Source organism: Paramormyrops kingsleyae, chromosome 12 (genome assembly GCF_048594095.1).
Source record: "Paramormyrops kingsleyae isolate MSU_618 chromosome 12, PKINGS_0.4, whole genome shotgun sequence".
Taxonomy (NCBI): Eukaryota; Metazoa; Chordata; class Actinopteri; order Osteoglossiformes; family Mormyridae; genus Paramormyrops; species Paramormyrops kingsleyae.
The window spans coordinates 30,331,609-30,403,697 of NC_132808.1; the positions used below are offsets into that span (position 1 = coordinate 30,331,609).

A 72,089-nucleotide genomic window follows, 5' to 3' on the forward strand; every position below is an offset into this window, starting at 1 on the left:
ATTTAAACTTTTTGCAGTGTATAAATACGAACTGCAGCTGTAGCAGTGCAGTCAGGCTTTACCCCGCTTTATAATCCCTGATTAATATTCAAAGGCCCTGTCTCATGCCTCAAACTGAAATCTGCCGTCGTTTTGAATGACTCCCCCCACTATTGTATTTTTTCATTTCCTCTGTAATGACAGGGAAGGTTATATTTGAAAGAGACTTTTTCTGTTTTTGTTTACAAGACCGTGATATTCGTATGCCAGTGCCGTACCCTGTCCACTCAGTATCCCCAAGTGTGGCGCCTTTGAAATTCAAATCCGGTTAATTTCGAAGGCTTTCATGCATACCAAATCCCCGAGCACTTTAGGCCGAATACAAAACGAAAATGAGTGACATGACAGAGATTCGATTGTGTTAAATTCCATAACTCTCTGCTGTACGCCCTCCTTTTCACATTGTTTTTTTGCCGGTGCTAAGTGTGTCGCCCCCCCCCATTAACCGGGCAGATGGATTTGACCCCTCCCCATTTAATTTGGACCAGTAGGTGGATTTGGGTTAGAGGTCAGAGAGGTCGTGACCTTGGACAGTAGGCCCGTGTGCGTCGGAGACCCAGGCAGGCAGCGTACGCTGTCCTGGATCCATCGCTGTAACAGAGTCAGTCAGCAGCCCCAGCACCGCGAATGGTACTTATTCCAGGAGCCATTCATCAGGCACCCTATGTCGCTTCATACTGCTTAATTGAAATAACTGTCATTAGTTACCATGACGATTTGCATCATCGTCCGCCCTTTCTATGTCACTTCTGCTCCATAAATCGCAGCCAGGAGATTTTTTACCATCTTCCTGAATCAGCAGTAGGACCAGCTACACAAAAAACAATGCAGAAATATTGCCTCTACAGCAAGATTAAAAAAAAAAAGCCAATATGTGTCTGCTGGGGTTTGTGGTTTAAATATGGGGAAATACTCGCCGTGGTAACGGGAATGATCATTCGCATCAAGAAAATGGCAAACTCTGGAATTCTGGGTGTGACCCCTGCAAGGAATCGATCCGCTCGGAGCACTAAAAAGCGACTTTCCGAGACGATTGGATGGAAGGAGCGGAAACCCAGAGCAAGAGTTAATAAAACATCGGCTGCATATTCACTCCTCGGAAGGGAATGGAAATCTATATCGCATAAGCACCTCTTTGCATGACTCTTCCATTGAATTCCGAGTCAGTTTTCTGAGGGACAATCAAGCAGGAGACTGAGTTTGTAGCCCTAAATAATTTGAAAGTCTCCCGTGCGATTTAAGCGGCGAACGACAGAAGCTATTGTTTCTTTTTCATTATTCAGGCTCAGCTCTTGTCGGAGTGCGCCGTGATACGACAGGCAGCCCACTGGCTTGTATTACTTTGCTCCTGACAGGCGTTACACGTTTGAGTAGTTGGAGGATACGACGCGAGTTGGTGTCACTCCCCCCTGCAGACAGGAAAACCGTTACAGGAGACTCTCGGAAACATCATAGGCTTTTGTGCACTGTGGGCGTGGCAAGTCTCGCCATTGGAGCAGAACAATGTGCCCCGCCCCCCTCCGGGGCAGTCGTTATTGTGTCATGTGGGTGGAGCGCCAGCCAATAGGAGGGCAGGAAGCTCATGCAACCTTGAGCTGACTGGGCTAGCTGGGCTTGTTACAGTGGCAGCACATCAACTTCCCTCACTCTAGGGGTGTGCGTTGCATTCCTGACCCTACTCCACACGTATGGAGTCTGCGTGTTCACCACATGTTTGCATAGGTGCCCATTACCAGCTTACCTGTGCTTCCGGAGAGAGTCACACTGTCCCCTTACGCTAGATAAGGGGCAATGCATGATGGGTAAATGGATGGATAGTTTGTAACAAAGCCAGTGATTTATACTTCATGACACCTGCTAGTCATTCTAATAAAAGAGGTGAATCTCTGGTAATTAACCATCTAGCAAATGCTCCCATATATTTTGCCTTGTTCTGTGACACACAGACAGTGGTTATATTTACATCTGTTTCTCAGTCCCTCAACCTACATGCTTGTTTTTATTTTTGATTTTGCCAAACTTGTAAATGGGGGTATAGTGTTGATTGAAACTCTTGATTGAAAGATAACAATGACCTCTTCTGGTTGTTTTCACGTATTTGATTTTTTTGACATTAGGTCTTGCTGATTTCATATTTTATTTGTGCTTTTGGAATACCAAATTTACATAATATGCTGGTGTCACCTCGACCAACAAATTGTTGTGGATGCTGATTTGTTACATAAAATAAGTTAGCAAAACATTTGCTATCTTATTTTACACTTAGAAGATGCTTTTATTCGAAGGAGGCAGAGTCAGATAGTCCCTGGAACGACTGAGGGTTAAAAGCCTTATCCAAGAGTCCAATGGTAAAATGATTCAACCACTGCTGGGATTTAAACAAGCAACCTTCAGATCACAGACACGGCGGCCCCACTGTCTGAGCCACACACAGCAGCATCTTTCAGGCTACATAAGTGCCCCATTTCAGTCTTTTTAAATACATTCTAAAGGAGCGACTGTCAGACGCAGGGTCATGACCTTCAGCTTCGGGTTCGAGGCCCGGGTGGGGTGCAGCTGACGAGTCCTCCCCCAATGCGCTTTCAGCTTTACTGACAACAAATGGCCCAGCAAGCCCTCGACTAGCATCTCCGCTTCAGTACGATTCGACTCGCGTGCTTCATTTTATCAAACGTTCAATAAAGCCTTAATAAAGATCTCAGCGGGAGAGAGCAGGCATAAACAGCCCAAGCGGAGAAGCACTTTCCCACCTCGACCAAATCCAATACCGGCGCGGGCAGCCCGCAGACACCTTCTCCACCGGGGGCGTCCCACCGAGCAGGAAACATTAACGTGTGTATTTTTTTTTTTCCTTTGACACTGACAGTTGTATTTTGTGCATATATTTATGTCCAAAGTATGGCTTATGATTCTGTGTCTGTTATCGGTGGGTCACCAGTTCAAATCCCAGGGTCGGCATAGTGATTTTGCCATTGGGCCCTTGAGAAAGGCCTTTAACCCCGGTTATCCCAAGAATAGCCTGATTTTTTTTCTAAAAATCATATGTCATTTGGAATAAAATGTATGAAAATATAAACACACACAATATATACATCCTGCAGCCCATTTTTCAACTGTGTGACTGTTTTACATAAATTCTTCAGTAATCATGCTAAATAGGAAAATCTGTGATTGCAATGCAAATTCCAAGCGCATAGTTAATAAATGTAAGACTTTGTAGGCAATGAACAGCAGAACCACAAAAGATTATAGTTAATTCAGTAACACTTTACTTGAAGCAGTCTACATAAGAGTGACATGTAACCGTCATAAGAATGACATGACACATATGTCATGCACATTAATTGATGTTTATGACATCACTGTTGTCATAACGTGTCATTCGGTTTTTGGAACAGTCATAAACATCAATAATGTGTCATTAATGTGCATGACGTGTTATGTCATTCTTATGACGGTCACATGTCACCCTTTTGTAGACTGCTCCAAGTAAGGTGTTGCCGTTAATTCTTTATTTAGTCAAAATCTCTTTATTGGGTATATTTGGCAGACACATTTGTACCATGCGGCACACAGGTGAGGATCAGAGAGCAGGGCGATGTGAGGTCAGCTGGTGTCAAGAGCCATGATCACTGCGGTCACATGATCACACTTGAAGTTAACAACATGGCCACCGACCCCAACCCACACCAGCGAACAGCAGCGCAAACAGCAGCAGAATGATCACCATCAGTAGCCCTTATGTCTAAATGCATATCTGTGTTGCATGCGCAGGTTTGCATTTCCCAGCAATGCGTTGAATTGGGATCACCATGCACGAATCCACGCGTGTCGTGTCAGATCGATTTACTGCACAGCTTTCAAAGACTCCAGTGTTCCCAGTGCTGCAGATTTCACAGATTTACTAATTCAGGGGTCAGCCCCCGCTTTCCCAAAATCACCTCCCAGCGTGTCTGACGAGAATTCCTCTGACAGCCTATTATAATAATGTTTCCTTGGGTCATTATTTTCCTCTGTTTACTAGGGGGTGTATCTCCTTGGGATTGCATTTGCATAACTGGGAAAAATGAATGAATTGATCATGATGATTAAATACCGAACGCTGCAAGTTTGGAGGTCAGAGGAAGAGACTCGCCTTCACGTGAGTGAAGAAAGAGAAGATCAGACCTGAATGGTCAAAGGTGGTTAACCTTTTAATACATTTTAATAGACGTATTTAATCTGACTGCTTCAAGAGTGCAGCAGTGTCATTTTATGGAATATAAGCCTCACGAATCAGATCTGAGGACTTTTCGCTGAATCATTGCAATTATAGATAGATTATATATATATATATATATATATATATATATATATATATATATAGAGAGAGAGAGAGAGAGAGAGAGAGAGAGAGGGAGATTGTAGATTGCCAGGCTTAGTTTCCTATCAGGCTAATAAAGGCACCTGTACCTTTTTGTTTCAATGGCTTGAAGCCCATTTAATTTCCATCAGCATCGTCCTCTTCTCCATTCTGACACCAAAATGGCCACCTTTTGTACCCATTCACCCCTGCTGCTTCCTGTTCCATCCCACTTCCCGTTCCCTCCATTTCCTGTTCCCCATCCACTTCCAAGTGCACTTCCCAAACAAAGCCTGTGCTCCTTACTCCTAGCTTCCCGCAACGTAGCTCTGTTCACACAGAAGTCAGTTTTACAGCCATAAATAAACCGCTCATTACCTTCGCAAGTAGGAGAAATTCGTTAAAGCAGATGATCTTGTTTTTGATGCCATTGTTTCCTGCTTCAGGGGGGCGTACATTCTGTGGTAGTTTCAGTTCTACTGAATGTCAGACTACATTGTGTCTTACCATATGATGCTCAATATGAAAGCAAAACAATGCAACTCGAAAGGGATTTGAGCTTACAATGGTTCCAGGTTCTGATTAAATTCAAAATGTCTGCTGTCCTTTGAGAGTGCAGGTATACTTTTGTATGGCCAGGTACTGAGAAATAAAAGAAGCACTATTTAACTCATACAAGAACTGTATGGTTTATTACTATGACCAGGCCTTTTCAGATATATTTATAATCCTGGAACCTGTTCAGCTCTTTCAGTTTTTCAGGATTTAGTTGTAACTTGTCAGGGCTGAGGGTGGTAAATGAGCTTTTATTTAAGTCTGGAAAATGTTCTATACAATGACATAATGATGTAATGATGTGCAGCTGAGTATATAGAATGAGAAAAGAAATGACTCACGTAAAACGAGAGCCGTACTGAAGTGTACCCGGCCCCCAGCTAGATGCACTTAATTGACCTTCTGAAGTGAGATGTATATTTTTACACTGGGTGACAAAACTTTGACATACAACTGTTTGCATTACAGGCCTGAATAATTACACGTTAGAGCGAAACCCAAAATTAAATCTGGCCGCTGAGATTTAGCACATTTTCTCAGCGCCCTGCTGACTGCAACACTGAGCAGGTTAAAGGATCTTTCGCTAAGAATTAGATCCCCATCTGCTTCCTGGTTGCTTTACGTTTTAACCCAAAGACTCATTACAGCAGAATTCCCCAAGAAACCCAAAATTTTACCCTTCTGATTCACCTCTACATTATCTCATTTGAATAACTGTGGTTTGCCCTAAATTTCAACAAGAAGCGGGGGGGGGGGGGGGGGGGGGGGAATGGCTTTCGAAACAATTCTTTGTGTTTTCACCGATTGTTTAGTGTGTTAATGGGAATATGAGGCCAATACCATGGCTCAGCTTTCAAACATTATTTTGCTTTGAGCTTTTTCCTAATTTACGAGCATTTCCCAGAGTCTAATCACTTTCGGAAAAAGAGTTCCTTATTCGAGGAGATTAAAGGGAACTGTTGAAAGGAGATTTGAACCGAATTTGGCTCCCAATACCCTCTAATCATGAAAACCCCCTCTGAAGGCATACAGAGATTACGATGATCATGACGGCGAGAGGGATGGAACATTGAGTAACAAGTGCTCCTGAAAGCCCTTTGATTTTCAGCAGCTCAAGGTGGGTCCTGGGGGGTTGTCTGGTTATCTGGTGCCCTCCACAAACTACTGTAGCGGTAGGGGGGAGAGTTTATTTGAAGGAATTTGCATTGTCACATGACCGTCGTCATGACATGATGAGTAGAGCAATGGTCTGAATCCACTGTCATTTACTTTTCTAAATGGAAGGCAGCCAATACAGCATATGACACCTGCTGGCAAACAGGGTGATGCTGCACAGAGATATGCTGCACAGAGATATGCTGCACAGAGATACTGTGTATGTTTGTGTATGTGACAGATAAAGCTTGAAATTTTATGCATAATGATACATTTTGGTTTTAGAAAATTTTTATAGTAGGACTCAGTGAGAACGGAGTCTTCTAATTTTATATACTTATTTGTTAACTCAGGAGAGTACATTTCAGTTTAACTTATTCTACACATTTTTGGAAAAAAAGCTCTGTTGAAATGTTCTGTAAATCTATACAAAGAGATGCAAAGGAAAAATTTTCTTCATCAGACTCAGTCCTTATGTATGTTCAATGCACACGCATTTCATATGTGTCAAAGGCTGCTATCCTAAGGAAAACTGTTCAATTTGCCCACAGGTATTATCTCTCTATGAAGTTTTATGTGCTGTACTCGAGACACAACGCTGTTCGTGTCTCTTCAGAAAACCCAGTGATTCAGTGCTTCACTTCACGCTTAACTTGGAAGGCAGCGCTAAACCCAGAGGGCAGGGCTTAGCTGCTTCGGAGACTTTTTCTTTCCAAACCTGCCAGAAACACTAATGATGTGTCGCTGTCACTTGAAGAAAGAGGCGGCTGGGTTTCTGTCGGGAAACAACAAGCGAGATCCACAGACTGCAGTAGCTGGGAGAGAGCTGCTGTCAGTCAGCCGTCTGTGCTGGGCGACTGGGAGACGCTGGGTCCTCCGAGTGTAACTGGCGTGTGTCTGTGTGTCCGACTGTGTGTGTGTGTGTCTGTGTCTGACTGTGTGTGTCTGTGTGTATCCAAGTGTGTGAGTCTGAGTGTGTGTGTGTGTGAGTCTGTGCGTGCGTGTGTGAGTCTGTGCGTGCGTGTGTGAGTCTGTGCGTGTGTGTGTATCTGAGTCTGTGTGTGTGTGTATTTGTGTGTATCTGAGTCTGTGTGTGTGTGTGTTTGTGTGTATCTGAGTCTGTGTGTGTGTGTGTTTGTGTGTATCTGAGTCTGTGTGTGTGTTTGTTTGTGTGTGTGTGTGTGTGTGTGTGTGTCTGTGTTTGTGTTCATGTGTGCATCTGCATTGCCCACCCATTACCTTAAAATCCAACGAGCAGTCAGTCTGTTTAATTTGAACACAGTAACACGGGGGCGGCGTGTGACTCACCGGGTGAGGGTGCTGTGTCTGTGACCAGAAGGTCGCCAGCTCAGATCCCACGGTGGGCAGAGTGATGTCACTGTCGGGCCCCTGAGCGAGACCCTAACCCCCAATGGCTCCAGGGACTGTCTGACCCTGGCTCCTCTGCCGTACGTCGCTCTGGATAAAAGCATCTGCTAGGTAAATGTAATGCAGGGACACGGGTAAGAGGGCCTCTCTGTTTCTAAGCCTGCCTTCATCTGATGCTCTGCATGAGAAGTGGCTGGAATGAGGCAGTAGCCTGTGACCTGCCCTGGCGGGCGGAGAGCACAGCCGCGTCGCTGAGCCGCTCGCCGGAGCCAAGTGCCTCCCCTCAGCAGCGGCTCTCCGGATTCAGTTGCGTAACTCGAACCCAGAAGTTTTGTGCCAACGCACATGACCAGGCCAATGGGATGCGAGTTTATCCACCTACATCACCTAGCCTTGGCACCGAGATCAGTGTCATACAAATAAAACTCAATGGGTTTTTTTTTTTTTTTTTTAAAATAGAGGCATGTTATGAGAACGTTAAAACAGACACTACAGGGGGTGGGGGGGGTGTCTCCTGAGAATGTCCAAGCTTTTCCGAAAGTGGCTTCTCAGATCTGTCACTCTGACTTTTGGCGTTCGGCAAACGTTCGCTTTTAAAGGCGCTTTTATGCTTGTAATCAGTGGCTGAAACCCCCACCGAAGGTTTTTATTTCATTTCCCTCTTTATCTACCGTGGTGGGTGGGGTGGGGGGGGGGTGGTTACACAAGTGTCAGAAGTCTGGGAAAAGAGTGGAAACTCGATGTTTATATAAGCAGTGCTGTGACAATACGCTCCCTTTTAGCACCGGAAACTGAGACATAACTGTGTGATAACATTTAAGGTAAAGGCCAGCTCACAGCCGGCTCCCCGTCTCAGATCATCAATCTCCCCATTGTAGCGAAGCCCGGTCTCTTATGGAGAGAGTTCCCTGTTCTGCTGGTGCTTCAGAAGGTCCACCTCATCGGCGTTCAGCCATCTAAGGTTCCTTCGACGCGGTAGCTCTCTTGAGAAGAATGTTCCAGAGCTGGCCGGGAATGCCTTTTATCTCACAGTAATTACTCTACAGCCAGTGGAATAAATAAAGCGGACATATTGTATCCTGCGTGGACCAGGTCGCTAGCATTCATGAAATCTGTGAACTTCTTGGAATGTCTCGCCTGCTCTGCTTCTCGCGCATGCTGCATAGACATCTCTCAAAGTCAAATCATACTTGACAGGCTTTACTAAGAACAGAAGCTGGTAGACAGAACCAGTCAAGTTTATACATCACTGAAGTCCTTGCAAGTGTCACCTTGCATTCGTTGGATCTAGATGTGTCCAGTTATTTCCGTCATCGACTCAAACGCTCATTCAGTCCTATATTAATCACACGAAATTATTCCAAGCGTCCATAATACTGCTTACTCTATATCTTTTCATGTGTACCGTTGGTTTAAGTCTGGCAAGAGAAGGTAATTTGTCAGAAAAATATTTTTTTGTCTTATTTGATGCTTTTGTTGTAATATAGTGTGGGTGCCAGACCTTATTAAAATGTAAATAAGAAACCGAAATATGGTCCTTACACACATTCACGCACGCGCACGCAATTAAATTAAACATTACCCTCCTTAGGAATGGCTCACTAAAGGAAGTAATTTATAATAAAGTAATGATGGCCTCACTCATTAAAAGAGTTTAAATTTTAAATGGGCGAGGCAGTTATCACAGCGAATTAGCCAGCTGACTCATGGTTGAATTTCTCAGACCATTGCCTCTGCGAATTGAAAAGCGAGCTTCCCCAGGCCTGCGTCTAAATGCAGGCCGTCGCCGAAGTTTCATTCCTCTCAGCTATGTTGCAGGAATAACCAACGCTACAATTATAATAATAAGGAAAACAATGTGTCGTAATTATGCTTGGCATGGTAACATCTGCCCTGGATTCTTAGCTCTGTTCTTTTTGTTTTTTCTTCCGCCTTGAAAGAAAGTCTAACGCAAAGACCTGCCGTGATTAAGGACACCTTATAATCCAGACTGAATACAAACGATGGAAATTTGTGTTTTTCTCCATTTTGTTTGTGGAGCTTTTGTTACTTGCTGTTCATAAGCAGTTTGCCCCTTTTTAAAGAATAGGTTGAGGGACAGAAACAGGTGGAATGAGCCGGTTCTGAATACCCAAAGCACAATGACTTATGGGTCATCTCCCACTGGTGATTGGGAATATTTACAATGATTTGTCCATTATAAGTAGATTGCAAAATGGTTTGAGACTCCCTGAAGTATTAATAGAATCTATTGGCCATTTGAGTCATGTAAACATAGGACAGAGCACCAATTACCAAGCACAGACTGTCAGGCTGAGGTGTTGTTGATCCAGTCGATACTTCAGAAGCGGAGTCAAAACGGAGGGGAGAGACAGGTGATTGGCTTCAAAATCTGCCGGCATGCCGCGGTGGAGGGGAGCCCAGTGGGAAATCACCACACAGCCGGTCTGAGGGGCCGGGGAAACGCTGGCAGATGAAGCCAGACTTTCCGTGATGCTCATCAGAAAAAGCCCAGGTGCATTGTGGGTCTCGCGGTTAAAGCGATGTGCTTCCCCTCGTTTCCTGTCATTGAAGGCCAAAAAAATTAACAATTTATGCTTTTGCCATTTTTGGAAAAGGATGCCGTCTTTACTTGCGTGATCCGGTGAGACTCTGCCTTCGACGGCAGAGTCGGCATGTTATTGCGACTCCCATCATCTGAAGAGTAACTGCCAGGAGACGCTTCTTCAGAAATATTTCTTCGGCTATTTCTTTTAAATACGTTTAAACATGCTTGGTAAAAGATGCCTCCCTCACGTACGTCTTCTAACAGGGCGAGTCTCGCCGGCGACGCCATGGAGAGGACGCCTCTTGGTGCTACAGTGCCCCCAAGTGGTCAAATGTAAGAATAGGAGGTTTGTAAAAAAAACGATGGGACCTTTATGGGTCACACTATCCGTTGTGACAAGCAGGCACAGCAGATTGACTGAAACCGTATGGGCTAATTTCCATAGCGCTCTGTGGCCATGGAAAACAGAAGAAATTCAATGTATGGACTGGTGGGGGGGGGGGGGTGGCTGGGAGATGGTGAAGCAAGCCTTCATGACATTTCAGTTGCTGCGCGCGCAATTATTTCAGCAGATGCGGCATGCCATGAGACACAAGATGGTGTCACCTCCCTCCTGGTAAGTCCCCGACGCATCTGGCTGTGTTTAAATCACGGCTGGGGCTCGGGGATCAGCCTCCGGAGCAGCTGATGCCCCCCCCCCCCCCACCGTGGCACCGCCTGGCGCTGAGAGGAAGAGGCGGCCTTTGGGCGGGGGGGACACAGGGGGCATCCTCTTTCACTCGGGGGGGTGGGGCAGCGACCAATGCCCATGTGGCAGGCATAGGGGGGAAAAGTGAGGAGGATACGCCTGTTGTGAAGCCTGCATCCCCCCCCCCCCCCAACCATAGTCGCTCCCCCACAGGAGCAAATTAGCAGTGAGCGCCGATGCAGACGAGTCGCAGGAGGACGTTGCCGCCCATCACGGTCACCGCGCCGTCAGCCTCCCCTTCCCGCTGTACCGTATGGGAAGGGATCGTCTCCCTCCTTTTCTGTTCCTTTCATCCTACAGTGGTCATACTGTACTGCGATGCAGGAGCCCGCTGACAGGATGCTCGAATGCGTGTGTCCCCCCCGCCTCCACGGCAGAGCCAAATCAGCCGCCGTCTGAGTTGTGAAATGCTACGGACGTTTAAGTACACAAGGTGTGTGAGACTCTCATACCGTGGCTTGCAGATCTGCAAGGCTGGGCCTCCCCTACAGGAGGTGGTCCGACAGAGGGAGACGAGTAGGAGGTCACCAGGAGGCTGGAAAACAAAGGAGCATGTGGTCGCCCCGGGGTCTCGCGATGCAGAGTGGGGGAAACCGGATTATTAAATCCGCCGCTTTGGGGACATATGGGGGACGTGCAGTTAGCCCCACTTTGACTTCCCCTTCAGTTTTGTCATTTTTTGGTCAGATGTTTCCCGATCGATCTTTTCCCTCCAATTACAAATGCTGGGATCATTTAATATTAAACAGAAGCAGCCACTTCAGTAATTCAGATGGATAAACCGATGCTTTTCAACATATTGCCTAATTATAGAAAATTTTAGGTTTTTAATGATGCTTTTTGTTTTCTTGGATCTCTGATGTAGAAGACACCGTCCTCTCTCTGCCTCTCTCGCTCTCTATCGCTCCCTGTATCTTTCTGCCATGGTAACTTCATTAAAACATTCAGCTAATTATACAGATCTGTCGCACACTTTTGGACTCACATATTCTGTTCAGTTGAATCGCCCTTATTCTCATTTACACAGCGCTGGATGAACAGATATTGCATTTACCAAAGTTGAAGTGCCGGCCGTTAGTGATGCTAAGACTAAGACATATTGGGGTCTTCCTCCAGATTCATATGTGATAGACTCATAGTCACCCCACTTAGTCACTCGACATGCTACGTGCCGTGGTTTCATATTACACCCACGGGTGATTCATTTTAAGGCGATGACTGAGAGCTTTCTGCAGACGCGGCAGTCGGACTTGGAAGCTAGGTGACAAAGCAAGGTTACGATTGTGAATCAGTCGAGCATATGATGGCCAAACCGAAGATGGGATGGCAACGCGGGGCCTCGTCAACCGAAACATGGACTGCTTGGCATGTTTCCTTTGGAACCATTTATGCCAAATGGCCAGAATCCTATCAAACATCCAGAATCCTACTGAAAAACTAAATAAAATTCAGGGAACCGCAGTCCAAAGAGGTGATATCTCAGTCCTCAGTGCTGATCACTTCGCCTGAAATAAACAACCAACGAGTCCTGAAAGTCACACTAATTCTGGTCACCCTTGAATGTGTCTGTGTATAACTTTAATTTTATGCTGCGTATGCTTTGAAAACAAATTCGTGAGTATAAAGCTTTTATTGCATAAATGAATGAGCACACGCTGAAATAGGTACTCACTGTGCTCATCGTTAAAGCGATTTCTGTCAGGTGCGACGCATCGAGATTCAAGAGTTTGCCATATGTGCAGTAAACAGTCAGTTACTCTACGCAATGAAAATCTTACCTTGCGTCTCCTTGCAGCACCTGTTAAGCACAAATTAAACCTCAAAACTCAAACACGAATGAAGGTGCTTCGATAGGACAATAAATGCAAGCACAGTTATGACTATAGTTATATAAGCACAGTGCAATGCAAACATATAACGCAAATATGGCATAATCACATCGTGCCACATTTCTCACGCTGGCCTCACAAAAGCTTGTGCATTTTTACGGATGCTTCAATGGCAGGATGTCGTGAGGTAGTATAAATTAAAGAGTGAAAGGCGCTTTGCCAACCAAAGCATTCCCTAAAGGCAGAGTAGAGCGCCATTGATCGAGACATTTATTTATGACAAGACTGGCACATTTGTTGATGAGGAGGGCCGAGATTCATAAGAAAGCCCGTCGAAAATACACACCTCACTGCTCCTCGCACTGCATTGTTTTATGCATTGCGGTGACAGCATCACGGTGAATAACGCCAGGGCATCCAAGCTATGTATTACGCTTCTGTTTTTAGACATTAAAAATATTCCTAATCGCACCACTTTTGAAGTAAACATGTTCTGCGAACTGTATTTATTTTTCAGGCATTTCATCTTGGCATCCGTCGCCATCTAGAATAAAATAAAAATAAGAATAAAAAAAAATACTTCCAAAGAGAGGCCGTTTTGGGTTTTATTGGAGGAAACAAAATCAGTCCCAAAAATCAGACAATGATTCGGATAAACAGAAGGGAAATGATTCTGATGAAACGATTTAAATCAATGAGAAATAATATTAACCGCACTCATCGTGTCGCCTCTGTCCTTCACAACCCCCATTCCTGTCCTACAATATTTTAGCTATGGCAATTATTTTTCTGTGAAATATTATAATTTTCTCCACAGTGACCCGACCACAGAGAGGAATGCTTATGGTAACTGATCACTGGAAGGAAATGGTATAAGGAGTTAATATATGATGTGACAGAATGCTGTGTCATCGATATTCCGGAGTTCTGTAGCGTGCTGCTGTGAGCGATGGGCATCCAGGCAGCTGGGGGGCGACGTCATGCCACCAGATCATTTGTCCTCCCGTTTATTATTACCTGCAGTTCAAAAACAAGCCTGTCTTTTCAAGGTTTTACTGTCATTTGTACAAGTACAATGAAATACTTGCTTTCGTACCTCCCTGCGGACTTAACCTGTAATGATGAAGACCAGTAGATAGCAAATAACAGAACAGTGAACAATGGCATACATACAATGTATACAATAAACAAGTAATGTGAAATAACATATAAGTATGACAACAAGGTGCTGAGAATAGCAGTGGTTTTATATCTCTAGCCCCAGAAAATAGGCCTGGTCTCCAGTCCTGACCCCAGTCCTTCTCGATTTCCGGTGGCCATTTTGTTTTTCTCTATGTTGCCTTTGTGCTGAAGTTGAAATGTTTGCCATTTCAGTAGTTCCACTTCATCCATCCCCTCTCTCACCCCCAAGCAACGTTCCCACACCATCCTCCTGTCTTCACGTCATGCGGTTCTGTTCGCCGTCCCAGCTGGAGGAAGCTTTACACCTGCCAACCTGATAGAATGGTGAGATGTCTCCATTTTGCCGTGTTCTTTTCATTACAAACCCTGATCCGGCCGTGGTTTATCTGAGCGTCCTCACATCAGACAGAAAAAGGCCGGTAAAGTTCTCTTACTGGTTCCCTTTTTTGATTTTAACATTTGAAAATATGCAACAGAATGCGAAATAAAACAAAAAACAAAACAAGTCCAGAAATCTGACTCAGTGAGCAATTAATAAAGCAATAAATTAGATTTCCCTGTAAGTCACTCTCGTTTATTTGTTGTTAGAAAAATCCGTGATTTGACTTTCGATGGATTCTTTGAACTCTTTCAGAGTGATGGATGATTAAAAAACTATATTTCCATGAACTCTGTGCTTGCCAACACAACTGATCGCACCGGGGCATTCTCATCCGCGTGAGACGCCTGCAGCTTACCGCCGAGCGTAATTATAATATTTAACGAGCACGTATACAGAGCCGCTGCTCCCTCTGTGCTACGACACGTTCACTTAGAGCAGCTGATATTCTTTCTGCAGCCAAATGATTCCCTTCTACGGGATCCCCATGTCCGCCAGTGGGCCCTGGGCCACCGAATGGAACATCCAGGCAATTTGTCTGAGGCTTTCCAGAATTCCAGCCCTCCACACCTCACCTCTATAGTCTATAATTTACCGGCCGTCTCTGAAAGTGCGTAAATCAGTCACGATCAGCCTCCTCTGACATTTGTCATCCTCAGACCAGTCTGACGACAGTCTTTCTTTTGCGAGGAGCCCGCAGCCCGCATGCCGAGTCGGTCCCACGTCCTCACAGAGCATCGCTGCCTCATCGTAATTGTCTTTTCCAGGGCACGTGCTTTGTCAAAATGATCACCGGCTTGTCATCCCTACCGTTTCAATATGACACGTCTAATACCAACCATTGGGATCTCAGATAGTAGGACTGCGTGCATGTGTGTCAAATACATCCTCCTATTCACAGAAAGCCCCGTGGAGTAAAGACTAATTAGTGGAATTCAGCAATGCCACTATTAACAGGGAAACACTGCAGGTCAGATGTGAGTGGCTGTTAGTTTCTTTTTTTTTTTTTACATTTTTTTTTTTAACTGGATGATATTTCCAGATACACACAGAGACGCTGGAAGCTGTGAGCTGTTGCTGCACCATTTGGCTCCTGCTGAGGACACAACACAAGCTGGGGCGAAAATTGCATTTGTGACTTTCAAGGACAAAGTCCTTCTACACCCGAAAAAAAAAAACATGCCACCGGCTGGAAAAGGCGCGGATGTGGATGGGGCATGGTGGCGAGTCTTAGGGATGGCAATGAAAGCGAACTGGGACAATTAGCAGAAAGACAGGGGAGAGCTGGGTGAGGTGGATGGGGTGGGGGGGTCATTTTCCAGAGAAGAAATGAAATATGATGAAGTAGGTTTTTTCAAGGTGATCACCACCCACATTTCCCTTTTTATATGTGTAAAACACAGGAGGAGGATGTTGTAGCGGGAATCTCCTCTAGAATCCAGCCTCAATGTTAATGTACCAGTTGACCCATTTAATTGAAAGTAAACCCCCCCCCCCCCCACAAAGTCCCTATAAACACTGCACTGCTAATGAAGGCCGAGGTGTTATAAAAATGTCACCCATCCACAGGTAACTATTTTTCCCCCCAAGGGAGAAATTCACCTGATAAATTACCCCTGAGATCTGCCCCCCCCCCCCCCCCTCAGCAGTTTCTTAAAATATAACACATTACAGATAAAGCAAACTTGATCACAAATATATGGGGTTTGGCCTTTTGCTGACTTTAGCAGAGCTGCCCAAACCCAAGCATGCCTTCTGGGGATGGGGGGGGGGGGGGGGTAAGACCGGAATCTGACATCGAGGGGAGCCAGTCGGGTCAGCACGCCCGGTGGCATTGGGGGAGGTCCATGGAGACCAGCGGCGCCAGAAATAGAGGGAAGTGGTCTGAGAGAGGCCTCAGGGTGTCCCTGGGGACATGGAGGGGGTCACAACACCACCTGCCGGGGAGGTGAGCGGGCCGGCGGGGGGGGGGCAGGGAACGGAAGACAAGTCGCTCGGCATTTACCGCTCAGTCGGCACTAGAAGGACACAGCATAGCTGTGGTTCATCCTCAGCACCTCTACACTTAACGTGCATACAAATGTAGGCTATTATTATTATTTTAAATAGTAATTATTATTTTTCCCCACAGAAATTATTCCCTTGTGAGAGTCTTCCAGGATCAGCTATGTTACAAATAGTATCATGGTGTTTAAGTGTGCCAAAGATTGAAAATATGCGTGAAAAAGTTTATTACACAATCCACACTAAGTAGAAGTATATTTAAATATGGGACTGATGTACTTACGCATATATATATATATGTTATTCTTAAGCAAGCATATGTAACAATATGTGTTTCAATTTCGTTTCATCGATACGATCAAGCCATTTGTTTTTCTAAGCCAAAGGCGGAAGAACTAATGAAGCGGTGTTTTTCTTCTTCCTGTTTGTCATGTCTTCTGACTTCTGCTCCCGCCCGTGACGGGACTCCAGGCCGCCCTCAGGGACGACTCGGGGCAGAGTGCATCTGCGCGTCCTGACGTGCTATTTCAGCCGGCCAGAAACCCTATTAGCATACCAAACGTGCAATGCAAATTTAGGAAAAGGGAAAAAAAAATGTTAAGATCTTAAAATATTTATATTAACGGTAAACTCAGGCTGAAATCACTGCTAAGCTACTCTATTAGTAGTAGAAGTATATCCAGTTACCCGTGAGGTGGAGAAAGTTCGGTCGCAGAAAAAAACTATTTGACCAGCTGAAAACCCATCCGTTTGTACAGATAAAAGCATCAAGATATAGATTTGCCATATTTCCCAGCTGGTGTGCTCACAATCTGCATAGAATGCGGAAATCCATAAGGCAGATATCATTTAGCTACTTGTGGGCTCACAATAATTTTTAATCACAGTAACAATTTGTTTAAAATTTTGAAACTGCTGCACATATCTCATAATTTATGATAGCATCCAAGCAATTTATTTCTTGATCAGATATTTTATTTAGCTACCCAGTGGTTAAAATGAGTAATTATTCATTACTTTTTAAATAGTAAGTCTTCTAAGTACAGTACAATAAATTAATTACACCAAGGATATTTAGAAATATTTTTTCCACTCCTGAAGTTAACAGTGTAGTTTAGCACAATTGGAGAAATCAGATCCAACAAATTGTAACAAATTTTGCCATTTAACTAACCAATAGAATCGGTAGCTTAACAGAGCCTAATGCATCCAAAACCAGAGAACATTTGCAACTGAAAACACTGCTCTGTTTGACACAATATAATATCTTCTGTGTTTGACAGCAATCTAATCTATTCAGATGCCTGGGCCCGCCACTTACGCAGCACGTACGTTTCGACACTCCCACGAGAATTTTAATAACTTCCAGCAAACAAGAACAAGCCCTACTGTCAATAAGGTCACTCAGGTCTAGTGATGAGAATATTGCAGTCCGGCCTGCCAGGAAATCACAGGACTCACGGAGAGCACAGATCAGATCCTCTTCTCCTCCAGATGAACCGTGAATGCTGAATATAAGGAAATCTGACAGGGACCACAGGCCGGTGCCAGGCTGGAGGTGTCAGGGGTGATGCTGGGGAAATCGACTCGCTTTGTCTGCTCCGTGCCACCCTCGGAGATGTGCTGCTTCAGCCTGACTTCTATTAGCCGAGGTTCACCGCTTTACTACCTCTAGCGTTTCATTCCCGGGGGAGGGAAATATCTTACAGGCCGGTGTCGGAGGTTTCCAACCACAGCCCAGGGCTCTATCAGAATGAGTAAAATCTCAGGGCTTACTCATCTCTCCATTTGCCATAGCTGCTTATCCAACACAGGGTCGCGGTGAGTTTGGAGCCTTACCCAGAATGCATTGGGAGAAAGGCACCCACGTGAATACAGGGAGAAGACGCATACTCCACATGCATAAGAAACCTTTTATCCAAAAATTTACAAGGAATTTGTTTTGGTGCAGGTGGTGACATGAAGTATGTCATTAAACATAGAAAGAGAAATGTATGCCATTAATATATAACTGTGTATGTAGATAAGATAATGTTTTGAATAAAAAAGGCATCAGTGATACACAGGGATAACTACACTACTGTAAAATGATTGTAATGTGCCTGTAGACTTTGAGGGCATCCCCACGGCAGACTGGCACTACTCTGCCATCTTAATGGGACCTGCCCATTTTATAGGGCTGGTCTTACAGTAGAAAGGTAAAGGGCTGCTTGAATGCAATGAAATGCAAACAAATTTCAGTAATCTTTGTGGCTTTATGGCTGGATAATGTTTTTTTAATGGTTGGAAATTTTGTCTATTACTATAATTACATCCTTTCCGCCCAGAATTTTTTTTTAACGTAACAATATTTTTAATTGATATCTTTGAAGTCTGGAAACTAGCAGCTGTACGGCAGAGGGGTCAATCAGGCGGAGCGGAGGGGTTAGAGGCTACATAGTACGTCATCACACCTAAACCACATACCTCATTTTTAGAGTAACCCCCCCACACACAGTTTATTTCACAACATCATGATTTCTACATTCCGCAGTGTTCACTGCCACTCAAACCCCTGAGGTTTGTGCCCCCCCTATGGGCCACAAACAGTCACTACACCGGGCCGCCCCAGAGGGATCCATAAACGACAAATGGTCTTACATCCTAAACAGTCTCCCTTTATAAACAAAGTAGCATTTTGATTCATTCTGTCTTAGACTCGTGTCAGCTCATTTTCTAGCACGACGACTTAAGCTGGACAGCAAAGAACATTAATGACTGATTGCCTCCCTCGTGTCACAAAGGTCTCCTTAAGGTTATCTAGATGCAAAGCAGATGCTCCTAATGGTTATTATTACACCTCTGGAAGCTGTCGGACTCCAGTGAAATACTGCAGCACAGATCTGAAATGACACATCGGCAATTTATAGAATGCAAAGCGAGGAAAGCTGTGGAATCTACTTAAGAAAATGGCTCCTAGTCTTGCTGTACCATATCTTCTACTAATATGCAAGTGCACTGTTTCTATGAGGATTACGGGAGTTATTTTCTAGGAAAGGGTAGCAGTCTGTCACTCAATGGCGAGTACGCCATGAGCATTGCTGTCTGCCTTTCCGCTCACGGCACCCATTGCTTTTCATTCCCCATTTTTCCGCATCTGCGAGTGGCTCAGACACCTCGTATCAGCTTCCTGGAGGCCCGTGACTTTCAAGGAGAGCGTGATTTATCGTCCCGTGTCATCTCGCTGCCCCTGCTAATGGAAGGGACCCCCCGTTTGGGCACGGATGAATGTAGGAAAACGTAAAAAAACATCCTAAGGGTAGTGAGATTTAGGGCTCCGCTCCTCGTCCCGTTGTATACACTACAGGAAGGAGAGAGCCCCATAATCTATGTCCGGCTTCGTGTCTGTGGGGCCAAAGACTCAGTGATGGTAACTGGGTTTGGGGACTGGTGAGGATAGTCACTGGGGATGTTCATAGAGTAGCATGTGTCGTCCTTAAAGTCCAAGAATATAAATGCTTCAGCTTCATTTCATATGTTAGGGTCGAAGCGCAAAAAGCCATGCATTACACTTCTTAAATTGGCTGCGGAGACAAAGGACCGCCCACAACGCGGGAGCGCATTTAAAAATGCACAATGCGAGGCTGGTCGTGCATTAGCCCACTTAAATCACGGTTACCACACATTTGGCTTACACTTTTGTACCTAAAGACATTATTTTCATGTTTACGAGCATTAATTACTTGAACTACTTTGTTCCGCCAATGATTAAACATTACCATTCAGCTTCCATTAAATTTTAAATTGTGCTCTACTTCTGGAATTTTAAGTAACATTAGCTAGTTAGAAAGATTATTATAGCTCATTGATTTACTACTGTGATTCACCTGGCTGGCACTATGTGAGCTGTTATAGAAAATGAATCAACAGCCTTCTGACCAATGAGATTTGAGATTGCAACAGCACCGCGGAGTAAATGGAATTTAAGCACTTCTGGCTTTATTTTGTATATGGAAGCTACAGTGGGTTGATATTAATTTTCTGTAAACCTTCGCTAGCCTCACACATTATTATAATAGTTGCTTTGCTGCGACTTTTCTCCAAAGCTAATTGTGCAGCTGGAAACACGTTGGGTGATCCAGGACACACCTAAGCAGGCTCCTTCAGATGTTGTGCCTTTAAGCAGCAAGCGGCCTGCTGCCCATGGCTGCTGAATGAGTCAGGATTAGAGGCCTCTAAGCAGACGCTGCAGAAGAGCGACACACGGGAGGCACCCAGGATGTACAGAAGCATGCAAATACCATCGTTCTGCTTGACATCACAGTGCTTACAGGTTTTTTGCTGGGAAAAACTGAAAGGAACATCAATTAGTGAGCGGTTTTAAATACCTCCTGTTGGAAGCTGGGTGTTATACAAGTAAACAAAGCCAGCTTTACTGTATATGCAAGTCTGAGTTGTTTTTGCATTTAAAAAACCCGACTGTTCATAGTGTGACATCTACAGCAGTTTAGAATTCGCACCTTTAGTCTGTACTCCCTGAAAGCAAGCATTTATTGTACACATGCGAATGGCACGCAAACACAACTCATAAGTAACGGTGTGGTTTTTATTTATAGCTGATAAAGACCTGGAGTATTTCACAGCTAACGGTGCAGCAGGATATAGTGCAGTGCAAAGGATGCATAACGTGTTGATTCTTTCAGTGACGGAAATACAGGGATTTCACGGAAAACCATGAACCTCTCGAAGTTCCTTTTGTGGACAGGATGGTTCCAATCCGCCTCAGTGACTTCTGAGAGTCACGTATTTGCTATTTGTTGTTCTCATTGTTCTTAATTAAATTACACTTTGGCCTAATCAAGCATATTTAATACAGTGCAGGCCAGCTGACTTGCTGCTAAGGGATGTGCAAACTGCAAAATCAGGAGGAGCTGGAGCAGTTCGGGCCCTAATGACCAGCTGACTTGCTGCTAAGGGATGTGCAAACGGCAAAATCGGGAGGAGCTGGAGCATTTCGGGCCCTAATGACCAGCTGACTTGCTGCTAAGGGATGTGCAAACTGCAAAATCAGGAGGAGCTGGAGCATTTCGGGCCCTAATGACCAGCTGACTTGCTGCTAAGGGATGTGCAAACGGCAAAATCGGGAGGAGCTGGAGCAGTTCGGGCCCTAATGACCAGCTGACCTGCTGCTAAGGGATGTGCAAACGGCAAAATCGGGAGGAGCTGGAGCAGTTCCGGCCCTAATGACCAGCTGACCTGCTGCTAAGGGATGTGCAAACGGCAAAATCAGGAGGAGCTGGAGCAGTTCAGGCCCTAATGACCAGCTGACCAGAATTTCTTTTCTAAATAAATCCCGTATTAACTGTGCATTGCAAGAAATGTAAATTCAAGAATTAAGAAAAATATTTTCTACAATATAGCTGAAGTTAATTAATTTTTCCATCAGTAAATATATATATATATATATATATATATATATATATATATATATATGACAAATCTGAAAAATATGAGTGAATGGATCTGTTAGGGACAATGTAGTCTGAGGCTTTGCGCCTCCTTGCCTCGCAATGACCTACACGTTAGTTTTTGCATTGTAACAATAAATATTTCCACAACCCCTCCAGCTACTTCATGAAGAACTGTACCTAAATACAAGCGAGTGGACAGGGATGTGACCCCTTGGCGATGAGCTTTGCGCAGTTGAACCTGTATTCAAGCGCATGTCCCAGGCCAGCAGACGAATAAGAATAAGCAGAATTGCATTAACATCGGTCATTTGGGACCGGGCCAGAGAATGCAAAATGTTTCAAGAAGAGCTCAGCGAGTCCAGAGGCAAAAATAAGAGATCTAAGGTTGGATGGGAGTCCCTGATGTTTGCATGTTTTAAATTGTTTATATATGCGTTGTGTATTACCCTAGGTTAGCCTCACTAAATATGGCAATGTTTATTCATGAGAGAAACTGCCCATTAGGAAAATAGATCTCTACTTGTCTCTTGATGTTGATGATGATGATGATGATGCTGATGATGGTTTCAGAGACCTTGTGCTCCCACCAGATGCACCGATCCACATTAACTTGACATAAAGGTTTTTTTAGTTTATTCCAATGAATATGTCAGAAACTACAGAGAGGCTATGAAATCGAGCCAATTATGGCATGATGTTTCTGTAGGGCCTCGCAGCTGCTTGGGTTGTGGGTTCACATGTGGCCCTGAAATAATGCAGCGGGTTGCCGGTTCTTTATCAGTTTTGGGTGGGTTTACATTACAAACTTCGGTTTCCTCCCACATTCGTTCCAAAAGCATCCGGGGAAATATGAATCCATTGTGTTTTTTGGGATGCGCGTGTGGTGGGATGCTCCTGGGATAGACCTGAGAGAAACCTCACCAGGGTAAAGCCAACTTTCCATGTTGTATTTGCTGCCCTCTCTCCACGCCCGTGTATGCTCTATGACCTGAGAGAAACCTCACCAGGGTAAAGCCCACTTTCCATGTTGTGTTTGCTGCCCTCTCTCCAGGCCCGTGTATGCTCTATGACCTGAGAGAAACCTCACCAGGGTAAAGCCAACTTTCCATGTTGTATTTTGCTGCCCTCTCTCCAGGCCCGTGTATGCTGTATGACCTGAGAGAAACCTCACCAGGGTAAAGCCAACTTTCCATGTTGTATTTGCTGCCCTCTCTCCAGGCCCGTGTATGCTCTATGACCTGAGAGAAACCTCACCAGGGTAAAGCCAACTTTCCATGTTGTGTTTTGCTGCCCTCTCTCCAGGCCCGTGTATGCTGTATGACCTGAGAGAAACCTCACCAGGGTAAAGCCAACTTTCCATGTTGTATTTGCTGCCCTCTCTCCAGGTCCGTGTATGCTCTATGACCTGAGAGAAACCTCACCAGGGTAAAGCCCACTTTCCATGTTGTGTTTTGCTGCCCTCTCTCCAGGCCCGTGTATGCTCTATGACCTGAGAGAAACCTCACCAGGGTAAAGCCCACTTTCCATGTTGTGTTTGCTGCCCTCTCTCCAGGCCCGTGTTTGCTCTATGACCTGAGAGAAACCTCACCAGGGTAAAGCCCACTTTCCATGTTGTGTTTGCTGCCCTCTCTCCAGGCCCGTGTATGCTCTATGACCTGAGAGAAACCTCACCAGGACAAAGCCCACTTTCCATGTTGTGTTTTGCTGCCCTCTCTCCAGGTCCGTGTATGCTCTATGACCTGAGAGAAACCTCACCAGGACAAAGCCCACTTTCCATGTTGTGTTTTGCTGCCATCTCTCCAGGTCCGTGTATGCTCTATGACCTGAGAGAAACCTCACCAGGACAAAGCCCACTTTCCATGTTGTGTTTTTCCGCCTTTTCTCCAGGCTCTATGACTGAAATAATGTCAGTTTTTAAGGTGCTTCAAATAAGTAAAATTGCCTAGAAAGGGGCAAAATAGCATGGTATTCATGATGAATGGGGACAAAAATAGACAAAACGAAACCGGAGAACATAAGTCAAGCCTGAAAGGCATCAGCTGGTCCAGCAGCAATCAGTGCAAAATAAGCAGCTACAGTCTAGATCCATGTTAGTCTCCTGTACTGGATATTGCCCCAGACTCATGTTAGACTTTTTTTCCCGTGTGCATTGTGATTAGCTTATCGTGCACAGAAATGTCGGAATAATGTTTTACACTTCGAGGTGAAATGAACTGCAGCACTCGTATTTTGTAAGGCATACCATAAAGCAGAAAATGTAATTACCGTAGTCTGCAGAATCATTATGTTTACGGCCACATCATGTCGAACCGGCAAACTCGATGACTAGCTATTACAGGTTGAGGATACATTTCATTTTAATCAAATAGGAAGTGCGCTCCTTATTTCCCGAAGAAGCGAACATCGTATCGTACTAATCTATTCCAAAAGTTAAGAAAAGTTGTGTACAGACCTGTATATCTCAACACAGAAAGCTATATGTGTCTATGCATATACTTATTATTGCAAAGCATACATTGTAGCTTTGAGACAAGATCTATTAACGGTATCTGTGATTGTCCGATATTCTATACACTTCCTTTTTGTTATTTCAGAAAACTGAGGAAAAGCGATTTTTCTCCCACGCAGTCAGGGAGCAGGGGAGTAACTTAGCATCCATCCTCCTTTCTTGATTAAATTAAAATTCCTGGCATGGGATGCAGCTGCGAGGCGCATTTTCTCCCGTTACCTGTTGGTAAATGCTAAATTAATCTCCCGCATCCGCACTGGTTTTAACGCCGCGCCAGGTTTATCCAGCAGAGGGGCTTGTAGCCCAGCACTCCTGTGAGGAACCGTACGATCCATTCAGGCTGCTAAAAGCCCTTTGAGCTCCCATTGTAATTAATTTAAAGCAAAAGCAAAAAAGAAAAAAAGACTATTGAGCCATTTTTTTGGGGGGGGGGGGGGGCTTTTGTTTCTCATTATCCTTTACAAAAGCAATTAATTATCGCACCTGCACTCAGAATTAGTCTTGTCACTTGACTTTGAAGACCGTTGCTGTTTCATGTCCCGACTGATCGCCCGAGTCTCACATATAAGGATTTACATCCATAAATTGATGAGCGCTGAATGGTGGGCCACTTTGGCAATGGGCAGCATTCCCTTCATAAACCCTAAGTGTGTTGCCGCCCATTGATAACCTCAGAGTCTGATCACACTTAATTAAATGCTAGGTGTTTTATATAAAAGTACCGCATGATGTGTAACAGCGTCTCGACGACCAACATCTTGCATTGCACTGCAATGTGACCCATCTTGCATTGCAGTGCGATGTGACCTGTTTTTTTATATACATGATGAAACCGACATCTTTATTCTTTAGCCGGAACGACAAGCCATTTCTCAGCATAAGCTATTCAGTTATTGCTGGATTTCAATGTCTGGACGAAAGAGGCGAGCGGAAGAAAGACGCCTCAATTCTTTTGTGAAATTGAATCCCAGAGAAGATAAGATGTGGACACGGGCTCTCTGGAGAAGGAGAGGATGTCTTATTCACTAAGTGAGGGAGATGTGCAAATCTCCTACTTTTGTATATATGCATATACATTACGTGCCTTTCAGCTGTGTGACCTGGCATCTCTAAAGTGCCCATAGTGTGTCTGTGAGTGTGCTCTGCGACAGACTGGCATCCAGTCCTGGGTGTACCCCAGCCCCGTGCCATGTGATAGGCTGGCATCCCTCTCAGGGTGTACCCCAGCCCTGTGCCCCATGACAGACTGGCATCCCATCCAGGGTGTACCCCAGCCCTGTGCCCTGTGATGGACTGGCATCCCGTCCAGGGTGTACCCCAGCCCCGTGCCATGTGATGGGCTGGCATCCCTCCCAGGGTGTACCCCAGCCCTGTGCCCTGAGATGGACTGGCATCCCGTCCAGGGTGTACCCTGTGACCTGTGCTTCCTGTGATAATCTCTGTACTGGATAGACAGTTATCACTGGGCCAATCCTGAATCCCAGGATTGGCCCAGTGATATCACCTTTGAGCCCTTGGGCAAGGTCTTTATCACTTGTTCCAGGGACTGTCTGACCTTTCTTTCCCAATTCAATAGCACTTTGGATAAAAGTGTCAGATAAATCAAATGTAAATATGACTAATTAAAATAATGCAGTCTGTTTTGCATCATTCGGCTGGAGTTGTTTATGTCTATAGAAAATGTTTGCTCTGATCATGACCTGCTTATCACAACAAAGTATAACCCAGCAGCGGGACGTTAAGTGCTGTTCTCAAAATCAAAAAATTATTTTGCTGTCAGTGATTCGGTTTGACAATTCTGGGGAAAAAAACAACGGCCAGCAATAACCATAAGGGTGTTTTATTTTTCTTTAATCCTCCTTAATCATCCAAATGTACAATTAGGCGTTTGTAAACGTTTTATTCTTCATCCTCCTTAATTGCAGTGTAGTGGTCGTCACCATCCCTCTCGAAATCCTCGGTTTTGAGGTCCATGCTGTGGGACTGCCAGCGGTAAACAACCCAAATGAGTCCGTTAATTTATCTCTTTTGACAAGAGTGGGTTGCAGATTCCCTGCAATGGAAAAAACGTCTTACAAGTTTCCTCTGATCTGTGTGTTATCGACGTGGGGGGGAGGGGGGGTGCATTAAATTTTATTTAATGGCACGTCGTTTGTGAAGACATTGGGAGGACTTTTATGGATAAATAATTTGTGTTTAATTGAGCTCTCTGAAAGTAAGTCTGCTCAAAACACACATAAAAAGAAGTTAGGCCATCTACAGAGATGAAGTGGGACAGAATTGCCATCCAAGGTGTACACTGGTAAGCAGATGGATGGATGGATGGATGGATGGATGGATGGATGTTGCACTGTGGTCCTGGGAGAATGATCCTTTGTGCCACTGTATACCTGTTTGTGGACAGCATGATGATAAACCCTGTTTCACTTGACCCTATGTATGCTACAGTATGTGTGTGTGAGCATTAATATAAATTATGTCATTGTCTCAGCAAGTCTTTAATATACCGTGGAGAAGGGTGAGCACTTTTCACATAGCTTACATGGACTGTGGGAAACGTGAGCAACATCGCGTTCTCTTCTCCCATCACAGGACGTGAAGACTTTCCAATGGGAGAAAAAAATCCAGGCTGTACCGCCTGTGAATGCGGCGAAGCGGCCGGTGTCACCACGCGCGTTTTTCCTCGGTAAAGCAGCAGCGGTTCACCTTGATCACCCGCCTTTCACGCAGGTCTTAATTTAATAATGTACGAGGAAACACGCCAGCAACAGTTGTTAACTAGGCGTCCTATAGGCAGCACCGCGCTACAGCAGCCTCCTTTCATGTAGTGTTGGCAAAGAGCACCGCGGTGTTTCCCTGCGTGCGAATAATCCACTCGGTTAGCGTGCCACCGCTAACATAATCTCAGGGGGCTTCATTGTTCTGCGATCAAGTCTCGGAACAGAAGCATCTTATTGATTGATTAAACATCCCTACTGCTGATGTAAAAAAAACTCTCTCCAGGATCTTCTCTTCCTGTCAACGGGCTGCGCCGGCGGGAGGCTCCCAAACCGGTGATGCTGGGCCAATTAACGGCAGATTTATATTCATTGGAGGGCAAAAGAATGGAAAAGCGTGTGCCGGCTGACACAGGCAGGTCACCGGTGTCTCCTCAGAGCTTTAAAGCGATAATCAGCGCCGTGACACTCGGCAAACATCACCGGCACCCGTCTAGCGGCTTCCAGCAATGATAGCCCTCCAAAATCACTAACCGCCGCTAAAATAAATCAAAAGTCCGTCGCACAAAATTTGAAATTCAGGGGCTGTCTTGAGTCCCAAAGGTTTTCATTAACAGAAGCGTTTCATATTCTGTCACCGAAAATTCTGGTTAATACAGGCTACTGGCCCCAACTACTTAACGTTCTTTTGATAATCTGCAAGTATTATGCGGATTCCAAAAAAAAAGGTTACAATCTATTTATTCAGCAGACACTTTTATCCAAAGCGGCATACAACTGAAAGAAAGGTTGTAGTATCGGAGGTTAAGGGCCTTTACTCAGGGGCCAAATAGTGAAATCACTCAGCCGACTGTGGGATTTAAACTGGGCATCTCCCAGTCATGGTGCCCTTACCCACTGAACCACACACTGGCCCACGAGAAACAGAACTTGCTCTTAACCCATCCTGTCATTTACTATTAACTAACCCAGTGTACCAGAGATGATCCAATATAGACCTGCCTGACCAATTGGGAACTTATTTCTGCCTTTCTTTAATTATACCAAATGCATAGTAAAGACCAATCACAATCGCCGACTCCGATCTGATTGAAACGCGTTATCTGCAATTAGGAAGACTGAGTAAACATTTAGGTATTGGGATATAATCTGATTTGTTGGGCCATTTTAGAGGTGATTAAGTCTCCGATCTGGATTCCTTTGTTGTGGGGGAGTGGAAGGCGGGTAGGTATAGTCAGGAGTAAGAGGGCTCAATAAGACTGAAATCTGTTTTCAAAAGATACACAGGCCAATTGTCGCACTGCATTCCATTATTAGCTGTATTCCACTATGGACATTCTAGAACATGAGAACACTGTTTGCCTATTATTGTTTACTTCTAAGTCCCGGAAGTTCTGCTATTATGACTCTCCCAAGAGCCGCAAATGCTAAACAAACACAGATGCTGCATGCTGACAGTCAGCAGAACCCCCTCTGCTGCAGTGGACACTGCTCTCCTTCTCACTTCCTGCTCGATTCAGCCCTCTTGTAAAGTGCAGCTGCTTAGGAAAGACTTGATTTTAGGTGAAACACATTACAGACGTAAACACTGGATGGTGGGCATATCGGCAAATGAAAATTAATCAACTTAATTACCCCCTTTCACTTGCCTTGCACGTTAAATTAGCTAATTAGTCTGACAGTAAGCTTATAGTGTTGAGCAAATGTAACTAATTTATGGAAAAAAAAGTTGATTAAATGAGTAATTAGATAAGTAAGAAAACACAAATCTTCCCCCAACGACAAGTCATCTAGATGGGAGCTGAAGCTTATTATGAAATATTTATTGTAAATTTCTTATACATACAGATTGTAAATTACAAACCCTGGCCGCCAGGGCTCAGAAAAGCATAATTGATTTCAATATCAAGAAAACTTTTTTGGAATAATTTTGAAATGGCGTTGCTTTAGTAAGACGCGCTGAAGGTTCTACATCGGGCTTTTCTCAACATGCGTACTTGACCGCACTTGTGTTCTCATGCACCCGTTATACCTCATCTTCTATTGCTGAAGACCAGTTCCAATACTAAGGACAGAAGTTCGGAGGACGGTAAAAAAGCCCCCAGATGATTTTCCCTGCCCCAAACATCAAGGATACATCGGTTACATCCTTGACAAATGAGAACAATCCCATGATTTCTTGTGCCCCAAGTTCATTCTTGGGAGGCAAGTTAGCAAGACCGGTCTTGCCAAGACCACGTGTATGGTCTTTGCGTTTTGCGTATTGAGAAACACCAACTGTGTTTATGTTAACAGAGCAGCTTAGAGGGGATCAGGCAGCATTTCACACAGCAAGGACAGAATAACCATTAAGTGAGGTGCTTTGCCTTGTTGCACATTCCTCTGGTAGGGGTTAACGTCATCAGAGCCAAAGATAAATGATGGAGATACTGAATACAGCGTAATAAAGTAATCTGGCAATTATTCTCCCATTATGTTGTCATATCTTATCTATACAGCTCTGGTTTATATTTTGCTTCCTGCTATACAGGCGGAATGAAAGAGGTCGTGGTTGTTCTGCGTGATCCTGTGTGGGCACAGCGAGTAGAGAGAACCACAGCACACATGGTGGGAGCCACCCAGGGTTGGGGGGCGGTGGGGGATGCTTGTCCAGCACAAGGCAAACACACAACGAAGAAGCACCGACAAGAGAACTGAGGCCCCAGTCCCAGGGGAGTGAGACTACAGGCTGCAAATGCGGCCACCATACCAAACATCCTTTCATTAAACCAAATTGACTTCTGAATATGAATGTAATAATTCAACACACAGCTCCAACATATCAATAGCTCTTTTTTATTTTCATTTCATTGCTCTGCAACAGACATATTATGCTTTTTTGCCCTGGCAGTATTCAGCCACTGAATAGCTGTGTATTGATTTGGTGGTTTAGACCATTAGTACTATCTGGCATGGCTTCAGTCTGTAACAACAAGAAATACTAGTTGAGACCAGGTACTAGGATTTGGACTGATATCTCACCCTGATTGCTTTCAGAAAATATTGCATCTTGGCCTTCACCTCGTTTTCATTTATCTGTGATGCAATAACAGCTTCGTTCGCACCTTCATAGGGTCTGCAGGTTTGCGGGGTCCTTGGCTGCATGGTCTTGGTGTTTGTTTACCTTTCCCAGCATTATGGAAAAAGAAACACTATAGGCGTCTCTTCACACTGCGCTTCTGGCTAACGTTACCATACCTTTCTGATGTATTGCGATAAGGAGTCTGTTTTCAGTCAGACTGGACTCGCTCTTATTTACCATGAGAATGGGGAGTGTATGAACGCCGGTTTTTTTACTTATGCCTCCACGCTTGATTTCTGTGATCTGCCGCATCTACAGCTTCCAGGGCAAAAGTGTTGCTTGTTTACAGCCGTCTTTGTGAAGCATCTGATTACGACATTACGATAAAACGGTCTCCGCCGTTTCCACTAACTGATATATCCGGACAGTCCTCTCTAATTAAAAGTTCGGTTTTAATAATGAGTATGGATTGTTCAATTTGCTAATCGCGCATTGGCCGTCTCAGATATCATGGAACGATCAATTCGGAAGTAATGCCAGCCCTGGTTATTTAACCATTCTCAAGAAGGCCTCTTCATTTGCAGTGAAGTGGAAGTTCCTCTGTGGAAATATTCATCTGGTGTGACTCAAGAAAATGCAAAAGTTGATTCTGTAACAGATATTTCTCTGAAACTATGATGTACAGACCAACCACGTATTTTATAGAGAATAACGTAAACAGCATGCTGTAAGTGTCACATCTTGTCATGTGAAGTACAAGGCTAAAAACCCTTTGTCATTAATGGATGTTGATTTTGCAATAAGACTTGCATGGTGAAACTCAACAGTCATTGTAAATCCATCCAAATTCCAATAATGTTTTATAAATAAACTATAAAGAGGCATTATGGTCACTTGGATGTACAGTAGGTATTTAATATTTTAAGACATAATTCTGCAGCTACTTCCTATCTATTGTATTTTTGGTAATGAGGATTGCTTTCATATAAGTGTTAATGCTGTTGTCATACAGTGATACGTAAACGTTTTACAACGGCTTTCCGAATGCGGAAATTTCTGGGTTCCGACGGTAAAACGTACAACCTGGCTCTTCGAAGGTCTGCGGGATTTGAAATAAGTTTTAATTAGCACCTGATTTACACCTGACGCGCCCGTGGAGGAGATTTACGATCCAGGTATTGGATTCACTAAAAAACGCTATGAGCTGAGTTTGAGACAGACAGTGTACCGTGATCCTTAAGTACGAGCATTTGGGCCCCCTTTGGCTCTGCAGTCAGTAATTATCGTGCTTTATGAAAAGGTTACAGAGATGGGGCTGATTCCGTGCTGCACAATGCAGCTCGACAGCACAGCGATAGAGGATTTGTGACAGCCAGTGTCAGGCTCTGTCGAGGTCTTCCGATCGCACGTTGGACCACAGCATTGCTCCATGCCGATCTTGATGGTTTGGGGGCCCTTCTCTGTCTGGCAGACGCAGGTCGTTATCCTGTATCTAATACAACACAGCAAGACTAATTTATTCAAGGAACTCATCGCAGCAGAATTAGGAGAGTGACTTAGCCGAAGTTTGAAGCAATCGCTTTCTTCCTCTGTCACCCTCCTCCCCGCCTTGCATCTGGCACTACTGCTTCCAGAATCAAGATTTCCTCTCCAGTTCAGTTCAAAGTTTCTGGGATTAAGCTAAAATGGCGGTGGACGGCAATCAGGTGCTTTGTTTTTAAGTGAAGATGAGCCGGTCGCTGCAGGGAAACCGCGAGCCACTCTGTGATAATGAATCCCAGATGAGTCTGAAGTCGATTCGGCAATCAGGCTGTCTTTAGAGCTGCCACAGGGGCCCATCCTGCATCAAGAGCACTTTAACAAACTCAATCTCTAACTTTCGCTCATTCACAGACTGTGACGAAGCAGAAGCAGAAGACGAGGCCCGAGTTAATGACTTCTCAGGGATTTACAATCGCCAACAGGATCCTGTGTTTCATCCCGGAATCGGTGACCAAGGAGTCTCGTGCTTTATAATGCATGTGGTCTTTTTAATAGATCCTGCTAATAGATATGCATGTTGGATGGGTATTTGTTTGAAAGCAGCATTTTAAATTAGTTCTACATTTCAGGATTTGCCGTCTAATATAGATACTCTTCTAAATATCCATCCATCCATCCAGGACTGAACTGGAGATTAAAATTAGCCCTGGACTCTGGAGTCCCTCCAACAAATTTTGCAGAAAGGGGGGGTGGGGAGGGTTCCAAATGATTAATTTTACCAGTCAGCATACATACGGTAAGTGGCTCAGCAGGCTAAGTCTCTGAGCCTGTGATCGGCTTGAGTTCTGGCCTCGGCAGAAGAGTCACATGTTTGTGAATCCTTGAGCAAGTCCCTCAGCTCCATGAGTGCTGTGTGTAGGCTGACCCTGTGCTGTGACACCCCCCCCCCCCCCTCCCAGGCTACGGGGTAGGTGAAGAGTAGAATTCCAATGCACCTGTACTTGTGCAAATGGCAAATTAAGGGTTCATCAAACAGTGACCCCCCCCCCCCCCCCCATGAAAATGCACAATATGCCAGATACCCAGTACAGCCTTGTACCCATGCCGGTCAGGGATGCAGATTTTTCAAAACATCAAGTTTCAAAATACCTCTGTTTGTCATCTGACCTGTGAGTAAGAAAAAACATATACCATTGTTCATAATAGTTCTTTCGTTCCTCGCAGAATATCCGCATAAAAAGAAGATGCATATATATCCATAATGAAGATGCACACGGCTCTGCTCTCTGGGTAAAACATTTAGCAGTTTGATTATGTCTCTTCAGCTCTGCCGCACAATTCGTTCAGAACACATCATCCTCGCAAAACGCGAGCTTAGTGGCATCCGTGCCATCTCCTTAATCGCTGCGAGGAGGGTTCGAAATGTTCCCTGGAATTTTTTACTGGAGACAGACCGTAATGAAGACATAAAGCGTGACCTCCATAAGTGCCTAGAGTTTTAAAAAATAGGTTGTAGCGGGTTGCACCAGCCAAGGGGCTTGAGACTAAGTGATGTGTGTTTTTATACAGAAATGGGGTTTAATAGTGAGGTTGGATGTAATGGAGATAAATCAGTCCAGGTGTGGTGGTAGAAAGCTGCCCAAAAACAGAGCCAGTCCAATGCTGGGCTGTTCGGTAAGGAGACGACCCCGGCCCCCCACCATGATTTGAATCTGTAGAGGGTTTTATCAGCACAGCAGTGAACCAGAGTTGGCCTCCCCCCTCTTTATCTGGGAAAGGTTAAATGGGAAAGCTGGGAGGCTGGGAGCAGGTGGGGGGTGGGGGGTGATACAGTCGGACAGCGATGGCCATGCAGGGGAGAGGGAGTCGCTGCGTCATGCTTGGCCTGGTACTGGTACTATTTATGGCTGCATTGCTCTCCCCACTAGCCCAAAACAATCAGATGCAACGGCAAGAGAGACAAAGAGGGGTGAGAGAGATGCTGAGTGACAAGAGACACCAGGTGACGAGTGAGACCTGAGCGGCGAGAGAGATGCCAAACGGCAAGAGAGACACCAGGTGACGAGGGAGACCTGAGCGGCGAGAGAGATGCCAAATGGCAAGAGAGATACCAGGTGACGAGTGAGACCTGAGCGGCGAGAGAGATGCCAAACGGCAAGAGAGACACCAGGTGACAAGTGAGACCTGAGCGGCGAGAGAGATGCCAAACGGCAAGAGAGACACCAGGTGACGAGGGAGACCTGAGCGGCGAGAGAGATGCTGAGTGGCAAGAGAGACACCAGGTGACGAGGGAGACCTGAGCGGCGAGAGAGATGCCAAACGGCAAGAGAGAGACCAGGTGACGAGTGAGACCTGAGCGGCGAGAGAGATGCCAAACGGCAAGAGAGACACCAAGTGGCAAGAGAGATCCGAGCGGTGACTGAGACCCAAGCAGCAAGGGAGACACTGACCAGTGATGGAGATGGTGACCGGCTTGGGTGGACTGACACAGGGATGCACGTTCCCTCTTCCTTACAGCATTTTCTTCACAAAAGCTTTAAACAATAGTGGGAAAATAGAATTATACAGCTTTTCTGCCTTTAGACTCCTAGTCTATAGTCGAAACAAATAGCTAAATACTGTAGTATCAAGGATGTGAATATACTTATACAACCAGTACAGTATTTAGGTTATGCACTTCCAAAGGAGGAATAGATGAGGAAGTTACCTGCAGGCCAGTCATGAACCCTGTGCTGCCCAGGTTAGGCATTTGCCTTCCCAACAATGCTGACCAGGATTTGTAGCTTTTCAGCACAGATGGATGTATGGATGGATGGATTCAATTAAAATTATTTTTATATAGCGCCTTTTGCAACACAGTCGCCCAAACCCATATACATGGGTGTGTTATGATACATTACATCATCATTAAAGCAGAATTATAAAAAAAAACATAGGAAAAAGGGAAAACAAAAGAAATTAAAGAAAGAAAGGCAGATGACAACGGAGGAGAGGAACCGAAAACTCCCAAGTAAGGAGGGAAAAAAACCTCTGAGGGTCCAAGATCAACTGGCTGCCCCCCCCCCCCCCGGGCAGACTAACGTTATAGAAAAAGAGAGAGTGGGCTTGTTTGCTAGAAGCCAGGTGTAAACTGTGGTCAAGGTCAAAGCCAAAGTCCCTCACTGAATCAGGGAGTCGATGGATGGATGGATGGAAGCAACAGATTGGGATGATGATGCAGATTTATCCAATATTTCAAAGGGTCCCTGGCACACAAGCTGGCTTCCCATATAACACAGCACCTGTTGGGTGTCAGCGATTCTTGCATGACATTCATCATAGCATTTTTCAGGGAGAATAGAGCTGCCCCCAGACCATCTGGCCAGCAAAGCACCAAGCCCTGACAGGGCCTCTTCCTAGCCAACGCTACCCCTACCTTGTTTTTTCCAATCTCAGATCCCCTTTCCCTGCTTTGTTTCCAAGAGGAATCTCATGGACGTCCATCTCCACATAAGGTGTCCCGCCGTTTTCCCTGTCATGCTGAGGGCTGGCTGCTTTTCAAGTGGAATATTTATTACTGTAGGCTGTGTAGCTGTGCTGACACCAGACTAAAGGAGACTGAATTCTCGGCTCTTGTAACTCTCCCTCTTACTCATTATCACCCCTGTTTTCCTACATAAGCCCTTCGGTTCACCCGGGTACTTGATACTGAGTGCTGACCACCGGTGAGCCGAAATTTCGATTGCTGGCGTTTGCGTGCACGAAGATGAATATCTCAGCGCAGTGAAAAGGTACAAACATTCAGGTAAACAAGGAGTTTTATTGCCTCTGTGCAAATATCAATGTACCGGCTTCTCCATGGTCGGCACCAGCCCCAAGAACCAGTGGGCATTTCCTCAGAAATATTACCAGCATTTCGTAAGCAGCTCAAACTCAGCACGACTGAATCTCAAATGAGAATCCTTGAGTTTAAGCCTGGCAACAAGATATAAGAACAAACACTTTGCCTTTCTTAAAGCTTTTATTCTAAATATTTTATTTAAAAATTGTGATAACTTCAAAAAGCTTAAATAGATATGAAACCCTAACAGATATCCCTGACAATGGTGACAGGATAAGTTGGGTCCCTCTTCCGATTAGTCCCGTCCTTGTTCAGATTTTAAGTAACTATTGTGAGAAAATAATATGTCTATTGTTTCAGTCCTGGTTAACCTTCTGTTCCTAAGACAATCAAAAGCACTGCATTAAATGTGTTACCCTTTATCTCTAGATTAAAGAATTACATTTCATTGTCTCAGTCATAAAAACGAGACCTTTAAACCCTCTCTTAAATTGAGTCCCCATGTCAGAGCTGCGAGAGGTTGCGTTTTTAATGTAGGTGGAGTGCATTACGCAAGAATCCCTCATCGCCAGCAATTCATCAAATCCGGAGAGGAGCAAAACTCACCCGCAGTCCTTTGGATAACTACTTGAGCGCTATTGCCTCTCCAGTCCTCCCAATTAGCCTCCCACTCAACACACTTGGCCATGAACGACAGAGGCGTGTCGTGTTCCTGTGAAGCTAGAGGTGGACAGACCACGCCTGTCCATAAACGCATGTCTAAAAGCATAAATGCAGGCAGAATGCATGAAACTTGCAGGGGAAAACCAACCTACCCACCTGCTTTGCATACATCAGTCGTGGATTAAGGCAATGAGTCAGAGGTCACACTCATCCCATTCATAGATAATTACTGGTTGTGGAAAAAAATGTCGTAACTGGTCTTCTGTAAGGGGGTGACATTGGTGTCACCTGCTATTTAATCAGTGACGGTATGTTGCGTTTCCGGGCTGCTGCACTGGAAGTTATGTACTGTCACTTTTAGATTCCGATGAAAGTCGCTCTGCATTATCCCCAATAACGAGCTGTAATTCCGGGTGCTTGGGGGAGAGAGTGATTTAAATCGCTCTTGGGGAATTTCTGGTCATACTGACAGAGTCTCTTTTAAGAAAAATCTTTCAAGTAAATAAAAAAGTACTGGCAACTGTACACATAATTAGATACATTCAGTGGCACTAAGGAGCCCAAAAGCGCTTCACTTCCACAGAGATGCAGTTGCAGAAGTCTGTAATAAACGGTTAATCTGGATACATTCTCGCTCCGTGTCGTTTCCGTCGAAATGACCAGTGGGGAGGCTGAATTGAATGACAACAGTGCCCCCTGCAGGTAGAAAAAAAACTATTCCTTTAGATCAGTATAAAGCACTTGGGCGTTGGCTTCACAGGAGACTCTGCAATCACTGATACTTTTGCAGCACACAAACGCACGCAATATTTAAAGGTGTGAGGTGCATAGGTGGCACTGCTTGCAGAATGTTCTAGACTATGACATTGGCAATCAGCGGAACGACACTAAAAGTGGGGGAGTCATTTAACTCTAGGATTTCATAATAGCGCGGACTGAATAAATTATATTGCAAATCTTTGTGCATCTTCACAGGGAAGAGCCTGAATGTTTATGTGCTTGTCTTAACTAAAAACCTGTGCGTCGGCTTTTTGCCTTTGTAGCAAGATTTTTTTTTATTTCAAGCACCGTATAATTCTGAGCATCATTATCAGTCTGCCGAGAGACGCGGGAGTCTGACTGCTGCGTCTTATTGTGTCTGCGGAGCCCGCAAACCCAGAGACACTTATTTTAAAGACTCATTTTCACTATTTATGTTTTCCTGTGACATTTACATTTATTCTTTCTTTTTGACGTGTTTGAAATTATTCAGTTCGACGCGAGCTTGTGTTTGACTCATTCTTTACATCCAAGCGATTTATGGCTGAGGTTAATTAGCTCCCTAAAACAGTACAGCTCGTTCCGAGACCTGAAACAGATATTTAAGTTGGAAGCGTTATTGCTAAATCAAAATGTCACTTACTTGCTCGACTTCGGTGCACATTAATGCAAGGATTTTGATGCACTACCCTCGCTGCACCAGCCCCCTTCATATGAGTTAAGCTATTTTCCTTTACTAAATGTTCTGATCCAATCTCCCCATTATGTACAGCCCTGCCCAGACATTACAAACTGTTTGGAGTAGCGCGTTTTAACGGGGAAAAATAGCGTCTTGGACTGAAGTTCCTAAGTGCATATAAATAATTATTCATTCAGTGGTTCATTTGTTTCCTTGACAGATTCTTTGTGCCTTAACCAACTTATAAAGCCCTTTTAAGTATATTTTAGAAGAATTTATGGTTTGTCTAATTCCCCAGTACGCTCTCCCTGTTCTTAACCTTGATGGGTAAAAGTACCTGACACCTTACATTTTTCAGTGTGTAATTGTGTAATTGCCTCTGTCAGAGTAGAGCTTAATGGCATAAAGGGAAGGTGAGTGAATCTGCAAAAGCCAGCGCCACTCACTAGTAACTGTGACTGCTGGTAATATTCCTTCACCTGAAACAGTGACTCTTCGGAACTTTTTCTTATAATGAAACCGTCTCTCGGCTGGATAAAAAAAAAAAAAAACAGACCTTTGAGCTGGTTCTTGGCAAGGTCTCGGCCCTGCTCAGCATCGCCAAACGTGCTTAAAGCGGGTTATTAGAAGATCTCAAATTGTTTCCTCTCCTAAGCTAACCTTGATCATCTGTGTTATTCCAGAACCTCTGTATATTGCTGCAGTAGCAGTTTCAGGTGAACTAGTTTGGAGAACAGAGCTGATTTACAGAGGGAAAAAATCAAGGTGCCCGCTTTCCTCAAGAGGAATAAGAAAGATGACATTGGACAGTAAAAATTTCATATGGGCTGACAGGCTGTATTTGTTGTGCTAAGGCTAGAGCCTTGGGTCAGGGCTACCTCTGCTGCTTAAGCTACGGCCTGAACCCACATGGGACCAGCAGCGAAAATGTGGGGTCCGCCATTGGCCTTCCACCGAACTGCGACCCTGACGCGTCTTAGCCAAGGTGCACCCCCGAGGAAGTGCCCGACATGAAAGACTGCAGCCCAAACTGTCTCCAGGTAGCAATGGACGAGGGAGTCAGCTAGCATAGCGGTCAGACGATAACATCAGGGGTGGGCCTCTTGTTTCTGGGGCTCCACTCAGTTACCCCCACCCCAGATGTTTCAAAAACTAAATAAACAGTGGGTGACTACAGTCGGAAGACCGTAGCCAGCTAGCTGGTTAGCAGAACATGCTGCTTCAGCATCTGCATAAGGTACGTGTTCCTTTAATATTTAGTGTAGTGACTGTTTGTGGCCAGCAGGGGGCTCCCCAAACCTCAGGGGCCCCACACACATGCACGGTTTGAATGGTGGTAAACACCGCTGCACACAATAACCAAAACTATTTAGTTCATGACCCAAAAAGGGGCCGTGTTCTAGCGCTCCTGTCAGGCTTGCTTAACCTGGAAGGCCCCAGGGAAATATCCTGCTCAATAACACTTGTTGCTGGAGGTAAAACAGCAGACTAAACAATGAGCACAAAGCTTACATCTGAGACTTGTTTCTCATTATTAATGAAGGTGCTTATTAAGCTAAGGCTTTGTAGTGATAAAACCAAACTTCTCTTAATTTGTTAGCTCTTCAGGGGGGGTCACGCGATGACGTTCGCAGGGCTCCTTGTTCTCAAGGCGAAATATTTACTTCCAGAGTAGAGTCTGCCTTAGAAAATGATGTAATTAACATGGCCGACCACTTCCCCTTGTATCTGCTGTAGTCATTAATTTAGTCTAATGGGAAAGATGTTTTGTCGAACTGCTAATGTAGCGCATTTTTCAGGCAAGCTGTGATCCTGGCAGGTCTAAATGCGGAGGAAAGTTATTAGCAGTTTTACTTTAGCATGGTAATAAAACCACTTGTTTAAGCCGCTGGTTTATTTCATTTATTTTACTTTTGTGTAGTTTTTTTTCGCTTTCTAAACTTACAGGGCCCTTTTTTTTTTTTTCTTTTTCTTTTTTTTAGTCAAAAGCGGCAAGAAATGTGGAAGCAGCGCGGACCGGCTAATTGAATTGACTCACCAGGGCCGCCCAGGACTGCAGCTAACAATCGTTTCGGCAGCTTTGAAGAGCCGCGCAAAAACCAAAAAAGACCATTGATTTTGCGTCTGAAGAAACGTCAGATAGCTGTCGCATTAAAAAGGATTAATAGGGAAAAAAACATCACACCAAACATGTAATTATACACAAAACCAATTACCGTCATGCTCAACCCACCCATTTTTTTCCTCTCGCGAGTACCACGAACGCCGCAGACTGCCATTAAAGCCCCGCTAATCTAGGCCTGATAGATGCACCGTGGTCCTTTACCCGGAGATCCCTGACAATCCGCCCCGCTGTGCTAGCTAATGCTACGGCTAATGCTCCGTGTGGAACGGCGCCACCACAGTGCCAGAGGTTACCTCTTAAAGAAGCCACACTCCAAAACGTCCTACGTGGCTGGATCGGTACCAACCTTTTGGCAAATATATGGTTTCTTGCTTATTTACATTCACCATTCATTTATTTGCTTAAACTCACTTTTTGTTTGTTTGTTTCACTCTTACATCCATCACGTGCTTCTTCTGACTGAAGGTAGACAGTCTACTGTAAATAGTATGTTTAAAATGTTCAAAACGATCATGACTACATACCTGTAAATCATCTTGAAATTGTCCTTCATTTTATGTTTTCCTGGGAGACACCTGCCAAGAAAAATGACTTATTTGCTTAATATGATTGGCCAATAAAGATCTTGCGGAATCTGATTCTTCTAATGTTTTGACTGTGATTTTTTTTACATAGACAGGACAGATCAGTAAAAAGCGCTATAAGCAATGTTATCCTATCAGGGAAATTACTGACAATTATTTTTTTCCTTACTGTCACATAGAAGGTGGATGAGGACAAAAAGAAAGACACCCCCCCCCCCCAAATAACAGCACTGTTTATGGCCCCCCCACCACCTGCCGATTCCTCGGGACCTGGTGGCGGATATCGGAGTGAGTGGCATGACGATACAGTCATTACACACTCAAGGACTCAGGTGTGTCTGTGTTTCCAAAGTGTCACCTCGCTATCTGGGCCCCAAGTGAAACACCCGCTATTGATTTACTATCATCCCCCATAAAAAAAGGTGTCCCCCCCCCCCCACTCTAAAGACAGGCCATTTTTTCTCTTTCACTTTAAATTGACGGCCTGCAGGAAATGGAATGTAATTCTGCTGCGCTGAGGCCAGTCCGGCTTCTTATCTGACCCTTGTGTCTGTCCCGCTCTCAGTTTGAGGGTGTCTACAGCTCTCTGGTTACTTTGGGGAAAAAAAAAGAAACAGACCCATCACAAATCCTGTCAGAGGGCACCCTTATATGTAGGCAGGCCTTCCCCTTATGTAGGCAGGCCTTCTCCGGGACAGCCTCCGTAGGATCTTTAGAGGTGACACCCCAGCTGATCAGGCTCAAAAATAGATTCTCCCACGCCACAAAGCGAGACGCGGCACGCCGTAAATTGAAATTAAGCGAAGCGGTTCGGCCCGTGGAGGGAGCCGGCGGGGCGTAAATTATTCAGCCGTTTAGGTCGCAGATTGGAATGGTCACTCGCCGCCTTTTCCCTTAAATGAGCGGGAATCTCTTTCGCCTTTCCCCCGGATGACCTACAGCACGAGATGCCGGATCTTCGTGACCTTCGTTTGTAATTAAATTATTTAAAGAGCAATGAAAGGATAAACATAAATGTGCAGACCTCTCCCATGGTGCACGGATCGCTGGGCACGTCTATACCCATAATCCCCTACTCATTGCATGTAATATTCTCATGCAATGGTGAGGGTTCCCTCAACAAGACATAGTTACAGCGCAATACAGGCAAGTGCATCAGTCACACGCTGGTTCATCGTGAAGCACATCCATCCATCTTCCACAGCCACTTTTCTGGGGTTGAAGTGAGGCTGGGATCACCTCAGAACACAATCATCAGGATGCCAGACAGCAGCCATTTGAAGTCCTCATAATTATGGTAACATTTTTGGAAAAATGCAAATTCCACACACAGAACCAGGATTGGAAACAAAACCTTGGACCTAGAACCTTGGAGACCACATTCAGATGTGGCCCAAAGCATAAGCAAACAGGTTAATCAAATTTTGCTTAGGGTCCTGAAAAGGCTTGGGCTATTGTACTGCCTGCCAAATCACCGTGCTGTGCTCAAGCCACGATCCCCAATTAAGGTTTTTAATTTGGTTCTGTTGGCTTGACTCGCCAGCTCGATTTTTCTCGGCTGGTTTCATCTCGGTGTCAACAAGTTTCTGGTGGACGTTCAGCGCCATTGGCCTCGTCGACCACCAACGCACCGCTGAGCCCTCCTGTGCACGACAGAATGACGAGGCGTCTGTCACAAGCCTCCGCGGAGGCTTAGGACCACGGCCGGCTAAATGCCATCCCACGGCACGTTGCAGGGGGCTGATTCGGGATGGCGAAGTTGCAGTGCCCCTCCCAACATGACATTTAGGAACTTCCAAGTTTGGCCCATGCTCAAGGCTGGAGAGGCCCATCACACATAACTAACCACAATCATTTCAGGTGTGTCCCTGCCGATAAATTTTGCCAGCCCGCTAACCCGGGAACTGGGAGGGAGCAAAAACGTGCACTGTCTGCACATCCCCGAGGACTGGATTGGGAAACACTGCACTCACCAAGAAAATGCTCCACGTGGCAGATGGCCTGCCCGTGTTCCTCGGTACTTTAACCCTGAGCAGCTATCTCAGTTAGACACAGCAGCGTGGTATGTGGAGGCATCGTACATCCAAAGGAGGGGAGATTTATCGTCAGGGAATCTCATGCAGCCGCCACAAAGAGGATTTCCAGTCGTACTCACGAGTTCCTTGGTTGCCAGCAGTAGGACTCGTGATCGCTCTTTTTTTTTCTTGGCTTATCTCTCCTGCACAGCGATGACTCATCCTCTAGGTGGAAAGAGAACGGGTCCAATGGGGGGCATGAAAGGGAACGGCACCTCTGAGCTGATGTCGTCTTTCTGGTGGGAGGGCAGCTGTTGAGCGCGGTTGGGATTAATCACACCAGCGGCGGCAATAAACACCTGGAGAAACTAGTAGAAAAGGACGGGGAAAAATAGCCAAGTGATGCAATGTTTGTCGTGCTAGCTGTCGCCACAAGCACGCTGAAGTTTACTCAGTCCGCGGTCTGGCCGATACGGAGGGTAAGTAGATTCGGTGCGTCACTTTTCCCAGCGATCCCCCACATGGCCAGATGAACCTTTTCTCAACATCTGAGGATGTCAGAAATTTCAAAGTGAGCCAGAAAATCTATTTGACTGCCAGCCACCCCCCCACCCCCCCAGGAATGCGACTGGATGACCTTGCCGTAGACAACCCAGGACGTGTATAAAAAGGCCATAAACCCTCTTGCGAGAACTTTTTTTTTTCCTTATTTTTTCTCCTCCCTTTGTGAGCTAAACAGCCACCGGCTGCTCCGCTCTCGCGCGTTCGGCCGTGTACGCGAGGCTTTTGTCAATCCCCGATGCCCAGGCGGAATAACCAAAGCAAGGAGGAATGCATGAAATGGGCAGGGGAGCTGAACGTTAATTTAAACACCCCACAGAAAAATGAAACGTGACATTGCTTTATAAGCAGTCTAATTAATATGACATATATGCCACGTGTGTGTGTGTTTATACATGCACAAATATGTATATTACATAAAGAGGTGCAGCTAGAAATTTTGGGGCCCCGGGCAAAATATCACATTGGGCCCCTACAACTATAAATGAAATTCTATAATTTAATCAAGGGCCCCTTAAAGTGCTGGGCCCCATGTACATGCCAGGGTATCCTAGCCCCTACTGTGGCTCCTGACACATATATACAGAACCCAGCACAGAGGAGAAAAGTCTATTGCAACCCTCAATATCAACACAATAAACATCTCTGCTTGGTGATGAAGACAGAGGGGAGCTGGGCTTTCACACTACACTTGTAAAGTCAGAGCACAGGCAGGGTGAGTATAACACACTATACTCCTTGTAAAGTCAGAGCACAGGCAGGGTGAGTATAACACACTATACTCCTTGTAAAGTCAGAGCACAGGCAGGGTGAGTATAACACACTATACTCCATGGCTTTACTACACGCCGTTGAGTAACAGGCCTCCCCTCCCCTGCTGCAGATCCACGTTCTCTGTGCGCAGCATCTCTGTGATTTTGAATCTCTTAAACGTTCACATTGCTTAGGTTACCGGGCCGACATCCTCCCAGATGGCTATCTTAGTCCTGAAGCCACGTATGATGGCATTATGACACCGCTTTAAAGTTCAAACAGTGTGCTATCCTTAAAACATGCTCCAAATGTTAGTTTGTTTCAACTGTTTCTTTTATTATTATTATTATTATTATTATTATTATTATTATTATTATTTAGCTTTGTCCCCCAAGAAATCGGTATTGCATGTTCAGTCGATCTGTTTATTCTAAAGTGCTGCAAATACTGTGTGCTTTGGTTCCGGGTGTGCAGATAATTTGATTTTTAAGCCCTCTGACTCGGCTCAAACAGAAGGAAGCAGTGTAAACATCAGTAATGAACCCGATAACAGGCCCCAGCTCCACGCCACTGTGACCCGTGGAGATTACAAAGAGGCCGATGGAATTAGTCGCCAGACAAGCCCACCTGCATGTCCTCTTTAACTCATCTGGACTCTACTGTAACTGCAAAAGGTTTTTGATACCCAGATTTGGCTATAAACATGGGTACAAGGAGCACAATGGTGAAAGAGGTGTAATATCTATTCAACTATCCATTTTTCTTACCCACTTGTCCTATGCAGGGCTGCGGGCACCTGAGTCTATCCCAGAAGTTTTAGGCGCAAGGAAAGGAATGACGCAGGACTGGGTGCCAACCCATCACAGTGCAGACATGCCCACCATTCACAAACACATTCACACCTACGGGCAATTTGGTAACTCTGGTTCACCTTAGCGTGTTATTGAAATGTGAATGGAAACCAAGCACATAGTATTATGTATTAATTATTTATTGCCAAAAATTACATTTATATACTGATGCCAGATGTGGAGATAATCTTGGTAACTCTGAAGGGAGACAGGCCAGCAATGTTAGGACGGGGGCGTGACAGAGGAAGAGATCCACGTAGCGGCAGGGTTTTATTATCGAAACAGAACATCAAGAGAGAAACGGAAAACGCTGCACGACCACGAGGGGTCAAAACTGGACTAAAGCAGGGAGCAACACCAGAAAAATCAATACAAAGGGTAGGTACGACTACAGGAAACTACAATAACTAACATGGGGTCACTACAACTAATAATCACATAGCAACAACAGGGAAACAGCCACAATCAGGTAACCGTGCAAAACTGAGAGCAAGACTGGGAAATAAACCACAAGGACTGGCTAATGAACAGAAGAAAGGCAGGCACTTAAATACACTGATAAGAAGGGCTATCAAGGGGCAGGTGAGGGCTACTCAAATTAGGGGCAATGAGGAGCAGGTGAGGTCAATTAACAGAAACACTATGGAAAACTAAAACTAGGAAAACTGAACAAACACGGAACATATGGCCTCTGGCCAGCCCCAAGCCCATAACCAGAAAGGGAGTGTGGTATGGTGGCCATTAAGCCATGCGGCAGCCAGAGGAGCAGGGAAACACACTAGAGACTAAGGGGCTACAAGACAGAGGAGAGAACAGGATGGACAGTGACACCTGCTGGCCAAATGGGGACAAACGAGAGAACAGGACAATTATACTAGTCCTGGGCAATTAATCAGAAATGAATAAAACCCGATATTCACAGTCTCTGATTGATGTAATCTTGCCCATGTTGGTTATTTTGTTTTTTTTAGATTCTGTCAATACTTCAAAAAAATCTGTTAATACTTTCCCCTGTTTGCGTTCATGTACTGTCCCCTTAAAAACATACTACCATGTGTCTTGTCACATGACCCATCCAGTCTGTGACATAGAAGCAACATGGAAAACTCAAAGACCAAGGTGATTGAATCGAGCAGCTTGTAGCAAAGAAAAATGCCATGTCCGTCCGTAATTATTTATTTGGTTTGCATGAAATGCAACTTATTTTCTACTTTTTTAGGGAACCTGCTTTTTATATTAAAACTAAAACGTAACCTTTTTGAAGATGTTTTCATTTCAAGCGATGTGCTTTGATTTCACTTGTTTGCAGTGTTCACTAAATAACCATAAATAGTGTCTGTGTGTTTCCTTCAGTTATTTTAAAATCTCAAAGATGAAACATGCTCTTTCATTAGAAAAAAATATCCCAGCTTTAATATATTCAGTACAAACTTTGTTAGTGAACAATGAGGGTAAAGCACAAACAAAAACAAAATAATCATTCATTAATCGTAATCGAAGTGAAATGTTCAGCTAATCGTGATATTGATTTGAGGTCATATTTCCCAGCTCTAACTAATACACAATATTATTTGGATATATCGAGATTTGTTATGATAATAATGTCCCAGTTCAGCCATTTTGGAGTGCCCTAGTACTGGAGTATAGGGGGAGCGATTGTAGGATTTTTCAGTGAGTTTTCATAGCAGGGATGAAGTTGCCGGATGAATACACTGGAGCCCATGAGTGGAGAGCCACTCGCTGACGAGACGTCAAAACTCACGGTTCCATGCCATTATTTAATCAAACGCCCATGATGAGTGCATCACCCATGGCTTTAGGTGCGAACCCCTCGTCCCCGAGCAGCAGATGTCAAACCATGATTACGCACGTCGCAATTCGTGAAAAATTATCTGCTTTGCATATTTGATTGAAAGTACAGTAGGGCAGAGCAAGACTCTGGTGATATAAAATGCAGAAAATGCATATTCTGCAGCACCTGACATGTTTTTTGCTCGGCTTAATGTGCAGTAATTGAGATAATGGAGCACATGCTTCATTACACTGAAAAAAACACAACTATGACTATAACTGGGGAATTTAAAAGTATGTAATATGGGAATACTATAAAGTATATTGCACATTTGAGCATTGTTTGAGCAGATGGCAGTTTTTATAGTAGATCTTATCTAAACCGTGATAGATCTATGTTATTTTTTTATTTTTATGTGCTCAGTGCATCTATAAAAGGAGTGAACGGAAGCTAACGGGCATCCGGGTCAGGGAGTTAGGAGCTGCTGTTTATGCATGAAAGGCTGGGGCCGCGTGTCCGGAGCTGCCTGCGATGACTCAGCGTTTATGGGCGGCCTTCATTCAAAGCCATTACCTAAACACGTTTAATCCCCAAGCCCCCCCTTTCTGTCCATGACGTGCCCAGGCACAGCTGTGCTTTTCTCAGCTTAAAAGTCTGCCTCACCCACCCCCACCCCCCCCCCACCCCCCCGGACCCAGGGCAGAATCTAAAAGCATTTCTCTTAAAAAAAAAAAAAGAAAAAAGTGACGACAGAAATTGAAAGAGTGTGAGAGAGAGAGTAATGGAATAAGCCAAGACTGAAATTACTGAGCTCCAGGTATTCAAAGGTAAAAGGTATTCAATGACCTTGTTAAAAGCTGTAATCACAGCATGGGGTTTAAATGGAGGGTGTCACTGGAAGGTTCTAGAGATTTGATAGAGCCTCGATGCCCCTCTCCATGATGGCAAACCCCTGTGACATTCATTTGCTGGGTACAGCTCCATCTGCGATCCATCCGTTAAGAAATATTGTTAAAAATTGAAAACATTCCATTTCTAATTCAGCTACTTACTCATTTTATTGTATTATATTTTTAAGATCATTCTGTTCTCCCTCAGAGGAGAAACAGAGTGATACAGGATTATGAAATGTTTTATGTAACTTAGTTTACGGAACAGTATATTTAATAGACATACCATCTATAATTTCATATTTCTATAGGACTTGTCTTTATTCAGCATTTCTCATAGAAGATGGATGCCAATTAAGTGATATATATTAGCACAGCTAAAACAGTAAAGAGTAGGAAGCAGACTAAAATAGTATAGGGAATATCCATTATATATATAACCAGTATCTGACAGTTATATACAAAGTAACAGTAGTAGGATGGGTTACAATGTAAGTGTGCTTGCTGGGATTTGAACCCCCAACCTTTGCATGATTAGCACAAAGCTCTGCGTGTTGAACGGCAGGATTACAATTGTAATGTCACACTTGCTGCTGTTATAAACATATTTTGAGCCACATCAACTGACCTCAAAGTCACATTACAACAAATCCCCTCCGGGCCTGATTCAGCCTTGGCTTTATAATATAACCCATTATATACAGTCCTTGTGATTCGTTCATTATTATATCAAAGCTGATGTTAAGGGTTCAGGTTACCATAGTAACAACGGTCAGTCATTGTCTGAGGAAAGATTTTAAATGCTTCTGGTGAGAATGTATTAATGTTAGGTACGGGGAGGCATTGGGGTAGACAGATATGGTGTCCAACAAATGTTTCTGCAAGTTCTCAAGAGTGAAGAGGAGAAAAGAGAGTCTCTTGACTTGGCTTGACCCAGAATCGCAAAGCATTTCCCAAAACCAACAGTGGTCACTGGAAGTCAGGCAGAAAGCCCATCTTGGGTAAAGGAGGGGCCAAATTCCTGTGGATTTTAGCAGATCAGTTATTTGTGTTCCCCAAAGAACACCCACATAGGTCATCGGGAGATGATAGGGACTCAGTATTGACCTAAGAATTCCTGCAAAGCTCTCACACATACCTTCAGGTCAAAAAACAAAGTTCTTCTGATGCAACGTACACTTATATTACAACCTTCGATCGAACAATACCAATACACCCTACGCAAGCTTCACCAACAGCGCCCCCTGTCTGAGACAAAGTGAAATCAGCTGGTTAAGTCGGCACCCCCTCAGAAGATCTAATGATGGTAAACGCTCAGAGTAGAATTAATAGTTCAGTGGACATCAAAGCACCCGCATAGGTCCTTTCTGGGTCTGTGAATGTATAGTTTACATGATTTACCTGAGTTAGCATTGCTCACCGAGTCGTGTGAAAGTGTCTTTTAGCCGGATTGGTGTCTCGGAATTGCTTGCACGTGTTTGTGTGCCTCTGTGTGTGTTTGCTTTGTGGGATAGCTCACTGGCCTGCTGCGACTATGGGTAAACATTTAGGGAGAATGGATATGTGAAAATAAGCTCCTTCAAAACGTCAGGTATTTGTGCCTGTCTGATGACAGCGTGAGCATATACTGTACAACGGTGGTTCTTTCAGGCTCGAGGAAGCTGTTCTTCATAAATAAAAAAAAAAAAAAAACCTTTTTCGTCACATTTCAAATACGTTCATGTCTCCTCACTCCGAAGCACAAATTTAAAAGAGAGATTTCTCTGTGCGACAGGTTCAGATCCGGATCACATGGGTCTGAACCCGCATCCAAGCCAGGAGGCAATCCGGGTCCCTCTACAGACGCGGTTAATGGAGTCTAAGCAGAGTATGAGTACAATGTGCTTTTAAATCCTCCTCACACGAGGACTCGGAGGAATAGGAGCAAACCTCTCGAGGAAAGCATGTGAAATAATGGAAAGCAGAAGATAAACAAGGCGAGAGCAATGACCATTTTGAACCCTTTAAAGAATTGTGTCAAAACCACTATACGCCATATCTGGTTAATAGCTTATAAAAAACACCAGGAGCTCAATGCGGCTTCTCTGGGCATCAGCTAAGAAGAGCTCTAAGTGCAATCTGAGATGGAACTCGCTAACCCCTGCCACCCATTTCAGCTCTACATTGTTTTTAATCAATGGCACTGTGCAAAAGATTTGTCAGGGTATATTTATTTATTTCAAAGGCTCTTAGGTTCACAGTGTGTTGTACAATATTATTGCGTCTATAGAGATTCAGGAATGGTGAAAGAAATTCAAATAACATATTCACAGCTGGCTGCTGGTAGTTTGTTTGTCTGTGGCTCATACAGCAACACGTATTTAAATTCTACGTGCATTTGCACTGTGTAATGCCAAGGTCAGTGAGATCATTAATTTCCACTGGAGGCTAGCGGACATTGCACCGGGAGTTGTATTGTGGTATGGTGGCGTGAGGGTGACTTTGTGCCGCTGCCCTGACACACGGCGGAGTGCCGTCTGGATTGCTCTGCACACTGTGCATTGCTTCACAGGCACCAACTCCCCCTAAAATAACAAAGGCGAAAGAAAATCGTACCCAAATAAAAGCTCGGCATGTTATTGCACATTATGTGCGGTTAGTCTTAAGTCATCCTACTCTGCAGATAGGAAAACAAGACCTATCCTTTGACACGACCTAGCAGGGACATACCTAGAAATTCTGGCACCCCGGACTGAATGGCACCTTGGGTCCCCCTGCCCAATTTTACGTATAATTTCATATATTCAAGGGCCCCTGTCAAACGATTATAGCACCTCAACACTGACGGGATCCTTACTAGGATTTCCTGTATAAAAGCCCCTCAGGACAGGAAATATCCTAAATACTTTTTGTGAACTGGATGTTCCTTTCAGACCAGAGTCCTTCACCCTCCAGACTTCAGCCCTGAAGCAGCCTGCTCAGGACCGTCACCTTAATGGCTGACATCTGCGGTTTCTTATCCAACACATCACAAATGAACTTTGTGTTCAACAATCACTTGCTGCGGTATATTTCTGGGGACATATTCCTTCTCTGTACAGCTGCACATATTGTTAAATAACTGAGTTATCAGTAAGATGATGCAATTAACATGCAAGACGCTGGGCTTTTTCTGGAGGTAGTACTTTGGTTAATTAGTGTGATCATTTTGCTGGTGGCAAAGGACAGGAAGTAGATGAACTAGGTAGGTAAACAGGTTAAGGAAAAATGACAGACGTTGTTAGTGAGAGCTACAGGCCCCGGGTTAACAATGTCCAACTTATGGATAAGTCATTACTTAAGAACAGACTGTCATAAAGCCTATTATATAAAAAATTTTGGTAATGAATCCACGCGTTACTTTGTGACACTCGTGAAAACGTCACACTGCTTTAGTGGTTTGTCAGTACAGTACTGCACCGGATGTAGTTACTTTTATTATTACTTTATAATAATTATTATTGTTATGACCTATATAATTGTTTTTTCGGCTTACCTACAAATTTGACTTAAAGACAGACTTAGGGAACAGACCTCGTTTGTAACATGCGGGCTGCCTGTATGGCTCTCACTGGCTTAAAGGTCTTTTGTAAAAACCAAGAAGCCTTCTGAACTGGAAGTATGGTGGAGACCGTAGTTTTAGACGAAACCATGATGTATGGGTAATGCCTTGCACCAACATAAATACCGATAATATGTTGGATTATCCAAATAGTTATTCACGACAGACTTTCGTAATTATCAATCATGAGACCGCATTGGTTTGGAAATCGAAACAGAAAAAAACAAAAAGCAAAAGCTGCATTTTATTTTGACTGTGGTCCAAGATCCATAAACCATCGTAATTTAATCACACACTTAACTTCTGTCTTCTCAGGTCAAGTTATTCTGAGCTGGTATTTAAACTAATAATTTAGGGGAGAGACTATCCTACCTGGAAAACTGCAATCTGGTTATATGCATGGACCCGAAGATGAAGGGAACATTCAGACGATCCAACTGATATGAAAAGAGTTGAGATATTGACGCTAATCCTGTTCAGGTGATGAACAAACTGTAATGTTTTTGCTGGAAAGGTCTGTGGCGTGCAAGCCATCCATTTGAAGAAACTGGGTACCTGTTTCAAACACATTCATCAGTGACTGTTAGGTCTATACCCATTTATTGCTCCTGATTTTAAAGAAATTCCCCTGGATGTTCAAAGAAACCATCAAACATTTGTTTTATTAAGAGGAGCATATGAACAGACAGCTTGCTGTAATCGCCATGCTCCTGTTTCTTCTGTACGGATTCATCACCTCGGCGTTGGAGTGAAAAACGAGAGCTGAAACCCAGGGTTCACACAAGCATCCCAGTGCGAGAGCAGAACCACATAAGCAAGATAATATCTGCATTTACCCTGATCGCCACTGCTGAAGTATTGCATTTACTTTGCAGATGGACATCTTTAGGCTGCCGTCGCTTTAAGAGAGGAGATGACAGGTAATTTACCAAAAAAAAAAGCCTGTTACTGCCTCATCACTAAGGGGGATGGATGTGCTTGGCTCTCACACTGTAGCCACTGCTGATTTCATCTGTATTTCGGGTTGCACAGCACAGTGACGCCCCCTAGAACAAACACCTTTTTTCCCCATTTATTTTAAACTCCATACGGTACTGCCAAAACTGACTTGCGTACCGTATATCCATCGATTATCTTTGCAGAAAAGCACGTATGTAGCTTTTTGTTGCCGAAGATCCTACTCTTCTTGAAATTTGAGCAATCGCGTTTTAATTTTGAACGTGCGGGGATGAAGTCCGACTTTGCTTTTCGTGCACCGATATCCAAACATTTTCAAGACCCTTATCGATGAATTGCATGCTCAGTTGAGCCGGTGACAGAGAACAACCTTGAAAATGCCAGAACCGCTGTTGCAACATGCAAATACGCATCTCAAATTAATGACGTACACCTGTGTTCATTTTGCATAATGATTCTTGGCAAATACCATACAAAACTTCAATTACGTTGGCACAAATTGCCATCAAGCTCATGTTCATTTCCTGCCTTTTTGCAAATCCAGGCCTTCTTGTCCAAATAATGACTTAAATCACATGACTGAACACTGAAATTAAACAAAAAGTCGGCTTACCCTGTGGACCTGACGTCCGTGAGCTAAACCATAAAAATAGCTTTGTTGAATCCAGACTTAGCTGTTCCTGAAATTGCACACAATATGAAATGCAGTTAAAACAGTTAAATGGGTTTGGGTTTTTGTGCATTTTTTATAAACAGCCTTTAACAGACCATTGAAACGCCCCACCGATATTAATCCAGTAATAAGAATTGATATTGTTCTTCAGCCTGTCCAGTAATTGCAGGGAAGCCTGGACATTTGCAAAGTGCAGCATCAGTCAGTGATGACTTCCTTAATGTAACAGCACTTCAGCCAATGGTGAGGGAGCTTTAATAAAAGACAGAAAACCAGGACAAACAAGGCCAATTTACCGGAGTCCAAAGCATCAACTCTCCATCATTGTTTATAAGCTATTTTAACGGAATTAATTATCGTTGACGCTTCTTTAGGTATCAAGTTAATTAACTGCATTTTCATACAAGGGTTTGATAATTTTGCAGATAATTAGCTCTTAAAACATTCATTTAGCTTAAGCATTTTCCAGTCGGCATTATATTCTGGCTTTTATATATCTTTAATTACAGTGCGGCACTTCCCAGAGATGTAACCTTACTAAACAAACAAGCCATACAATTGTTTCAGCAGTGAAGCATTCAGGGAAAAAGCCATTGTTGACAAGTGAAAAGTAAAGAATGGCAACTTTGTCGGCATGGCGACGATTGTTGGTGCGATTGTTTTTCTTGTATTTCGGCTAAAGAAATATAGGCTGAGGAATCTGACTGGCAAATGCATCACCTTTAGATTAAGTTAGCGAAGTGCTAGTACTCAATTACAGCGGCGCCAAATGTCATTAGCGGTGACCCTCCGCGCTTCTCGGTCCAGCATGCGCTCGCTCACCTGTGAAATTTAATGTGAACACATGCCTTGTTACGTTTCTCCCGACGCTTTGACCTTTCAGCAATGTTTAAATCAGACCGTGACATTTTTGTCTTATATATGACTGAAATATCTCTCCTGTTACCCCAGGTTGTGGTTAATGTCTTTTAATACTATCACTTTTCATGCTTTTGCCATTTCTTACAAAAATAGACAGGAACTTCAGTAAGAGGCAATTAACCAAAAGTTATGTGGCCTGAAATCATTTTCTAAGAAATAAATGACAGCCAGGCGATAACATGCGTGTTTAAGTTTCGCATTTCAAAAAGAGTTGGTTGACATGAGATTCACATGTTGGTTAATCGCATCTGTTCCTCACCCCCTCAACATGCATAAATTGGTTCGCTGTGTTTGCTTCCCCCTCAATAACCCAAAGAGTAATCAACACGTTCCAGAAGCTTCTCCTATCACCTCAGTCATGCATTCATTACAACCTTGCTCTTCATGAAGGCACCTTCTTGTGTCTGCATTCAGCTGTGCTCCAACCCTACCCATCCCCAGAAGAGGGAATGTTAGAAAGGAACATGCTTTTGGTCACCAGACTACCAACAGAGACTTTCAGCACCTCATTTTTCTGCATTGCTTCTGATATTATTATACCAGACAGATACTTCACCAATTCCAAGGGGGGTTCTCTTTATGCTAGTCTCTAACCCTGTCTTACTTTCAATGAGACACAGATACGGGTGAGAGCAAGCTTGGGGGACAAGGGTCACAGCACAGGGTCAGCCAACATACTGGGCCCCCAGAACTGGAGGTTTAGGGCCATGCAGAAGGGCCCATGGACACAGGACTATTTTGCCAAAGCCAGACTTGAACCAGCGACCTTCTGATCACAGACACTGAGCCCACTGAACCACACGCACTGCTCTATGCTGCTCCTAATCACTTCATACTTGCTATTTCTATGTATATGTCGCATTATTTGCTCTTTTTTTAATGTTAAAGTTTACGTAACGGTTTACAATATTACTAATCATGTATTTGGAACTAATACCCTGTCTTTCATAAAACCAGAAAGCAGACTAACTGGGTATAAAATGATACTTCCAGGCTAGAAAAATACAAAATATACAGTATGTCATAGTATAATCATTGTCTCATATTTGTCACAGGTATGAGCATATTTTGTAACAAATAACCCCATTGCTGCCGTGGTCCAGGTTTATGAAGCTAATGATGTATGTTAGCGTTACAGCGAAAGTCAGACGGCCACCAGGACAAAAGTGCCCCGTTTTCATCAATCAAAAACACAAAACTGAACAAAACTGGCTGGTAAAGCCTCTGCTTCGCTTACTTGCGCATTTGTACGAATGACTGAACGACGCCGTTTTGAGTTTCTTTCACCTTGTCAAAATCGGCAGATTGCTTCATTTTCGTGCTGCGCGCTAATTAAAGTGCACTTTTAGAGCCTGTCTTGGTGTGTCATCTCTTCCTGGAAGGACTCTCAGTTGAATCTAATGCTAATTAAACCTTCTTTTTATTTATATATTTATTTATTGTTCACATTCCCCCGCTACTGCGTTTTGCTAGAGCCCCAGCTATTTTAACGACAAGAAGTACGTATTTATTGGAAATTCGTCGATTTATATCACAGTGTGCAGGCTCAGTGTGGGAGGCGGACTGATCCGGCTACCTCTGTCACAGAACATGGGTCTCACATCACGGGGGATTCTCTCTACTGTCATGTTGGGTTTAATGCACATCTGAATTACCAGAGGCGAATTCCCATAGAACTGTTAAGGGCTTTCCAGCCTCCCAGTGAGACGACTCGTTTTACGTTCCATCTCGTCTTCATATCTGCATAATTCCTTTGACTTATTTTTGTCCCCTCAGTGAGTGCGATGTACCCGGGATGTGTAAATTCAGCTTTATTTCCTGTCATCGTGAATCTGTAGCATGTCGAGGTTCTAATAGAAGATCCTTGTGAACCACAGGCATCTGTCACTCAATTCAGAGCAATAGGAGGATCTTGCATAGTTCCAGTGATTCATTCGTCAGTTAAACTTTCTGGTCAACAAGAAGCCTTGAGCAACCCAGACATACAGACCCCGCCCACTCCCAGCTATCTGAACCTCCATATTACATGCTATTCTAATATAGCAGTGTTGAAGAAAACTATGAATTTTCAAAAGCACTCAGAACTGTCATGTTTGATTGTTTTTTATATAGCCTGGCCTAAAAGCCTTAGCTAAGTCCTTTGATTCTGTCCTTGGAGACCCACAGTCGGTCCACGTTTTTGCTCCCGCCGAGCTCCTTGCCAGAGTCCACATTTTTGCTCCCTCCCAGCTCTTGGTAGGGATCAAACACATTGGTCCCGAGGACCAGATTGGGAAACAGTGATTTAATGTATACCTGAGGAGGAAGTGGACATGTCCACCTAAGAAAAGTGACAGTGTTTGTGTTTTTTTTCCCTCTGCCTGTCCTTAGTTTATATTATTTGACTTGAACAATGTGTTCTCTTCTTGGCCCCAAACCTGATGGGCATCTTACCTCCTAGGCAATGGGGTGTTTTTTGGGCATTTTTGCTGACATGGAGGCTCCTTGGCGAGTCCGAGTCAAATCTCAAATCAAGTCCAAGTCGAGTCCAAGTCTTCCCATCATTTTCGCTGTCGATTCATGTCACCAAATTTGTGACTCAAGTCCAAGTCAAGCTGTGAGTCTTCTGACTTCAGTCCATTGAGTCTGTTTTATAATCTTTAGTGATTAAAACTCGCTGCAGCAGAAATCCACCATAGTACATTGTAGGTTCATAGGCTAGATATAGGCTGAAAGTCTCCACTCTGTCATGGTTGTCCTCACATAGTTCTTACATCTGTGTGCGCAGGAGTGATGCATCTTTTCAAAAAAGTAGCTTAGGAAACCTTGCATTCAGCCAAATGAAAATGCAGACAGCAGAGAATTAATATACACTGAAATTATAAAATCAACGTTATGGTATCCAGAGGGGGACTATAAAGTATTAAGTCACAGGGTCCAAGTCACATGTCATTTGTCCTCAGTTCCAAGTGGAGTCCAAGTCTTTCCATCAGTTTTGCCGAGTCAAGTCACAAGTCATCAAATTTGTGCCTTGAGTCAGAATCAAGTTGTGAGTCAGTGACTTGAGTCCTCATCTCTGGTTATTGCACACCTCTAAGACCAGTGTTTGAGTCTCTACCCTGTCTCTAAGTGTGTGGATTTGTCTGTTTCCCCCTGTATTGTTGTGGGGTTTTCTTTGGGTCCCCCCAGTCAAAAACCTTGCCAAAGAAAATTGGAGTGTCCATTGGTGAATGTTGTTTAATACAGTACCAGCTCAGAATAACTTCTTTTCTTCTCGGATCAAGTAAAGTATGCGATTAGATTACGGTGGTTTATGAGTTTTGGACCACAGTCAAAATAAAATGCAGGCTTTGTTTTTTCTCTGTGTTGATTTCCAAACCAATGCGGTTACATGATAGATAACTGCGAAAGTCTGCCATGAATAATAACTATTTGGACTGAATATATTATCAGTAGCCCTGCAACAGACTCCCCACCCTGGGTTATTCCCTGCCTTGTACCCATGGCTTCTAGGATAGACCCTGTGACCTTACATAGGACAAGTGTGTTTAAAAAATGGATGGATGTTCCCTCGCATTGACGCTATTCCCTGCTAGTCCCTGTAAACCCTAGTAGTTACTTCCCTTGCCTTACACAAACATGTTCCTGTTTGCTTCAACCCAGAGTCATATGCTTCTGCTTGAAGTGATTCTCACAGGACAAATTTACTAAGATAGAAGCTTAATTAATTACCTTCTACCTGTGAAATCAATGAATATATCCATGAAGTTTCTGGCAACTCAGCACGGCCTGATTGAAACCACAGTATTAGGTCATCCTCAACAGAATTACAATCAAATTGCGGTTTTCCCCAAAGGCGTGACACCCGCTGGCCTCTTCCCCTCCAGTCTGGATCGGCACTCTAGACACCCGGAGGTTTATACACCAAGTGGCTGTCGAGCCGACGTCAATTATCCGCCGGCTCCACCAGCCGCTGCCTCAAACACCTTTAATGTGGAGTGACATGGATGGCGGCTGTCTGTGGAAAGCAGCCCGTCACTCCCACTCTCCCCACACGAGAGAGTGAGAGAGTGTGAGGCGGCTTCATTAGCGCCCAGTGGTCACGCCTCTTCTCAGTCCATGCAACACATACCTTACAAATATATATTTATGTTAAACAAAGAGATCAAAATCACTTTGCCCAAAATCAGGAACTGGACATGCCTTAAAATCATCTCACATGGAGTCTATGTCTTACACAGTGAAACAGTCCCTGAAATATCTACCCACAGAGTCCAAAGTGCATTGCATTTAAAATCTGCATGCACGGTGCAATTTGTATCTCCCCCAGTCATCTACACATCATCCTAGCAGTCATTAGATCACATCACTGGGGTAGAAGGAGCAGCAGAATATTTATCCGACTCTGGCTGTGCCTTCTCTGGCTTTACAATGAAAGAAATGAGGAAGGGAAGAGGTAAAAAACCATTTATACCAATATGTGAAAACAGGGGCTTTGATATTATCAGTTTATGGCTGTGCATCATCTTGAAATCAAATTATGCCAGAGGCTCCCTTTCCTACTCCGCAGCCAGGGCAGATGGGGCGTTTTCATTTCAGTAATCGTCTTCACTGGAACAGCTTCATCTGAGATCCGGCAACTCCATTACGGCACGGCCGTTCCTTTGTGCGCTGAGAAAAACGGGCCGGGCATGGTGACGGCATTTTTATGGGCTGAAGATACTTAACGGCACTCCGTACAGCTACGTGTGCGGAGAGACGGCTGAGTATCCCGAGGAAAATAAGGCTATTAACTTTGTCCACCGTGCGGGTGTTTTTTCAGAACAGACCAAAAAAAAACGAAGATAAATATGAAAGTAAATCAGACAGGTTCATTCAGTGTGAACTAGTGGTAGAGCCAATTGGATCGCCCCCCCTCATATGTCCCCCATTTTCATTGGCTCCTAGTAATGTCAATCATACATTACATGGACCTTTTTTTTTTTCTTTTTTCAAAAACTTAGGTATGTGACACAACTTTACTTTTAGTAATTCCCGGAATTGCATAGATATACATGTATCATAGCCATAATTACTGTATAGTGTAAGAAAAAAAATATTCTCAATCCACTAGTGTGAACCAGTACATTCAATTAATACAAGGCACACAATGTTGTGTTTTACTCATATTTTAGTTATTTTATGTAACTGCTTGATGGCCTTAAATGGATTTTGTGCTGGTCTCAGTTCACCTGGGGGGTGTCATTGTTTCACTATTATTAACTTTATTATTGTTTTTAAATTGGAGATTAACATCCTCTGCCACTCGTCGTCTTTGAGAGGTGGTGTCCTCAGAGCATCTAAGGCAGATAAACCACGTACCTGCTTTTATACCATTAAAGGTAATCTTAAGTGGGCTAAGCCTGTGTGCCTGTAATCAGAAGGTCGCCCTGAGGCCCTTAACCCCCAGCTCCCTGGGCGCCCTGAGGCCCTTAACCCCCAGCTCCCTAGGCGTCCTGAGGCCTTTAAAACCTCAGCTCCTTGGGCGTCCTGAGGCCCTTAACCCCCAGCTCCCTGGGCGCCCTGAGGCCCTTAACCCCCAGCTGCCTGGGCGCCCTAAGGCCCTTAACCCCCAGCTCCCTGGGCGCCCTGAGGCCCTTAACCCCCAGCTCCCTGGGCGCCCTAAGGCCCTTAACCCCCAGCTCCCTGGGCGCCCTGAGGCCCTTAACCCCCAGCTCCCTGGGCGCCCTAAGGCCCTTAACCCCCAGCTCCCTGGGCGCCCTGAGGCCCTTAACCCCCAGCTCCCTGGGCGCCCTGAGGCCCTTAACCCTCAGCTCCCTGGGCGCCCTGAGGCCTTTAACCCTCAGCTCCCTGGGCGCCCTGAGGCCCTTAACCCCCAGCTCCCTGGGCGCCCTAAGGCCCTTAACCCCCAGCTCCCTGGGCACCCTAAGGCCCTTAACCCCCAGCTGCCTGGGCGCCCTAAGGCCCTTAACCCCCAGCTGCCAGGGCGCCCTAAGGCCCTTAACCCCCAGCTCCCTGGGCGCCCTGAGGCCCTTAACCCCCAGCTGCCCGCAAAGGGGTGGCTGCCCTTTGCGGACAGCATACTCTTCCCTACAAAGAGCAAGCTGGGGGGGGGGCATAAAGACAATCTTCCCATGGGGATTAATAAAGTATCAATTATTACGTTCAGGATATGCAGGTAGGCATCACAATGTAGGAACTCCATGTATGGGAATAAAGAGTCTAGGCCAATGAATTTGGATGACATATGAATTTAGATGACTCATATGAATTTAGATGACTCGTATGAATCTGGATGACTCGTATGAATTTGGATGACTCGTATGAATTTGGATGACTCATATGAATCTGGATGACTCGTTTGCCACATGCATCATTAATAACCAAACACCCTTAAAAGTTTGCGCAATGGGCTCCTTGACAACAAATCCTTATTTACCTTGGTGGCTTTTTGTCATCCATATTAATATCTCAATTATTTATAGTGATACAAAATTAGTTTCTGCTGCTGTCCTTGCTTTTTAAACAATTAATCATTACTATTAATTACCTCACCACAAATCTCATTCCTCTTTGCTAGATTGATATATTTTTTTCATCCGAGGTTCCAGAAGACATCATACGCACGTTTTCTTATATGTTACAGCTCTTTACTTTTTTATTAATCATTATTGTCATGACCTGCTTGTACGATCCTCCCATGTGCCACACCCCCCTCATTACCTCGTGTGAAATCCCGATGTGACCAGCTGTCCCGTGTTATTTCTGATTAGTCTCTTGTATTTAAGTCCGTGTTCCAGTATGTTTCCCCAGTCCTGTCATAGATATTTTCACCGTGTTGTGCTCTGCCGGCAATAAACCCCCTTGTTTTGGATCTCCATGTGCCTGACCCTGATTCCCTGCTTTCTGTTCGCTCGTCCTGCACACGGTCATCACAATAATACACACTACAGAGATTCATTATCAAGTGGTTTCTGCATTTGTAGTATTCCATTATACCCAATTGTCCTCCTTCCTTGCAGTTTAACAAACTGCTTTAAATAAGCTGGAATATTTTACTTCTGGCACAGTTCACTGTTCTGCAAGATACAAGTTTCTAAGCCATCGCAAGTGATGGGCATTTTATTAGCCGTATTAAGTGTAATATGCAGGTGCAAAGTGATTGACGTATTTGATTAAAGCAGCCAAAATCCAGACTGTGCTGCACGAATTCAAATCCAGAAGGAGAGGCTGTGAATTTTGAGTGATATCCAAAGTTGAGGATGAGGAGTCCTTTGCTTTGGAGCCGAACCACAGCTCAGATCATGGCAAGGAAGTGGACCGGGATGCACAGGAGGGCACCTCAGGTGCCAGATTTAGGGGGCTTTTTCCAGGCTGTTGGCACGAAACAGTCCATCTCATGCTATCAAAAATTCAGCCGCTCGCACGTCTGAGGAACCATCCAGAGGGAAGGCGGAAAAAAAGCAGTGAGATATTTGGTTTTTCCTCCCATTTCTTGCAGATAAAAATGAGATCGCCATGGCACAAAGATGGGAGGTGCAGCTTAGGTTCGCACTTCTCATGGGAAATCATTTCTGAAAGTCTCACAGAAGGCCTAACACCAGATTTCTGCAAGGTTTTCTTAGGATGTGTCATAATGTGATTACTGTAAGAGAGCCTCTGCTTCTACTGCTTGACTCCATCAATCATATACACCTCAATTATTTCTCTCTTGATTTACTGATGACTTTTTGCACTAGATTTGCGGCTTGACGCCTGCAGAAATCTACCACCAATGAGAATTGAGGGTTTTTTCCCCTGTTTTTTTTTTTTTTTTTGGTCAAATATTTTTTAGGTGAGATGTCAGGCAAGTGGGAGATAGATGACAGGGGCTTTAGCTCGCCTGCCAGTCACATGGCCCAAACACGGCGCCTATTCAGGAAAGACATACATCTAGCTAAAAGATTATCTTAGCAGGAAAGTATTACGGACTTAAAAATGAAAAATAACCAATAAAAATCAAAATAAAACTACAACTGCATGCCATGTATAGAACCGACAGAAATAAAAAGTAGGTCAGCTAAAAAACATTTAAAAATGCTGAAATTACACCTCTATTATTCAGAATAAATGTCTGAATTATGAAAGTCTTTTGTTTTAGAGATTATGAGGACTTATATGGTGTTCAGTGGATCTGGATTTCTGAAATGTGTTAATCAATTGGCATTTGAGAGTAATCTCGCCTGTGTGTGTAACATGCAAATATGGTCGCTGTCTGTGGGCACGAGTGTCAAAGGAAAACAAAAATGAACAGCAATCTTTTTTATCCAGGGGGGTGGTTCGTCTGTCCTCTCTGGGACTGCTCCCCTGTGTGAGGGCTTCAGCCTGGACCCCTGGGGGATTGTTCGGGCTGGGGGGGTCCCGCCGTGTGTACCTCTATAGCAGCCGTGATGAACGAGTTCCCAGCTATCCTGGGAGTCCCTGGTTGGCGCAGGATCAATCTGCTTATCTGTTACCTGCCAGTGCCATGCAGTGATTAACGCCACCAGCCTGCCAACAGCTTCCCTATTCATTACGGGAGTCCGCGGCTTCACCGTCCTGCCCGCTTTGATGGCGCCCCCCCCCCTCCCCCCCACATAAATCTGATAACTACCTTTTTAAAAAAAAAATAAAAAAATGACTCTATTCAGGAATGCAGGACTGGGGAAGTCCATCCGACCTCACAAGAGGAGAAGTCCTTATCAGTAGGGGTCAACACTTGGAATGCAGTCCTCCATTACGGCAAAGGTCAATGATGATTTGCCAGTGGGTGGGGGAGGGGGGGGGGTGGCTGTCTTGTCAGGATATGCTGACTATAGAGCCGCCCAGAATGATAAAATTCGCTCACAGTTGATTTTTTTTGTCATGTAGCCAACCAGAGAATGAATTTTATAGATGAGCAGTTGAGGAAGACCCCAAGTCTAGCACTAATGGAATTTTCAAATTATTTTCCTTGTCTAAAAGATGAATGGTTTTGGCAATCAAATGTACCAGCATGTCAGTGTTTTGCCATTTGGGAAGTAACCGGTTGTGTCTACAAGTTAATATTTGCACGATAATTTATTTGCAGCTCTCAGAATGTAATGTATTGAGGATTTTTTGTTTTATTATTGTAGCTTGAAATAGTTCCTCTTCCAAGTGATTTACTGCTGCAGAGTGACGGCTCTGCTCTTCCTCGAGCTGATCTGTTGGAACATTAATGACGAGGTTTTGTTGTGCGTTGGCCAGACGTGAGTGGATTGTGGCACCAGACTCATCTCCCTTCACGCTGCTTCTGAGGTTCTTCGTGCTTTTTTCCCCATGCATACAATGAATAGGCATTTGCACATCAATTAATGTCACATATCACTCCAGAAATTGTGCGTGCATCACAAAAGATCAAGGAGGTCAAGAAAACAGTAATTTCCAAAGTGTAAATATATCGATAGATAGATAGATAGATAGATAGATAGATAGATAGATAGAGATGGATGCTGATTTTGTTAAGTCCAGTTCAAATCAATCTAATGCCCCCCCCCTTCCTCCCCAGTGTCAGATGGTTCAGTTCCTCCAATCAGACCAGAGCAAATGAATACTTCTGCTAATAGTCCAGCATTGGACTCCATCCAGAGGCTGCAGGCCTCAGGGGTTCTGGGATAAGCCACTGCTTTCTGTTTTCAGATCAGTTCCACTTACTTTTGTACCATTCCCTCCCCAGCCTAGCTGGCCCAAAGCACTTAACACGGATCGACATCACAGACAAACATAAAAACAAATTAAAGATACACTGGATTAAATATCTCGGTAGTGTACGAGGTCAGAACACAAAAGAATCGCTAACAAAAGCCCTTGTGTTAGTTGCACCCTCTGGGGGTTCAAGGTCAATGACTAGCCAACAACGTACCCAAAATGCTAATATTGCTAAAGTGAGAATGGACAGGTTTGCGTTTCGCAGTGTAATCTTCTTTTCAGCATTGTTTTAGATGCATACAGCAGTGGGCAGGCCGTGATAGCACCAAATCCCTAGCCTACGTCAAGACAGCCGACTACACAGCTCAAACTCCGGCTGCTCAAGTACGCCCCCTAGAGTTGCAACCTAATTCATAATTCAATTATGTAAATTCAAAGTAGGGGTACAGATGCGTAAAGACATAGCTTGTCTTCCAGTGTCTCTCCAAGACCTCTAAGAAGTTTCTCTGACATTACATCTCAGCCGTGTCAAAATATTTATTTATTCGGAGAAAATAAATAAATAACATCATTGCTAAGACAGTGCATTCTGCCTCTTTTCTGCCCCCCTTTGTCAAGCCTTATAAGCCGGCGCATTTTAGTGGCTTTGAAGTGGTAGGCCCCCGTCAGCTCTGTGTTCAGCATCATCACCTATGGGGGATTTCTGCCTGGGTCTGCTCATCAGTCTTTGATAGATTCCAGTACATGTGAGAGAGTCCCAGTCAGGGGAACCGGCTCCTATGCAAAGCAAACATATATCATATATATATAATCCAATAATGTATCAACAACAATATTAATAACAAGCAAAAGAATTCCATCATTTTTTCCTTAAATTAAAACGAACAATGCGTTCACAGTTGCAAACCCAGTCACATGAGTCAATGAATTTGCACCTTGAATGTGTTAGTTTATCATCATCATCATCATCAGAATGCTTTCTGCTTCACTTCCTGTCTTAGCTGTTAAGCAGAAAAAGGTGTTGTTTACAAATGGGAGAAGGCTCAAATCTAACACGTTAATATAGTTACATTGGGGGCAACTTTCCCCAGCATCTGTTTTACAATATCTGGCATAATCTTAGTTGAAATGGTACCAAAGGAAGAAAAGACAGAATAACAAAAATAAAGGATGTATAAGTTTACAGCCAATGAATTTCTGATTTCTGTGATATCGGTGCCACTTTTTTGTCATCTGTTCTGAAGCAGACTGTTCTCTCATCCAGGCAAAAGTAACATCTACATCTTCTTCTACAAGCTCACAGCTCCAGGGTCACTTCTGATCTTGGTGCTTGAACGTGCTGGATTCTGATGTCAACCTCATCAGTAACCCTTATGACATCTACCTTAGACTGCGTGAGGCCTTACTCAGTTTCGTGAAAAATAAAATGAGTTTCACACTGCTGGCCTTTTGTCATAAGAAAGCCCAGAGAGATCAATAAGATGTCTCTTATCTCCAACGAGTTGTGACCAGAGTTATACAGCATATTATAAGGTATTTCAAGTGTGCTGTACACCCCTATCAATAATTCGGCAGACTTAAACACTGCACACTTATAAATGTGCCCCCAGCCCAACTTTCTGTTCAATTTCTTGATTTCTTCATCCCAGGAATGCGATGAAGATGTGTACACTTCAAAGGAGCCAATTTTTTTCTGATATGTAACATTCCCTCTGAGTCCCCAGTACAATCCCTCATAATTAAGTCAGCAATCTCAGCCTGTGACACCATGTGTTAAAGTGTCAAGCAATAGTGTAATTTTCTTTGCAATTCTTCATGCAAGTGGACATGCAGGCGAGCCAGGTTTTATGCATACGAAGTAGGGTAGGCGTTAGCATTACGGCTAAAGTTTCTTTTCCAATATGCTATTTGATCACTTTCTTTTTATGTTAAATTAAAAGTGAACCAACGTGTAGAACTGGTGCATTCAACAAATACAGACCATGAATGCTGTACTTTCTGCTGACTTGAATAGTTGGCTTGTTAGTTTCTCGCTTTGTTTGGCAGATGATCCGCAGCTCCTGCTCCAATCCTGCTGACACCTGGGCATTGAGAAGAAGCTCCGTCTAGCTGCACTTACGTCTAGTCGGCTCCCGGACAGCCGTATGTTTGTAAAGTGCTATTTGCTTCATTTGTACTTCACTTTGGACTTTCGCTGAATAAAGTAAACATGATGTGATGTGAATGTGCTCATTGTGGGAATATCGCTTTGCGAGACTGTCGACGTCACCCTGGATATTGATTCCACCCCAGAATTCAGCTGGAAATTTGGCTGCGGCCGTCCTATAAGGACTCAAGCCTTCCCCACCTCTCCTTACCTGCCTCGCAACTGTAGCAAATGTGCATTTCATCTTATGGTAGCTTTTTTGTCTTTACACGACACAGTCTCTCTCTTTTGATGCAGGATGACGTGCAGCTGGGACACAGCTAGAGTGAATTAGACATAAATGTGTCTCTGTGTTTATATACATTACCGCCGACGGTTCATGCCCTTAAGGTTTTTGCTTTTGTTTTCTGTTCACCTCTCTGTTAGGTGCAGGAAATGTTCCTTTGCTCACCATTGCTTCAGTGATATATATTTTTTTTGTACAGGGTCCAGGTAAATATGATGCTCAAAATGAAAGCCTTAATTATGGCGGCAAAATAAATCATTTGTGAGGGATAGCGTAAACGTTGCGGCAGGAATGTAAGCATGCATACTTTGGGTGAGATAGATCTTGTGCATTGATAGATATTTAAAGGCTGATTACCCCGCGCAGTTTTCCAGGGCCCCGGATTCTTCCCAGGAACGCGCCGGCTTCTCGCTGCTCTGGTGCCTTCCATCGCATCACAGATATTTTTTTGTTTCGCGTGACCTCCACGATGTGTCTTCCACATGCTTCATTTTTCCAACCCACTTGTAAATTGCCGGTGCCTTAAAAAAAAATAATAAAAATTCTAGCTCAAAACAAAGCCCAGAGTCTCTGGAGAATACTAGGCGGTATACTGAAGAATCACTACACTATACACTGCTTGCATGTTTCATTTTTCAGTGACATTGTGGTTCTATCTATCTATCTATCTATTATAGTCAAAAATGAACTTACAGTAGCAGTAGTTTATTACTTTATAAACAGAAGGCTAAATCCTGGTTGATTAGTTCATAAGATATTTCAGAAATCCATTCTTTTTATGCTCAGAGACATTACAAGACAGAATTTAATGCTAATGAACAATAGCGGAGTCCCAAGATACAGTTATATGTACAGCAATTAATATGAAATGTTGCATGGATTTAAATATTTATATCCCTTGATAAATAATTAGGAGGTGCACTACCCAACCATTAAATTTTTCTCTTAAATTCATTATAAAGTCAAGTAGAATTTAAATTGTTAAGGGAAAATAATTACATATTATTCTTTTCCCTTGAAAGCAATAATGATGCATTGATTCTGAACCGTGAGAGATGGTTCCTTAAAAAAATTAAGTCATTGATTATTATAACAAAAATTTTTGCACTTCATTGACTTCGTTACACTCTCATTATTTTACCCATGATGCAAATGTATTCCAGAAAGGAAGGCCTCAACATATCAAATGGGCAGTAAACAGAAGAGGCTATTAAGCATTTGTTTAAAAGAAAAAAACAATACTAGGGACCATATGCTGTAGTGCGAAAATAGGAGGAAACCCAACACTGATCCTTGAAGGATTCCAGTAGCTCTGTGGAACACAAAGTAGTTAAAGGAGACCTGACTCGGGCTGGGAATCTTAGCAAATGTTTAAAGCGATTTTACTGCCTGTAACTCATAGCCAAACTATCACATTCCTCACAATTAATTTCATTCCCCCTAATTGGAGTAGGTCAACAAAATCATAAAGCACATGAGATAGTATAGAATTGTATTGTACAGACCTATTGATGATGATAATAATAATAATGATGATGATATTGATAATAATAATGTTATATATTTTTAGAATTTTATTTAATAAATTATTAATAAAATCATTTTTAATCTATACTTGTTTGATGGTATTTTGATTGATAGTCTATCTCAAGTTATGCCAGCTATGTTTACAGGCCACAAGGGCCATCTTCCGGAATGTTCCTTTTCAGTGATTTCAGAGAGGTGCTTGAAGCCGGTAGATTATCTCAGAAAAGCTGCATTGTGGGACCCATGAATAATTTGTGATGGTAATTCATAAGTTAGTATTATATTCAAAGCATCCCTGTCTGGCCGTAATAATATGGTAATGCGTGGAGAGAGATTCGGCAGGAACATACATCACGTCAAGTGTTTGGTTTTGAAAGGCTTGTTTTAGATGGGAAAATCATCCACTGATGTACGGTAAATATGCAGCCTGGTCCCGTGAAGTGCGGCTGCAATTTTGGATCGACGGAATCAAGTGAGCCTAACGTCGATCAAACAAAAACAGAAGTGGAAAACAATGGTGTCAGATTTTACCAACTCATCGCCAAACAGGGCTGTCCAGAGTTATGGGGACCTTTTATGCGATTAAATTTAACAGTCCAGCTCATATCACTGTAGCTCTCTGAGGGTATATGGCCCTCGTAACCATCGCAGAAAAGACCCTCGCCGGACACATAGCCTAACCGACATCCACGGCTCCCAGGGCGAGGTCTCCTGTGGAGTGTATATATGACATTCCACGTCCATGTTTCGGAATTTTAATTTGTCAGGACTGGCTGACCGGCTCGTTAGTGAAATGGAGTCTTTTCATGGGGACATGCTGACCGCGCTGCAAACTACCATATTCCCCAGTCACTCGCACATCTGCTGCTCCTTCTTGTCAACTGAATCCCATCCAAAAGAAGGGGAATTAACCTTTAATGGCGAGAGACTTTGGGAGATTTTCTGTGCCAATAAGCTAAAATCGCTAATAATATATATTCGTTCAAATTCCAGGTTGCAAAGGCTTGACTGATCAACAAAAAACACACAACAGCAAAAAAAAAAGAAGGATTTAAAAACACAGAGACTTTTTCAGTGTATATGGAAACTTTCCAATAAAACTGGGTGTTTCTGTTGAGGGGTGGGTGTTATAGAATATGAATGTATAACAGCAGCCAGATACAAAGATAAGTATTTGATTCTATAGCATACAATAACTTTGTTCTTACTCTCACATGAAATTTAGGACAGAGCATTAATCCATACCTGGTTAACGTGCTTAAAGCTGAAGGGCACTGGAAACCCAAATGTTTATGAATGTCAGCCTCAACAGCGTGGGAGAGAGTTTGCTATTAGAGGACAGCCATGTTAATAATTCAAACACAAAGGTCTATTTACTGGAGGGATTAATGAAGCCAAATGAAATATTGGGGGATACACCCCCCCAACCCACAATTCCTACACCACGCTTGTGGGCTGAATACTGCCCACTCTTTTGTTTTGGAACCTTTTCTTTTTTTGCTACTGAATCCATTATTATTTAGTAGCTTCACAGTAACCAGGTTCCACATACAGACGTGTTGCTCCATCAATCTTTCATTCTGACTCACAGACCTTCCACCCATTTCTCCTCATCTCCCAAAGGTAGGATAGAATCACACAAAAGGTAAATGCTGAGATGACAGAGTGACGGAATGTGCATTCTTTTTAAGGTGAGAGATGTATTTATGTTTCTTCCGTAATATATCCGAATTCCAGTTCACAATTCCGAAGACAGGAAAGTGACGGACGTTGACCAAAGTACAGTGTTGGTGCAGTGATGGTAATATGGAACATGAAGGGATATATACTTTGCCTTTAAAATATATTTTTGAAAACTACTTATTAATGTCTTTAACTCTCACCACCAGTCACTATTGTGAAATTAGAAACACACATTGGAATAAATGTAACATATTGTAATATTAGCCTGCTAGCTCAGTAAGCTAGGTGTAACGCATACTAACTAGCGATGTTATAAAATGCAACGTAATATGCGGTCTATCGTCAAGATCCATTGAAATGCTCTCTGCCAGGCATACAGCTTTTCTCCAGTTTACGAATTTTTATTCTGGCGATCGATGGTTAAAAATAATCAGTGGATCCACGGCCCATGGCCGGTGAAGCTAAAAGATCAACCCCACCCACACCGCACCTGATTGGCTGAGCTACGCGAACTTGCGGGTCAAAGTTCGATGCAGATCAACTTGGTGCAAAATCGCTTTGCGAAATCACTCTGCTGCCGGAAGTGAGGAATCTGATTTTCGCGTCTCGCGGCTATAATAGAAGTGAATGAGACACGAATCTTTTTTCGCACTAGTGTGACTGCTGCTATAGGCAGTAAGGCAGAAAATACAGGAGAATAAAATGCCTTTTTGTAGTAATTCTTTTTTCTCCTCTGGAATTCACTGAAGTGACCTACATGTGTGTTCTCTTGAGCGCCATCCAAAAGAATATCAGTGACTTTAATTAAATTTTCCATAAAAACAACATGGATGGCGTACAGCTCAGTGCATTAGGGATTGGTCCCCATGTCCGCAAGCTTGCAGGCAGATTAATCATACCACCGCTGGGTCTTTCAGCGAGGTCCTTAACCCCTACGACTTCAGGGATGCTGGCCAGCCCTGCTCCCCGTCTTGCCTTGTTTGTTCATCGCTATGTGTAAAACGATCCGCTAAATAAACATAAGATCACGGGAGTCGGCAGGGAGCGCGGCGAGAGCTCAACACCGGCTCATCAGTTAGACGATGTGTGAAGAGGATGGACGAAGTGGGACAGCTCCTCCTCTTCCTCCCCCTCACTCCCGGAGCGATCTTCTGGCCGCGCCTCCGGAGCGGGTGCCCGGAGATGCCGCCAGCTCGATCCGCTGAGGTCGTCTCCCCGAGGAAGCGGCAGCCTTAATTACTGTCTCCCCCCCACGTTAATATCCCACGGTGCCTGTTCCCAATTAAACATGCGACTGCATTTGTTGGCAGTTTGCATCCGTAAACGGGTGGGGTAATCGGGGTTCCGTTTGACACGGAGTGTCGTTTCTGTGTCAGCTCCCGGGGGGAGAAGCTGCTATGAAAATGACAGGCGGGGAGCAGCCTTAAACTACTGATAAATTAAATCACTTATGGCTCTCATTACTTAATAAATAATTTATCATCCCTCCCAATTAATCAATCATACACATTCCATGACGCCCCCATCTCTCTCCCCAATTAAAGACATCGGGATACGTCAGCATGCTCCATACTTACAATTTCATCATTAACATCGGACACGGAAGTCGGTACACGTAGATAAATTATAATTGCGGGTTGGTGTCGAATTTTACATTTTCTTCCAACTATTAAGGCCCGTACGGCCTTAATAATGAACGGACCTTGTCCTCAGCACCCATGAAAGTTAGTAAGAATAGAAAACTTGCAAATAAAAATTCTGGCCGGATGCCTTGAGACTGCACGGCTCGCTTTGTTTTCAGAGCGAGTCTGATCCCCCAGTAAAGGACAGAGTGAGAAGTGCTCTGTTTTTAGAAATGCATTCGTTACTTCCGTAGATCTTAGAAAAACAGCTCTTGCCTTATATATCGTTCTTCTGATTCTCGCTGTGTCTTACAAACCCATAAAGGTTGATTCTATATTAATATGATTTATCATTTTAATCTTACTAAGCTGTATAATTCAGCTGATATATTTACAATGCTCTAGTCTTGCCCTAATAAATAACATATACATCCTGTACAATATATTGCAACACTGTAAAAACCTAATATAAGAGATACTCAGACCAAAAATATGATGGGGGACTGTTTTCCTGCTAGACAAGTGTTAAATACAAGAGCATTCAGTGTTGTCAAGAGAGCGTCTCCAAGGGATGGCAGATGAAGATGACGGGCAGCTCCGTGGTCCAGTGGGCCAGTTGAGATGTTCCCGGCAAAGACGATCCTTCCAGAATTTCTTGAAGTCTAATTTTTTTTTTACATTGATGGAATTCTGTGCTCGTTAATAGACTCATTTTATTTTAAATGCCAAGATTTTTTTTTCTCACAAAGGCCTCAGTCTTGGTTATATGTTATATGTGATTGACATCACAAGGGTTTCATATATAACTCCAACCTGGGTTCGTCGCAAACAGCATGTGTTTGTGTGTTTACATGCCTTAAAGTGACTGTTAACCATCAGAGTATCATCATAACTTGGGTAAGAAGTCAAGGAACATTTATTTATTGACAAGAAAAAAACAACTTACCTTAGATAAATGTAACAGGCAAACCGTTTACCAAAACAATCTTTTTGTATCTCATTCCCTTTCACATGGACTCCAACTTGAGTATTTCACTATCTTGGGACACAAGTCGAAAACCATAGAATGTCTCTTGCTGATGTCAGGAAATGTCTAGTTCTCAGTTCAAAGTAAATTCCATACAATGTTCTTTGTCTGCGTATACAGTGATTGGATTATTTATATGAATAAGCAATATTTTGCTGTAATTTTTGGATGAAATTGCATCGAATGGAAGGGTTGGGAAATTTTCTGTAAGACCAATGCAAACATTTTAATTATGTGTGCTCTCTCTGCCCCTCCCCCTCACTTAATTGTATTTGTGTCAACACAGAAGGGTATCAATAGAAGGACGTTTGTCTTTGCCATGTTCTATATCTGGAACATCCATCTATAGTCTATCCATCCATTTTTTTAAACCACTTAGGGTCATGGGGGGGTCCAGAGCCTATGGGTGCAAGGTAGGGGACAACCCAGGGTGGGGTGCCAACCCATTCCAGGACACACACACACACACACACACACCTCTATCTAAACTGGGGACCTTCCATTCATTTCTATGGGAAAAACCCTAATCCCAGTCATGACACCCGTAACCCCTACCAAGCCCTAACCTTAACCAAAAGTAACCAAACAAAATACACCTTTTGGCATTTTAGCTTTTTTGATTGCATTCACAGATTTTTATAAAATTGAGCTTATATCCAAATGGGGACCTGAGAATTGTCCCCAAAGGTAAAGACGTTTCATTGCACTTTGGTCCCCAAATGTGATCCATGCAAACACACTTACATAATGTTTGGCAATTCTCGTGATTTTGAGGGGGAAACCAGAATACCTGGAGGAAACCCCATGATGACACAGGGAGAACATGCAAACTCCACCCACACAGAGCCATAGCAGAGACTCGAACCCTGGTCCCAGCGGTGTGAGGCAGCAGTGCCACCCCTGCCAGAGAGAATTCATTTTATTTTTTCTGGATCTACTGTCCGTTAAGAAAGGCTTAATGGGCGACTTGGAGTGCATTAAGCGGCTTGTATCATTTATAACATTTGTCTTAGATCTAAAGAGATTATTGTCACTATTACAAGCTGAAAAGCCATGTATTTCAGAACTGCTTTCTTATGCCAGTGATTAAACATTTCCATGTAGTTTCTGTTAATTAAAAATAATTGGAATTTTATGTGAT

General features: G+C 43.9%; 2 long non-coding RNA genes across 4 annotated transcripts; both read right to left on the reverse strand.

The window, feature by feature from the left end:
* Window positions 1–13,252: 13,252 nt before the first annotated feature.
* Window positions 13,253–42,304, reverse strand: LOC140593553 (uncharacterized). Its single transcript, XR_011993941.1, has 3 exons — window positions 42,154–42,304; window positions 39,939–39,989; window positions 13,253–13,601 (listed from the first exon to the last, which is right to left on the reverse strand). It is a non-coding gene; the product is annotated as an uncharacterized lncRNA (long non-coding RNA).
* A 20,872-nt stretch (window positions 42,305–63,176) lies between these two features.
* LOC111847330 (uncharacterized) lies at window positions 63,177–69,659 on the reverse strand. 3 transcript variants are annotated; one of them, XR_011993943.1, is made up of 4 exons: window positions 69,199–69,659; window positions 65,447–65,610; window positions 64,639–64,738; window positions 63,177–63,434 (listed from the first exon to the last, which is right to left on the reverse strand). It is a non-coding gene; the product is annotated as an uncharacterized lncRNA (long non-coding RNA). The 3 variants fall into 3 exon arrangements; XR_011993942.1 differs by lacking the exon at window positions 64,639–64,738 and adding an exon at window positions 63,593–63,658 and having other exon boundaries at window positions 69,199–69,658; XR_002839083.2 differs by lacking the exon at window positions 64,639–64,738 and having other exon boundaries at window positions 69,199–69,648.
* Between the last annotated feature and the right edge of the window lie 2,430 nt (window positions 69,660–72,089).